At 41.4% G+C, this 72,089-nt stretch overlaps 2 protein-coding genes, 1 long non-coding RNA gene and 1 other non-coding gene across 4 annotated transcripts; all 4 read left to right on the top strand.

Annotated features, from left to right (window-relative positions):
* Positions 1–42,082: 42,082 nt before the first annotated feature.
* Positions 42,083–42,154, top strand: TRNAE-UUC. Its single transcript has one exon. It is a non-coding gene; the product is annotated as a tRNA-Glu (tRNA).
* Positions 42,155–54,870: 12,716 nt separating this feature from the next.
* LOC121745964 lies at positions 54,871–55,776 on the top strand. Its single transcript, XM_042139911.1, has one exon. It carries the CDS (start codon positions 54,871–54,873, stop codon positions 55,774–55,776), a length of 906 nt encoding a protein of 301 aa, XP_041995845.1.
* An 8,060-nt stretch (positions 55,777–63,836) lies between these two features.
* Positions 63,837–65,367, top strand: LOC121745965 (B-cell lymphoma 3 protein-like). Its single transcript, XM_042139913.1, has 2 exons — positions 63,837–64,401; positions 65,201–65,367. The coding sequence occupies exons 1-2, from the start codon at positions 63,837–63,839 to the stop codon at positions 65,365–65,367; spliced, it is 732 nt and encodes a 243-aa protein (XP_041995847.1).
* A 756-nt stretch (positions 65,368–66,123) lies between these two features.
* LOC121744450 lies at positions 66,124–67,372 on the top strand. Its single transcript, XR_006038611.1, has 3 exons — positions 66,124–66,210; positions 66,594–66,710; positions 67,087–67,372. It is a non-coding gene; the product is annotated as an uncharacterized LOC121744450 (long non-coding RNA).
* Positions 67,373–72,089: the final 4,717 nt, after the last annotated feature.

Here is a 72,089-nt window from a genome sequence, read left to right on the forward strand (position 1 = left end):
TTAACTTCTCAGATGTCTGCAAAACCGCATTCCAATTTCTGAAGGATAGATTGATAAGCTCCCCAATAATACGTGCCCCCGAATGGAATCACCCTTCGAGCTGATGTGTGATGCTAGTGACTATGCTGTGGGGGCAGTATTAGGGCAGAAGATTAAAGGAAAAAGTTACGTCATTTTCTACGCTTCCAAAACTCTGAATCAGGCACAAAGGAGTTATGACGTGACCGAGAAGGAAATGCTATCGGTGGTTTTCGCATACGAGAAGTTCAGACCTTACATGCTAGGGTCTAAAGTGATAGTGTATACGGACCATGCGGCCATCAAATACCTCTTGACAAAGAAGGAATCGAAGCCGCGATTGATCAGATGGGTACTCCTCTTACAGGAGTTTGATTGGGAAGCAGTGGATAAAAAGGGATGCGAGAACAAAGTGGCTGATCACCTAAGCTGAATTTTGCAAAACGATAACGATGAAGCCATTTTAGACGCCTTTCCTAAGGAACACCTATATCTGGTCAAGACAACGTCTGAATGTCAGTGGGTCAACCAAGTAGAAGAGATTGATCAAGCTGAGCAAGGAAGCAAGGAACAACACACGCGGAAAGAGCCATGGTTTGCTGACATGGGCAACTACTTGGTAACAAGAGAGCTACCCGGGGGTGATGAAATTACAAGGGCACAAAAGTTGAAGCTTAAGAGCAATTCTCGGTACTTCTATTGGGACGATCCTTACCTATGGAAAATGGGGGCAGATCAAGTAATCCGACGCTGTATACCCGAATGTGAGCAGGAAGATGTAATGATCCACTGCCACGCACTAGCTTGTGGTGGCCACTTTGGACCAAAGAAGACAGCAAGGAAAGTACTTGATAGTGGGTTTTTCTGGCCTTCCATCCGTAAAGATGCTTACGAATTCTGCAAAAGGTGCCCTCGATGCCAGCTTACTGGAGGGATATCTACAAGAGATGAGATGCCTCAGATCCCCATTATTGTCTGCGAAATATTTGATGTATGGGGAATGGACTTCATAGGACCCTTTCCCGCGTCTGAAGAAAATCTATACATACTGGTGGCAGTGGACTATGTGTCCAAATGGATTGAGGCAAAGGCAACTAGAACGTGTGAGTCCAAAGAAGTGGCGAAGTTCTTGAAATCGAACATATTTTCCCGATACGGGGTACCACGGGCTATTATCTCTGACCAAGGAACTCATTTCGTCAACAGAACTATCGAAGCCTTGATGCGAAAGTATGGAGTCCACCACTTCCTATCCACACCTTACCACCCACAGTCCAATGGACAGGCTGAGGTTTCGAATAGAGAAATCAAGGCAATTCTAGAAAAAAGAGTCAATCCCACCAGGAAAGACTAGAGCCGCCGACTCGAGGATACACTCTGGGCTTACAGGATATCGTTCAAAACGCCTATCGGAATGTCCCCGTACCGATTGGTATTGGGAAAATGTGCCATTTACCTATAGGGGTGGAACATCAAGACTACTGGGCAGTCAAAGAAATGAACATAATCACCGAGGCTGGAACTGCAGAAAGGAGAATGCAGCTACAAGAGCTTGAAGAGCTCTGTCTGGATGCCTATGACTCTGCCATGTGGTTCAAAGAAAAGACCAAAATGTGGCACGACAAGAACCTTCGCAAGAAGGAACTCAAGGTGGGCCAGAGGGTACTGCTGTTCCAGTCCAGACTGAAATTGATGCCAGGAAAGCTCAGATCAAGGTGGATAGATCCTTATACCATTATCGCCCTCCGAAAGAATTGAGCAATCGAACTCCAAGGAATCAATCCAGATTCGCCTTCCTTCATGGTGAATGGTCATAGGGTAAAGCCATACAGAGAAGGAATGGAGGCATTTGTGGTGGACGACATTCCACTACTCATGTGTGACTCTCTCCAGTGATCAGGTAACAGGGATGATCGGGTACTCATGGGTAGTCTGCTTGATCAAGCGACAAAGTACTTATCTATTAAACTGATCAAGTGACATCCTAGGGGAACCCGGTCAAGTCCTTAGTAATTAGTGTAAATAGTCTTTAGTATGTTAGTTTTATTTTATTAGTAAATTAAAAGTCAGAAGAAAGGAAAGAAACTGATCAAGTGGAGCCAATTGATTTTTATCAAAAACTAATTTTCCACTTGGTCAGAACAATTCGAAATTAATTGATGGTACAATGATTGAGTTGAGCAGGGCAGGTGATGAAAGGACGTGCGCAGTCACTGAAAAGGTGTCAGGAAGCGCCAACCGTCACAGTGGAAGGACACCTTGGAGAGAGGGACAAAACGTATCAGAGAAGCTAAGCCAGCTGGTACTTTGAAAAGGCGCGTCTGTACGCGAAGAGCCGCAAGGATCTCAACAGTATAGAATCCCAATAGTCGCGATATTATTATAAAGGCAGATTTCGGATCTGCAGACCACTTTTACCCGAGCCATCTACGATTCATTCCTTTTACTCTCCTCAAGAATCTTCCCAAGTTCAAAACCCTTCTTCCAAAAACATCACCTCCTCCAACACGATCTACCCACATTACCAGTAAATATGTTGCTCGAACAGCTCCCAACTTCATCTTCATCTTCCAGTACTTGTGCCGATAGTGATTGCCAACAGGCCTCCTTTCAAGCCCAAATAGAAAACCCTAGCCCACCTACACCAACTAACGCTCCATTACCCGAGGTAGACAAAGAGGCTCAACGGCACTTAACCAAAATCCTCCAGAGTCTGCCCTCCGATTTGGATCCCGCCATTGCTTATGCAACCCTGAAGGCACGACTGGGAGTTTCCTTGTCAAGGGACCGAGCCACAACCTCCACAACACTAAACCCTCAATCTTCCCAAACACAAGCCCCCATTCGTATCCCTAAATCTACAACCTTCGCTCCCTTGGTACCATACGGTGGGGACGATTCTGAAGACGGGAAAGAGGCACAACTCGCCGCCGCCCCGGCCGAAGGAGCACCGTCTGTGCAGCCGCCACATGCAGAAGGCACGACTGCTCCCAGCACTCCGACACCACCCAGTGGCGGAGGATCCAACTCCCCTGCCCTCCGAGGGTCGACACAACCCATTGAGGTTGTAAACATTAATGACGATTCTACGAAGGACCTTCTGCCTCCTCCCAGAGAAATATTACAATGAAGGGGAGCAGAATGGAACTTCATTCCTCAGGCAGAGGATGAATCGGTTCCAGAGGAGGAAGAGGAGTTGTTGCACCGTCGGGCACGCAAAGGGGGCATCAATAGGCTGGTGGAGGGGGTGGAGGCTAGAATGGCCAGCATGCAAAGGGCAGAAGAAGGGCAAGAGGAAAGACGCCGTATAGCACGACAATTGTCGAGTACGCCAGATGAGCCAGAGAACCTAGGAGCCGCTGGGGCGATAAACTAGGAGGCCGGAGAGGCCGAGAGAAAAAAGAGGTCTGTTGAGGACAGCCGGAAGAAAAGGAAAGGGAAGGGGACTGTTCCTACTCCCTCGAAGAAGATGCGCCCCGCCACTCGGGGCATTGTTATTGCTGATCAACCTGCCCCTTCAAGAGAAGGAGGTGGGGGCAGTGACACTGAGGATAGGGAACTCCGGTGCGCCGGACATCCCGCAGGCAACAGGGAAGGCCGGCATCACCCTCCGCTGCTGAATATACCAAACAGACTGTGGTGTTGACCACGGACCTCCTCCGGCAGATGCTGGTATTTGAAAACCCCAAGTGGAATGAGGAGGTCCAACAGAGGATGACGGACACGAAGAAGATAAAGGTAGGCAAGAGACTTCACCAACCATCCCTGGAGACGATCCGGGTTGAGGAAAAATTTACCCAGCATATTACTGGTATTGGTTTTGAATGGCTGCTGGAGATCGAGGATACCTTCGTGCCCGCAGATCTGGCCAAAGAGTTCTTCACATCCTTCCGGTTTACCGGAAGTACGAACTTGGAAGCCAAGAGCATTTCCTACCGGGTGTTCGGGCGCAAACAGAAGATGACCCTGATCGAGTTCTCTGTGCGAATGGGGCTGTAAACAGAAGCCCAAGTCGCTAGTGGAGAATGGTTCGGGCGCGACATCGGCCTTCCTCAGAGGAGGTCCGACTTTGATCAGCAGGCAGTCTGGCAGGCCTTATGCAATGGACTTGCCCCCGAGTTTAAAGCTTCTGAGTCCAGAGGGGACCATATTGCTGATCCGTCGCTCCGTCTTGCTCAAGCCTACCTAGCATGCAATCTCCTTGGCCACCACAACACATTGTCAATCATCACTCTGGCCGAGCTCTATTTTATGTGGTGCATGAAGGAACAAAGGAGGGTGCATCTGGGCTACTGGATTGCTTACTCGATCAGTCAGATTGCAAATCACCCTGCCCGCCACCTCAACGTTTGCCACCTTCTCGGAGCTTACCTAAAGCGAAATTGGACCCTGGAATTCCAGGAGGGTGTGGAGCTTCCCAGTCGCTGCCCAAAACCAGAACTGTTTAACACTGATTTCTTTGTAAGAATTCAGGTACTTGAAAGGCTGCGCGACGGGAGACTCCGCTTTATCTCGAAGGTTCGGAAGGAAAAGCAGGCAGAGCAACAGGGGGCAAGGAAGGCAGAGCTGGAGGAGCCCAGACGCGATAAAAGGAGGATGACGACGGATCGGCCGGTGAGTCCCGACAGGCAGCCAAAGCAGAGGTTGGAGCTAACAACTATACCAGAGCCAGAGGAGGCTGCACGCGCTAACAATGAGTGGAGGCTCCGCATAGAGCAAATGCTGACGCAGCTAGTGGCAAATTCAGATGCCCACTGGTCGCTCAATCCAGGATTCTGCAGGCTATTCGCCAGCTGACCCTCGCTATGCAACCACCACCTCCCTCTGATAGCTCTCCTCCACCTCGGCGCCAAACATCCTCCAGGCCACTTTCAGCATTCCCAAGTCAGCCTCACAAGAAACCCTAAGTACAACCTCCCCAAATCTCATTTCATTTTGCTTCAAACAATTTAATTTTCTTGTTGGTTTGTAAATACTTGTTTCACACTTAGACCTCTTGGGTCTAAGTGTGAGAAGCATGCATGCTCGTTTTTGCTTTTATTATTGTTGCCTGCTTTATTGTCTTGTGTAGTTGTTTATATATTTGTTAGCATGTTTTGATTGCTGGCACTGTCTCACACTTAGCCCAGTGCCTGGTCTAAGTGTGAGAAGTTTCCCTTGTTTGTTGTGCCGTTGCCTGTGCTAACCCTTTTTTCCACTGCATCCAATCCCTCGAGGACGAGTTCATTTGCAGTGGGGAGGGGAGACGGGTTAGTTACAGTAAAATCATACATGCTAAAATTTTTTAAAAATAACAAATTCTAGTTAGTAATAAATTAGGCAATATGTATGAAATTGGATAAAGGGAAGACTTGATTACCTTTTGGAAGAGTTAGAAAAAGGATTCAATATGCTCGCATGTAAAAACTTGATTGCAAAAACTTGATCAATTTGAACGACACAAGTATGATGGAAATGCTCAATTTCTAAACCAACTTTGAAGTCTCTCTATATGTGAGTTATAAGCCAAAAGTAGAACACTTTCTACTATTTTTAGAAAAGATATTTTTACGAGAGGCTGACTTTTAGTATTGAGATGAAAATTGCACAAGTAGTAAGGACTAAAGGCATTAGGACTTAACCACTTGAGCCGTTTCTTTTCCTTCGTTCCACAAACCCGCCTCACTAATCAAGGCACCCCTTTGTTAACCACGTTGAGCCCATACACTCTTACCCATTCTTTGAAGCCTTAAAACCAAATTCAAAGTTTCATATCACATGAGGAAAGATGGTCAAGGAGATGAAGTTTATCAAGGGAAACAAAAGGGGATATCAATAGAATGAATGAATTAAAGGGTAGTTAGGTTGATCAAGTTAGACAATCGGGTTGATCATTAAAAAAAATGAAGAAAAGATTTGAGAAAAAGAAAAGGCAGGAAATAGTTGTAACCTGACCCGGAAAATCAAAAGTTAGAAAAGGAGCCGAAAGTTATAAAGCTAAAGGTCGAAGTTTGACCGAGAATGAGCATCAAGAAGAGAAAGAAATAAATGTCCCAAATCTGATCCAGCGAGTTAGTCAAATCTTTGGCTTTTTGACTCATGTGATTTTTCTTTTAAAAAATTTATTTTTTGAACTTAGAACCCCTAGGACCCTACCCTAATACGTTACTACCCTTGAGCCACGTTACAACCCAAAACAAAGACCTTAAGGAACTATCTTGTGCAGTTCGATTCAATGTATTAAATTTATGGCAACACCGAGTGAACAGTCCTAACATCTCTGGTGAGAAATGAGTGACTGAGTGAATCCAACAGTGGTTTTTAAATTGAGCAATCTTGACAAGCTGACACCTTGATCAAGCAAAAGCGAAAGAGAAGGAACACAAGCTACTGGCAAATGGATTGACCTCGACCTCGGGTATGATTGTCGGAAAATTATTCGGTGTATTGCTTGCATGTGAATACGTGCTTTTATCTTAAGGTCTTGTTTCTCTTTTCGTTTTTTCTTTTACTTGTGAAATAAGTAAACCATGCCTGAAATTTGCCTTATCTTTTTCTTTTTTTTTTCTTTATACTTGAGGACAAGTATGTTTTAAGTGTGAGCAGTTTGATAAGGCTCATTTCATGCATCAGTTTAAGGGTAAAATGTATGCTACTTGATCGGTTTATCGCGCAAAACAAGTGTTAAATGTGCAGAAATGCCACTTGACCAAGGCAGCATGGCAGAACTGATCAAGCAAGTACAAAAGGCGATAAAAGACCAAGAATCGGGGGAGTGATCAAGCAGTTAGGCGGGGACCGCTGGCTTCTAGAAGAAGAACACATGAGGAAATGAGCTGGATATGGCGCACCATTCTGTTATCAAGGACGACGTTCTAGAAGGGGACACGTGCTAGCTTATGAGACGCAAGGACGGAGCTGAGTCAGGAATCTGTTACTCAAAAGCGTCGTCATTCTAGAAGAAAGGCACGTAGCAATCAGTGAGTCGCTCATTCTCAGCATGAGCGAATATTCCCTGTCAAGATCGTAATCCAGCTGGAGGCCGAATCGAGCTTATAAATAGAGGGTGTGCCACCACAAGAAGAAGAATCTGATACTTTACTTTCCGTCTAGTTTAGCTTAGCTTAGTTATCTAGTTTAGTTCAGCTCTCTAGTTTAGTTTAGTTTAGTTTAGTTCAGTTCTCTAGCTTAGTTTAGCTCTCCAGATAGCTTAGTTAAAAGGGTGATCGAAGGGAGCGTTGCAGAATACTCATTTCTGTTAGCGTTATCTTAAGTCTCCCGCTGAGATTCATCCTAGTTTTTACCGCTTTCTTAGTTTCCGAAGTGTTAGCTTAGTTTAAATTTCACGCTGTAATCAGTTTTAGTTTAATCAAAGTTATTTTCACTTTTAATCCGCGCATTTAATTTTCCGCTATCACCTGCAATTCACTTGACCCAGTAGTTAAAGTTCTGTTGAGCAAGCTAGCTAGTTTAATTCTGCCTAGAGTAAAAACAGTAGTTAAAACTCCCAAGTTAAAGCGTGACAGTAGCCAACCCCCTGTTCACTACCCACACACTCGACACACCAACTTCTCTGTGGGATCAACCCCGAACTTGCCGCTTTACTGTTAAAGTAGTGCAAAATTGAGAGTTTATAAATTACTTTGGTAAGGAAGAAAGAGCGAGAGCAAGACTGCAGTGATTAAGTGGCAACGACATTTGCTAACTGATCCTACCGGTTCGGTTATCATTCCATATAACTTGATCCGCTTTCTAATCGGGTTTTTGTCTCTTTTCAAGCCCTTCCAGGAGACTTTAGAGGGACTCTCGAAGAACTTCCTCAAGACAATGAGATGCATCAAAGACAAGATGATACAATAGTTGCATCACCTCTACCTCAAGAAGATCATAGTTATATTCCTGAACCACCTCACATTTAGAATGAACAGCCCGAACCAGAGGAAAACCAACTCAATAGACCTAAAAGGATTCGTCGTGTACCTGAGAGACTGAATCTATGACAAACACAGATTTTGCATATTTTTAAGGACTAGATTTGACTCGTTTTAAAATCAATCATGCAAATTATGTTCTTAAATTGCATATGTTATACATTTGGTATTTTTGATGTGTTTGTTGATAAATTATAGACAAAGACAGAAAAAGGTGCAAAAAGGCCAAGGTGCAACAACCTCAGTTCAAGCCGAGTTTCCCGGAAGTTTTGGAGTCCAATCAGTGATTAATGCATACCATTCTCTTCCTCTTCGAGTTTACCGCCAGTTTTGGAGTCCAATTAGTGATTAATGCATACCATTCTCTTTCTCTTTGAAAGAGCTTCGCGTGGATACCTTGAACATCTCAATCGGAGTTTTGGGGAGAAAGTTATGAGCATTCTACGAAAATTGTGCGGTGCAGTCAAAGCTGATGGAAATTTAGGCGGAAATTCAAGGAATAAAATAAACTGTTGCCCAAATCTCTCCCATTTTTGTAGGGCACGAAAAATATTAAAAATGAACCTTTTGTCCACCTTATAAATACCCAAACCTAATTCATAATCATCATCTCAGAGCCTCCAACCATCTCCATCTCTATACTTCTTCCATCCCGTATTCCACATATTATTCTTCCAACTTCCATTGGAGCGGAGCTCTGCAGATCCAAGCAGGAGAAGACTGAAGACTGCATAATTCGACCTTGGGTTTTGTTTTGTTTTTCTTCATGTCTAGTAGTCCCTCCGTTCTATGTTAATAGAGTCATTTTTCTATTTAGTGAAGTTCCAAGATAATTGAGTAATTTCCATTTTTGGCAAAAAGTAACTCTTACTTTTATTTTATTCTCCCTTCATCTCTCCTACTTTATTCTCTTCTACTTTATTCACCATTCATTTAACACACTATTCTTAAACTCTGTGCCGAAAAGAAATGCCTCTATTAACAAGGAAATGAGAGAGTATGTTTTGTTGTTTTTACTTGTCTATGAATAGTAAACATCTTTCGTAGAATTTTTGGTAAACATGCTATGATTTTGAGTTATATATTCAATCGTTTTTCCTTATTCGCTCTTGTAGTTATTTTAATTTCTCTTGTACTTATACGTTTATTTGATTGGCTATCTTATAAATGCATGTGGATTCTACTACAATAATCGGGAGATGAGTAGTTTAATTTGAAAGAGGAGAAATTGATGTCTTTGCCAATAAAATCGGAAGATTTGAGCCTTTGAATGAAGCAATTTTATCTTAGGAGCTTTTAGGAGTTGTTGCCTTAGTTATAGGAAGGAGACTTCGGTTCTAGATAGCAAACTACGAATTGTATGCTTCGAGAGAAGATATGGTTTTAAATCTATGATAGCTTAGTAACTCTAGAGACCGTAATTCAAGGAAGTCGATAGAATATTAGCTTTTGATTGTGGCTCCTAAAATTCTACATTCCTTAGCCTGCTTTGTATTATTTTGTTTTTATGTTTTCTGTTATTTGTTTATTTATTTATGTCTAGTTTAATTAATCAATCCAAAAATCTTGTCACTAAATAGTATATGACGCTTAGTACATAATAGATAGTTGCAACCTTATTCCATGTGTTCGATATCCCGGTATTGACCTTTAGCTATACTAGATCTACCTTGTATACTTGTAAGTATTTTTAGTGCTAATAAATAATGCATCAATCTAATGGTTGAGAACCAAGATGATGATGTTGATTCAGATGACGATTAGCCTAAGACCTATATCGAGATCAAGAATGGGGTTAGCATGGAATTTGTACCCATAGTTTGTCCCATTTCACTTTTTACTATTTTTATAGTGGACCTCATATTCAACTAACTCATTCCTACTCACCTTTTATTATGAAACTAATATATAAAAGTAGGACTCACATTCCCCTAATTTTTTCAACTCACTTTTCATTATATTTCTTAAAACCCGTGCCCGGTCAAAGTGAGACAAACTATCTGGGACGGAGGGAGTACTTAATTAACACTTTTAGGTGATCTTTTCCTATCGTAGCTGGTATTGTATTCTTAATGACATCTGATTCGATACATGATATACTGATTCCAACCGTAGAATCATATGATACAAATGGACCTATGAGCTTCACCAAATGCTCTGATTCTACATTCATGTTTTCCTGGATGTCTGAGTAAGTTATGAAGCCAATATGTGTTCGAGGATAACCAGGCAAGCTATCCAAACTTGACTTAATAGTTTGTGCCATGTATTATCACTAACTGCATATGCAAGTCATTAAGAAATTTCAATAGTTGCATATGCAGTTAGTGATAATACATGGCACAAACTATTAAGTCAAGTTTGGATAGCTTGCCTGGTTATCCTCGAACACATATTGGCTTCATAACTTACTCAGACATCCAGGAAAACATGAATGTAGAATCAGAGCATTTGGTGAAGCTCATAGGTCCATTTGTATCATATGATTCTACGGTTGGAATCAGTATATCATGTATCGAATCAATTGTTCCCGAATCACTGAAATTCTTACCTTAGTATGGATTAGCCTTGTGTAAGTCGACACCTCTACGCGGTGGATATGATGATGTGCAACTTGATGAATGTGCCGCGACAGGTTTTACCATGACGGCTTTTTAAAAAAAAATAAAATAAACTCCAATATAAATGAGGCACTACAAAAAAACTGTTGGTTACTAGCGAAAAATCTTCTTGCTAATTATCATAATTCCGTTGGTAAAATTGGTTAGCAACGGATTAACAACAGGATCTGTTCCGCTGCTAAATACTTCGCTGCTAAATTTTAGCAATGACTAAATTGTGTTACTAATATTTTAGTAACGAATTAGCAACATAATGAGTCCGTTGATAAATGTTGGCATCGAAAATGGATCAAAATTTTTACCAACAAACTCAGTTCGTTACTAACATTTAGTAGCCGATTAGCAACGCCATTAATCTGCTGCTAAATTGTTGGCATAAAAAAGAGATCGTAAACTTAATAGCAGATCCAGTTCGTTACTAATTGTTAGTAGCGGATTAGCAACGCCATTAATCTGCCGCTAAATTGTTGGCATCAAAAAGGGATCAAAAACATAAAAACAGATCCAGTATGTTACTAATTGTTAGTAGTGGATTAACAATGCACCAAATCCGCTCCTAAATTGTTGGGGAAAAAGGGATCGAAACTGTAGCAACAAATTGTTAGCAATAGACTAGCAGCACACTTAATAGTCCAGAGCCTTTGTCCTAGCGGCAAGGAGCTTAGACATTGCATGAGGTGCCGAGTTCGAGACCTCTTGACATCAGTTGTAATTTCCTCCTATCTATAGTATAAGAGTTTATTTGTAATTTCCTCCCTTATATAAGAGTTAATTTTTGAAAAAAAAAAAGATTAGCAGCACACTTAATACGTCCTAAAATTTTCGGCAATAGACAGGCATCTAAAACTTTAGTAACATACTCACTTCACTACTAATTATTAGCAACGAATTTGCAACAAGCTCAACGCCCCTAATGTAATATTTTTTTTAAATCATAGATTGGTATTTCGCTACTAAGTTCAAGTTACACATTGTTGTTACAATTATTTGCTTTTTAATCCAATTACAACAAACTCCTAACAATAAACCAATAAACTATAAAATGAATAAATTAATTTGTAGACAAAAATAATATAGAAATTGATAACTAATAATGTATTTTTCCAAAAAATACATAAGTCTGATACTATTATGAGTTTAAATTATAACGATGTGTAAATAAAAAATGGATGTCAATCTTCTAATTCTGTAGAATCATCACGACTAGACGGAGCATTAGAGTGACTCGAGTGTTGGGACTGTTGGGGCATATATTGGTCGATCCTCTCTTTTATAGTCTTCACTTCTTGTGTTGTGCTATGAATGATTCATACATACTGTCACTAACAGGAACACCTTTTTCGGCCACCTATTTATCAAAATATAATAAGACTAACATTACTACAAATGATAAATCTACTTTAAGAATTTTTATATACATCGCACTTACCAACTTCGGAGCTTTTGCTGCGGAAGATGATGAGCCTCCATAATTCATATCGTATCCAGTGTCAGGTCCATCAGGTGCGGTATATCTGGCCTTCCTCGCGATAGTTGCCTATAACCTCTGATTTCTTCCAATAGTCAACCAATCCATCCCACATCTCTTCCAGCACGTAATCTGGTCTTCCTTGCTTCTTATAATTCATTTTCTTTATGTATGTAATGAATAAAGAGAATTGAATTCTGGCTCTTTTCTCCCAAAGTGTTCGAACTTCATGCTCCCAAGAATCAGGCCAAAAACATGTTTTCTGTAGAAACGATAAATGAGTAGGACAAAGAGGGCTTGAACTCGACACCTCATACAATAATGTCTAAGCTCCTTGCTGCTAGGACAAGGGCTCTGGACTTTAACCATGACGGCTTTGCCTGTTAAAAAGTTGCTGAAACTGCTCTATCCAAACCTGGTTCGTGTGGATGATCTTCTTGCAATTTAGTACAGGGAGTTCTCTAATAAATGAGTAGTTAGCATCTTCAAGACATATTGATTTAATTGTCTACATCCTTAGTATATGGAGATCCCTTTACCTTTAGTATTCATTGATGAATGAAATTAAGTTAGTGTGCATTTGAAGATGTTGTTGATTGAAATTTTACAGACAATTTAATTTGCAAGTGAGGTGTGGTCAATTGGTGTTTGATTGGGCGCCAAATTTAAGAAAGTGAATACTAATACTCTGTTAAGGATAAAGTTCCTCAACGATAGGAAATCGCGTCGAATGTCGCGCGAGCTTTGCCCCGTCGATCAATCCGGCGTAGAATTCTAAGGTTCGTGCTTTGTGCACAAGTGAAAAAAATTTAAATTGCATAAAAGAAGTATTTTATTTCTTGAATGAATAATATGAATAACAATGTCCACTATTTATAATAGTGAATACTAACTTAATGAGCAAGACAAAAGATATGGACTAGATATGCAAATCCATAATTAACTAACTAACTAACTAAATAATAATAATAATAATCATCGTATCAACTCCCACATGGTTGAAATCCACCTTGTCCTGAAGGTGGGCACCATGAAGCAACGATGAGTGTCGAGGAATCCTCCTGGGTCAAACATACACCGAATAGTTGAGCGTCTCCCTGAATCAATGCGTCCATGAATGCGCAAGCATAGAGTGTCATTTTGCGGAGGAATCAAACGGGCATCGACATCGAGTGATGTTAATCGATGATTCATATTTGCAACATTCTTCACATGTGATGAATCACTCAATAATTCCATTGACGCGTTGCACCTCATGGAATTACCAAAATCAACCTTAGCTTGAAGAACCTTGATTGGAAAAGCATTCAGTTGCATCGAGCACTCAAACTGCCCTTGAACTTGTTCCTCCTCACGCTTGTGATCCTTACTGGGTTTCGTCTCCTTCTCAGCCTTTTCAACACCACAAAAACCAGCAGAAGAATCAAGAATCTTCTCGGTGGAATAATCAAATCCATCCTCAATGGAGCCATCCTCCTCGTCTATCACCTTAATCGGAGGCAATTCTTCTGTCCGAACCTCTTCCAAGATCGGCATCTCTATGTCACTGGAATCGGAGATAGGTTCAGTGAAAATCTGAAATTGGGCATGCTCCGGCGGACGGGGCAAATGTTGGATTTCAACAAACCCATTGGCAGGGGTTGAGATCGGGACAGCAGCAGTGGGCAGCGGCGTGGCTGTCGGTGGACACCAGCAGGACTGTGAGTGTTGCGGGGGTGGCTGTGGCCGCTGAGGCGGTTGATAAGGATGATCATATGGTGAGTATCCCTGCTGCGTGCGCAACCTTGGCGGGTCCCAACGAGAGGGTGGTGGTGGATAGTACAAATCTAGCTCGTAGGACGATGGTTGTTGATATGCAGTTTCCTGGCGCAGCCATGGCGGGTCCCAGGAAGTGGGCTAACGGGCTTGGTAGGGATGGTGTTGCGGGTGGAGTCATCCATCCTGTGAATATGGATATGATGGCTGTTGATCTAACGCTCTGATCGGATGGTCCGGGGGTTGATATACGGGCTGCAACGGTGGCTGGTAGGGCGCGTGAGGTGGCTGTGCGGCGGTGTACAACCGGGGTTGGTCGGGTGGATCAGGTTCGGGTTGCAACGGAGGGAGCGTTGCTGCCACCCTGCGCTGATGCTCAACCAATCGGGTCTCGAGCCGGGCGAGCCTAGCGTGAATATTCTCCCATGTTGCTGCTGTTGAATTCAATTGCAAGCCTTCAGATGCTTGCGATATCTCCCACCATGAACGAAGATTGACTTCGGCCATGAGTTCGAGAATGAAAGCACCACTTGTTAAGGATAAAGTTCCTCAACGATAGGAAATCGCGTCGAATGTCGCGGGAGCTTTGCCCGTCGATCAATCCGGCGTCGAATTCTAAGGTTCGTGCTTTGTGCACGAGAGAAAAAAACGTTAAATTGCGTAAAAGAAGTATTTTATTTCTTGAATGAATAATATGAATAACAATGTCCACTATTTATAATAGTGGATACTAACTTAATAAGCAAGACAAAAGATATGGAAAAGATATGCAAATCCATAATTAACTAACTAACTAAATAATAATAATAATAATAATAATAATAATAATAATCATCGTATCATACTCCCTCGGTCCCATTAAAAATGAAACGTTTTCCTTTTTCGGTTATCCCATTAAAAATGAAACGTTTTCCTTTTTCGTTTATCCCATTAAAAATGGAACGTTTTTAAAATGTAAACAACATTATCTCTACTTTTGCATATCTATTACTTTATTCTATCTTCATTAACTCACAAAACAGTACTATATAAAATACTATATAAAATCGTGTGCTGAAATCTAGATTTAGTGGGACAGAGGGAGTGCTAGATTTATTAATTTTGGGAAGGGCATAAAGGGATCTCAAAAGCAGCAAACATAGCGCCATTATGTCTTCAACTTCTTATCCTCTCTTTCTCACCCAAGATTAATGTATGTTTCTTTTTTGTCTTAAATTTGAAATATAATACACAAAGTGACATGAAGGTTAGGTGCCATTATGTTTTTGTGTTCTTCATGAAATATTGTGAAAATAAGTGTACACGTGTATTAGTGACCTTGAAATGAAATGTTAGAGCTATTTACATGAAATGGATAGTTTAAAGTTCTAAACCAAATATGTTGATGATCAACACTGAATCATGTATTCCTTGACGGAGATTTGGTTATAATTAGAGAACAATTTTTGTTATCATCGTAAATTTTTCATCACGATCCTTAATTGGAACCATCACTCAAGGTCAGTTAATGCCTAGTATATATCTATAGTTCTACACCCTACCAATAATGCCAAAGTAAATATTAACTAATTTCAAAATAATAATAAAAATAAAAATAATTATCCATACGCTTTTATGTGCCCACATGCCGTACAAAGAGATTGCAACCTGTGTTACAAACCCGATGTATTAATATTATGTAAAACAAATTAGCTTACGAAATACGAATAGAACTACTCTTGTAAAGTTTATAACAAGGAAAATATAGTTATAATAATAATAATAATAATTGTAATAATTATAATAATAATTATGAAAACTCGATAACTTTTAAATTAATAGACTAGAGTAATAATCCACCAAATTCTCGTTTATTCTTACAAAAGCAAACAGTTTGATCTTAAATGATAATACAAAAATGACCACACCATTTACCAAAAAAATAGTGAATCAATATAATAGTTCGTTCCCCATCTCATATGTGATAATTCGAACCCTTGATTCATTGGATAAAAGAAAATTAACTTTACCAATTAAGTTGCACTTCACCTAATATTAAAAACATTACAAATAAAAAGGAGAAACAAAGAACATGACATCATTTTTTTTTCTTGTGATCCCATGGATAGGTGAAACTGCCACATGATCTGATCTTCCCGGAGGTAAGTTAAGATCATGCTGGCAGCTTCAGCTACAAGTGGTCCACTATCATAGCTTCGTCTCTCGGTGCAGAAGCCGGCTGCGGCCATGGCGGCGGAGTGAAGAAGAGAGAGGGAGAGAGAGGTATAGGAGTAGTGATTCATATATGCATCAAGTTTACTCTTTATACACATATATAGATGGTGATAAATAAATTATAAATGTGTTAACATAAAAATGTAGTGGTGGAGTGGTCCTGAGCATGAAAGTGAGACAAAGTTGAATATTGTCACGCCCACGCCACCACAACATATATGTCCCCTAAATAAATCCTCTCAATACTTCTTTAGTTTATTTGACTCCATAATTAATGCAGTCAATCTTAGCAATGTTAAAATATGTTATTTATGGTTAATATTGTAGAGTAAAGGCCAAAATTGGTCCTGAATATATGTCTATTTTACGATTTTGGTCATAAACTTTATCTTTTAAATTTTTGCATCCTGAACATTTCAAATCGGATCACAATTGATCATGGACTAACTATTCCGTTAAAAACTAACGGTCAACGAGTTTAATCCCGATTTTGACCAAATTAGACTGTTAATTATGATTTTTTACTCCCTAATTATTTTAACAAATATTCATTTAAAATATGAGATCAGCTAAATTGCAAAAGACGCTGTTTTTATCTTGTTGAATAATACTAGTAGGAACAATTTACCATAAATATTCAGTAAAATGCAGAAAATTATGATTTGAAATCGAACTAAAAGTAAAGCTTTTTAATTCAGATTTAAGAGCAAAATTGATAGAACCACCTCACCATCAACTTGTAAGTAAATCCTAATAACATGGAAACAAGCATGCCTTTTGCAACGGAAGTTTGACCAGGAAATTGATAGTAGCAGAATGTACATCTCTCTCTCTAAAGCAGCTGCGAAAATAGGCAGGAATGCAGCACAAATCTCAATTCTGCTTAAAAAATATGATCTCTCGCATTGAGATGACAACTCTGCAGCTCCAATCTAATGAAATTGAGAGAATTGGAAGCGAATTGAACAGACAGCTAGCCAGGGACCACGAAGAGAGAGAGAGAGAGAGTTGTAACGGTGAAGAGGTTACAGTGCAGAAACGAGAAAGCCCAGTCCAGGAAGAACAAAAAAACTAGGGCTAAAAATGAGAGGAAGGAAGAAGATGAAAGAAAATTGGGAAACGCTTTGGGAGGAAGGAAGGAAGAAGATGAAATAAGTGGGGAATCTATTATTTATTTCATATTTTAAATGAATATTTATTAAAATAATTAAGAAAATAATTAGGGAGTAAAAAATCATAATTAACATTCTAATTTGGTCAAAAGACCGTTAGTTTTTAACGGAACAGTTAGTCCAGGACCTATTGTGATCCGATTTGAAATGTTCAAGATGCAAAAATTCAAAAGATAAAGTTTAGGATCAAAATCGTAAAATGGACATACGTTCAGGACCAATTTTGACATTTACTCAATATTGTATTGGTTTCAAAATTCCAATTCATTTAAGTGGGAGTCGATGAAACAATGTGGAAGAAATCAAGAGTTTAGTACTTTCACCATCGCAATTTAAAGATCTACTTTGCTTTTTTGAACTATTTACTGCTTAAAGATTCATTTAATTTTTTTTAAGTACGCATGCACTAATTTTTTTCACTCACACAATACATTAGTGTAAAACTAAAAATAGGACTCAAAGTTTAGGGTTTAATTAGGGATTTTTCCACTAATGTCCTTCACAACTTCACACTATTTAATAGAACCTGCACCAAAATCAAAATAACTCTTTAATCATGAACAGAAAGAGTATTATTTTTAAGAAGCGGTATGACATAGTCCCTTCATCTCATTTTAAGTGATATGTTTTTTTGTATTGGATGTTTCACTCTAATTGGCATACTATTTCTTGAAAATGAAAATATTATTATCTCTATTTTATTCTCACTTCTACTTGTTTCTTCTCACTCCACTCAAGATACAAAATAAAATTGTAGAAAATGTCGTGCCAAATAGAAAATGCTTTAGTTAGAGTGAGAAGAAGGAAGGAAGTATTTAATTACGCTTGCATGGCATATAAAATAATATTGTATCATACTCGACGTGCATCACTCGATACAAAACTAATGATCTAAATCTTCTTTGCAAACATAGTGCATTCCCCCTCGCCTTTCTTTCTCTCTGGCCATAGTTACGTGGGACAATTGAATTTTACTTATGTTGGGATATGATCAATCGAAAAAAAAAAGAAAACAAAATTTTTTTTACAAAACTATGTGCGTACATATTGAGGTCGATGGGGTGGATCCACGCCCAAGTAAATGTGTTCCTTACTCATCACTTAAATATCATTGAATCCTCCACTAAAATATTTTTTGGATAATTATATAATTAATAAACAGTAGTAGTACAAAATATTTGTAATATGTGAGTACAATCTCTAACATATTGTCACTTCAATCATTTCTCAAATTTGATCTTTCAACAACTTCCATGAATTCAGTCTTAAATTTGTCTCTTCAATCTTATCACACTTGACTTTATAGTTTTATAACATTAATTACATATCACCTTAATTATTTTTTAATTAGTTTAAACACTAGATTTTAACATTTAACATTATCATTATCATTAACTACGAGGATTATAACACTAATCAGGGGTACCACCAAATCAAATGCTAACTTTCTCAAATTGGAATAATTATTAGAGTAAATTCTCCAATTCTTGGATTTTTTTTTATTATGGTTTTGTGCATTTTATAAATTGTTTTGATAATCACATCTTAAATGACACTACTACTACTACTATGCATTATTACTATGAAGGCTTGTCTATTTGAATATCTTACCTAACTCTGCTTTCTCAAGACACTTTACACTTTCTAATTAAATAGTTTCTTCATCTTAATCTCTTTTTAATAGATTCATATTCACAACTACAAAATCCATAAGATAGGGCAATTTTAATTCAAACCCCACCTTTTTCTTTAACCCTAATACTAGTGATGGTTGGGCGAATTTTTGATGGTAGTAAATGCAGGTAAGGAATATAGATCACGACACAAAGAATTACGTGGTTCGATTTACTGAGGTAAATCTACGTCCACGGGGAGAAAGGAGGGCAAGATTGTATTGCTTGATCTGGTTTACAGCTTACAAATACAGACTTGCTATATGATCTTTTATGTCTAGAGAGCCCCTTTTTCCTTCTGATCTAAGTTCTATTTATACATTGAACTAAGATCGTGGCTTGCATCACCTATAACTAGGTCGTGGCTTACATCACCACTAACTAGGTCGTGGCTTACATCACCACTAACTAGGTCGTGGCTTACATCACCACTAAGTATGTCGTGGATGTCGTGGAGGTCATGAGATCCTGCATGGGTCCACCACTAAATAGATCGTGTAGTGGAGGTCGTGGAGGTTCTGCATGGGTCCACTATCTCCCAGTTCGGTCGAATACTGAGACCGAACTGCTGAACTATTGCCGAGCAGCTTTTGCCGATCTGAGAGTAGAGCTTGATTGGTCGGCTTTTACCGAGCCGTAGGCTGGGGCCGAACTCTTTGGTAATGCCGAACTGATTGGTCGGCTTTTACCGAGCTGTAGGCTAGGGCCGAACTCTTTGGTAATGCCGAACTGATACTCTTCCTTGGGCTTTGGGCTGATGGGCCGTCACTGCTATTGGGCTTGTTTAGTACGTACCCCATCACTACCCCCCCCCGAAAAGCGAAGTGAATCACTTCGGCGAAGCGAGTCACTTCGGCATTCTGGATAAAGGTACGGGGGAGGCTGACGTCAGGGGACGTGCCTTGCGCGTGACTGCATTAAATGCGACAGTAAAATCCGGCCGTTGAATCCTGAAAAGGTGGGATTCGAAACGGTGCGATGATTTTGAAATCTTCTCCGAATCTGATAAATACGTCCTTTCTTCATCAGTTGAACACTTTTGCTATTGCTTCTTCTGCATTCTCTCTGTTTTGCGTAAAAATTTCCTTCCGCTTTCAAGAATTTCTTCAGAATTTCTTCAGACTTTCAAAGAGTAAGAACTATGTCTTCTTCTTCTTCTTCTGAGTCAGGTAGCGGTAGGAAAGGGGATAAGGGGTCTTCTAGCCGGAAAGAATCCGGGGAGAAGACCGTAGAGTATTTTCACAGCATCTTGAGTAAGGATACTGTGATATCCTTACACGAAAAATATTTTTTTCCTGGGGGGAAGGTTGCGATTCCCGACGACCTTCATAGGGCTGACTCGCCGCCGGAGGGTTACGCCACCGTTTATGAAGCCGGCTTGGAATGCGGGCTTCGTTTCCCTCTTCCCCCTGCCTTTGTAGAGCTGCTAGATTTTTTTCAACTCCCTTTAGGTCAGGTGACTCCGAATTCTTGGAGGCACTTATCGGCCTTTGCTGCCGAACTGCGTAGGCTAGATAAGGATCTGTCTCTGAGGGCAATCCTTAATTTTTTCCAGTTTAAGAGGAAGGGATCTTGGTTTTACTTGATCCCTTTACAGCCTTTTAGGGCCTTCTGCAAAACCAAGTGGCCAAAGTGGCAACATCGCTTCTTTTTTTATAATAGGACAGCGGCTCCGGGCTTTCCTTGGAGAGGGCCGAAGTCCGTGATTCCTCATCCTCGGTTAGAACCGTTGGACGAGCTCGAGGGCGAGCTCAATAAGATTCCTATGGTTAGGAAGCAGTACCTGGAGTCTGAGCTCGTCAAGGGCGACTTCGTGTTCGACTCCTCGTCTTCGGATGAAGAGACCGAGGGTGAGGAATTCTTTTTTGTGCCTTACTGCTTTTGTGGCGAAAACTAACTTTGCTTTCTTGCTTTTTGGCAGTGTACATGCTGAATAAGATTAGCCGCAAATCCTCCGAGCTTAAGGAGCCGGAGAAAGAGAAGGCAACCAGCTCGGCGCCTGATGCCGAGAAGAATCCGAAGAGGCAAAAGACCTCTTCGGATCCAAAGAAGCCGGAGTCGACTTCGGCAAGTAGGAAGGGGAAGACCCAGAAGCCCCCAAGAGCGCCGGAGAAAGACGTGGTCTTGGCGCCTCCTTCGGAACATATCTGTGAGCCCTTTTTATGGCCCACGGACTTCGCCGAGGTGAATTCTCTTCTTGATTTTCTGGCCTTGCTTTTTTTCCTGTATTTTTTGTAGCCCCTCTGTTGACTTTTTGCTTTTTCCATTTTCAGAGGAACGATATGCTCTCCAAGCTCGTCGCCGTCGAACTCTCCAAAGCGTCCAACGACTATGCTGAGATGCAGAGGAAGTTGGCGGCTGCTTGTCACCGGGCCGAGCAGGCTGAGGCAAACTTTGAGAAAGCCAGAGCTGCTAGGATTTCGGCCCAGGATGAAGCTCAGTTTGCCAAAAACCAGCTCGTCATCCAGCGAGAGCAGACGAAACGGAGGGATGCTGCCGCCGTGGTTGCCCAAGGAGAGGCTCTCCGTGCTTTCGCGGAGAAACTCTTTCTGAGCAACCAATTTTCGGCCTTTGTCGGTGATCTGCTGAAACTGATGACCGATAAAGCCGAGCAGGGTCCCGAAGTCATCCTGCCGCTGTACGGCCGAGAGATAGCAGCTCGGCTTCAGAGTCTGCCGGTGCTTGAGGAGCTTGCTTCGTCCTCGGTCCTGCTTTCTGCAGACCAAGTTCGTAGTTGCCGAGCTGACCGCGATGAGAACATGGAGGCTATCTTTGCCTCCATAGGGTCAGTTTCACCCGCTCCAATTTTCCATGGAGAGGGTGAGACCGAGCAGCATGAGCGGCAGACCGGCGATGAGCAGGCCGAGCAGGAGGCGCAGCAGATCGGCTACAGTGGCGCCGAGCAGGCTGGGGAGAGCAGGGAGGCCGAGGCTGAAGCTGAAGCAGACAAGGAGAAGGAAGCTGAACCTCACCGAGAAGGCGGAGACGAAGCTGGCGGAGTATGATTTCGTCTCCCTTCTCTTAGTTTAGTTTTTTCCTTCTTGTAAAACGGCCTTGAAGCCCTTGTGTAGAAAATTTTTTTTCTTATGAATGAAAAAATTCTTCTTTCTGCTCTCGTGTCTTCGTATAGCCTTTCGTACTCTCTTTTACTCCTGTTGTGGTTTACTACCTGCTCAGTAATCTGAAATGCCGAACTGACATAGCTGCTCTATATTCTGAACTCTTAAGGAGCTGGAGGTACTTCACTGGAAGCGGCTGTACTCTTCGGCTTTAGACGAAGCTGAGAAAAGAGCCATAGCTGACCAGGTGAAGAATGACGAACTCTTGGCTCGTTCAGTGAAGCTGGAGGCCGACAATAAGGACTTAGAGTCCGAAAAGAAAGATCTGGAGGCCGAGCTGAATACCGCCGTCGCTGAGAGGACTGCGTATGAGGATTTCATCTGCAGGCGCGGGGGAATGACCATCTCTGAAGTTCAGGAACGAGTTGACGAATTGTGGGAGGAATATCATGTACTCCGGAGGAACAATGCGCTGGAGAGCTCGGTTTGCCAACAAGTCGTGAATTCATTGCGGCGCTATGCTTCTCGGTACGACATCATTCTTTCCCGGCGTCCTTCAATCGAGAGATTCCTTAGGCATTTCCCGCCAACAGATGGTCGCACTCCAGCTCAAACCCCTGATTCACTTGCTCAAAACCCTACTCCAAGTCAGCAACGAACTCAGGAACAGCCGGAAACGTCAAGACGAGAACGGACTCAGGAGCAACCGGAAACGTCAAGACAAGGACGGACTGAAGTTCGTAGAGGAGCTGTGATTATGAGTGAGCAAGATCAACAAATGCTTCGTGAAGAGACTCTTCGCCGCCGAGGTGCCAGAGCTTCCCGGGCTCAGGGAAGAGGCGGTAGGTCGATTAGAGCATCTCGTCGACCTGCTTATTCTTCAGCTGCCCGGAATGACCGAACTCGGCTTCACGAGGATTTTGTGAATAGATGGCTCAACTTTAGCAACCAGGGACAGTAGAATAGTCCTTTGTAATGGCGTAACGCCTTCTCGTAGGGCAGCGGAGTTGTATGCCGAACAAGATTTAATAAATGAAATCTTCATTTCGCTTCTATCACTGCGTATTTACAGCTTAGCGAAAAAATTTCATCGTGCTCGTCCTCGGTCTTATGAAGTAAACTTCTTTGACCGGACTCGTCCTCGGTCTTATGAAGTAAGCTTCTTTGACCGGACTCGTCTTTGGCCTTATGAAGTAAACTTCTTTGATCGGACTTGGTCCTCGGTCTTATGAAATAAACTTCTTTGACCGGACTCGTCTTTGGTCTTATGAAGTAAATTTCTTTGATCGGACTTGGTCCTCGGTCTTATGAAATAAACTTCTTTGACCGGACTCGTCTTTGGTCTTATGAAGTAAATTTCTTTGACCGGACTAAGCTTGTGTCCTAATTTGGGGATCGGACTTTCCCTTGTCCTAATTCGGCGAGTTTTATCGCGTGGATCGGACTTTCCCTTGTCCTAATTCGGCGAGTTTTATCGCGTGGATCGGACTTTCCCTTTGTTGCAGTTCGTTTCAGACGAACTGCTTGTTTCTTAAGCTGAATTGTGGTCTTGTATCCTCCTTAGAAGCTTGGACTCACAATCGTTGGCTTATACATGTTCTAAAAAGGGGATCAGCCTTCGAAGAACAAGATACCTCAGTAACATTTGTAAGAGACGACACGCACATAGACAGACAAAACGCACATAGACAAATAAAAAGGACGAACAAGATTTTAAACTTTTATAAAACAAGCACAAAGAACAAGTAAAAAACAAAGAAAGCACATACCTCTAGGACCGAACTAGACACAAGACTGACTGACCGGACTGTCTCTTACAAATGGAACTTCTTAAGGTTGGAAATGTGCCATGTTCGGGGTACTTGTTCTCCTGACACGTGAGTCAATTTGTAAGACCCTTTGCCGAGGACTTCTGACACCCGATATGGACCTTCCCATGTGGGTTCGAGTTTGCCCAGCTTTTCTGCTCGGCTTACTTCGTTGTTTCTCAAGACGAGATCTCCCACTTGAAATTGCAGCTTTTTCACCCTTTGGTTATAATACCGGGCTACTTGCTCCTTGTACTTGGCTGCTTTTATGCAGGCCAATTCTCTTCTTTCTTCGGCCAGATCTAGTTCGGCTCTCAGTCCATCATCATTCATTTCTGAAGAGAAATTTAGAGTTCGGGGACTGGGTACGCCGATCTCAACCGGAATCACAGCTTCAGTGCCGTACACCAGACTGTACGGAGTTTCACCGTTGGATTTTTTGGGTGTAGTTCGGTAGGACCATAGGACTTGAGGGAGATTTTCTACCCATTGTCCTTTGGCTTGTTCTAACCGAGCTTTTAACCCTTTCACCAAGATACGGTTTGTTACCTCCGTTTGTCCATTTGCTTGTGGGTGGGAGACCGAAGTGAACCGCTGTTGAATATTCAGCTCTTGGCACCAATTCTTGAATGTCTTGTCGGTGAACTGAGTCCCATTATCCGAAATGAGGATGTGGGGTATGCCAAATCGGCACACTATGTTCTTCCAGACGAAATCCAATGCCTTCGAGCTCGTTATCGTAGCTAATGGTTCAGCCTCCACCCACTTCGTGAAGTAATCCACGGCAACGATAAGGAATTTCATTTGCCGAGGAGCTTGTGGTAGTGGTCCTACTATGTCTATGCCCCATTGCATAAAAGGCCAAGGGCTTTGCATAGCACATAGATCGGTCTGCGGCATCCTTGGGATATTTGCATGGATTTGGCACTTCGTACATGTCTTGACGAGCTGCACTGCTTCTTGTACCAAAGTTGGCCAATAATATCCCCATCTCAGAACTTTTTTAGCTAAAGCTCTAGCTCCGATGTGGCTACCGCAAGATCCTTCATGGACTTCTCTAAGGATGTAGTCCGTCTCTTCTGGTCCTACACATCGCAATAACGGTTGAAGGTAGGACTTTCTGTATAGGACTCCTGCATGAAGTTCATACCGAAGTGCTCGGCATGTGATTTTCCGAGCTTCTCTCTTATCCTCGGGCAGTTGTCCTTGATCTAGATACTGTAAGATCGGCGTCATCCAGTTCGGCGAGCTGGTTACTGAATATACCTCAGCTTCATCAATGCTTCGGTGTAGTAATTCCTCCACCTTTGAGCTCGGATATGAGGCCAACTTACTTAAAGTATCTGCTCGGCTGTTTTCCGCTCTGGGAATGCGGATTATCCGAAAATAAGAGAAACTTCGGCTAATGCTTTGCGCTTTGTCCAAGTATTTTTTCATCCTCTCATCTCGGGCTTCACTTGTACCCAGCATGTGATTCATTATGACTTGTGAATCACAATGGATTTTGAGAGATTTGACAAATAGACTTTGCGCTAATTGAAGTCCGGCAAGGAGGGCTTCGTATTCGGCTTCGTTATTAGTAGTTGGGAATAAGAACCGAAGTGAATAAGTTACCTCGTGTCCGTCGGGAGCGATAAGTAGAATACCAGCTCCACTTCCCGTCTTATTCGAAGCTCCATCTACGAATCCACTCCAGCAGTCCGGCGGTTCTACTTCGGATTCCTGGGGCTGTGTTAGTTCGTCCTTGGCAGGATTTTTCTGTTCGGCAATAACAGGGATTGCTTGATCGAACTTTGCCTCTGCAAGAAAATCTGCCAAGGCTTGTCCCTTGATGGCTTTCCGAGGTAGATATTCTATTGAGTGTTCTCCCAACTCTATGGCCCATTTGGCGATTCTGCCTGATGCTTCTGGCTTGGTCAAAACTTGCCGAAGTGGCAGATCGGTTAAGACGCATACCTTGTGAGCATAGAAGTATGGCCGCAGTCTCCTTGCTGCATTTACTAACGCCAGAGCAATTTTTTCCAGAGGTTGATACCTTGTTTCTGGACCTCTTAATGCTCGGCTTGTAAAGTAGATGGGAAGCTGCTTTAGGCCTTCTTCTCGTACAAGCACCGCGCTAATGGTTTGATCTGATGCCGCTAAGTATAAGAATATCACTTCGGCATCTGTTGGAGCAGAGAGAATTGGAAGCTTGGCTAAATAACTTTTGAGCTCGTCAAAAGCCTTTTTCTGTTCGGCTCCCCACTCAAACTTTGGTGCCTTTTTCAACACTTTGAAGAACGGCAGTTGCTTTTCGGCTGCTTGGGAAAGGAATCTATTCAGTGCGGCTAGACATCCAGTTAGTCTTTGCACATCATGTATGGACTTCGGCATCGCCATGTTCTGAACAACTTGAACTTTTGAGGGATTTGCCTTGAGTCCGTCCTTTGAAACCCAACAACCCAGAAATTTTCCCGAATCTACCAAAAAGGTACATTTTTGGGGATTGAGTTTGAGGTTGGCTTTTTTGAGCACGTCGAGGGTGGATTTGAGGTTGTCTTCGTACTCCGAAGTGCTTCTGCTTTTGACGACTATGTCGTCAACATACACTTCAACCTCTTTTCCGATCAAATGCCGAAAAAGCTTATCTACCATCCTTTGATATGTGGCTCCAGCATTCTTTAAACCGAATGGCATCTTTTTATAAGCAAAGATGCCGAAGTCAGTAATGAAAGCCGTTTTTGAAGCATCACTCTCATCCATTAAAACTTGGTGGTAGCCTTTGTATAAATCAAGAAAACAGAAAATTTCGAAGCCGATCAAAGCTTCTACTTTTTTATCTATGTTCGGAAGGGGATAGCAATCTTTAGGACAGTGCTTGTTTAGATCGGTAAAATCTATGCACATCCGCCATCCTCCTTCTTTTTTCTTGATCATCACAGGATTGGCCACCCAAGAAGGATATTTCACCTCGAATAATACATCCGCTTTCAGTAATTGGCGGACTTCGTCATGGATGACTTGATTTCTTTCTGCCGCAAAGAGTCTTTGCTTCTGTTTTATAGGCCGGACTGAAGGATCAATATTTAACCGATGAGTGATTACCTCAGGGGGCACTCCGGTCATGTCCAACGGAGACCATGCAAAGACATCTTTGTACTCCTTGAGGAGCTGGATGGTCTTTTCTCGGAGTAGAGGCGTTCCCGCGAAACCGATCTTGACCGTTCTGGATGGATCATCTTCGTATAACTGAACGGTCATTGAGTTCGACTCTGGTGTGACTTCGGTCATTTCGCTTGCCTCTGACTCCGGCTGCTGTGATTGCTATGCTTGATGATGCCGATCTGATTGCTCGGCACTTTTAAGTGCAATCTGCAGACACTCTTTTGCTCTCTTTTGATCACCTCGGATGACCGCTATCCCACCTTTAGTGGGAATCTTGATGGTGAGGTGATAAGTAGAGCAAATGGCCCGAACTGCGTTGAGCCAGTCTCTTCCCAAGATGATGTTGTACGGGGACCGAGCTTTTACCACAAAGAACTCGATCATCGTACTGGAGCTTGTAGGCGCTTTTCCCACCGTGATCGGAAGGCTGATAATACCTTCAGGGCGGGTGTCCTCCTGGGCGAAACTTTTCAGAGGAAGCGGAGCCGGACTGAGCCGAGCTGGATCCACTTCTAGTTTATCGAAACATTCTTTAAAAAGAATGCTGACTGACGCTCCGGTATCCACAAACACTCTGTGGATCAGTTTGTTTGCCACTCCAGCTTGGATGACAATAGCGTCTTGATGAGGAGAGATGGCCGGGACGGGATCTGCATCTGAAAATGTAATCACTTCGTCCTGCTTCAGCCTTTTATGCGTTGGCTCCTCTCGATTGAAGTCTCTGCGCTCTGACTTCAGGGACGATTTAGTCTTCCCGGCAGGGAGAGCATCAATAGTCAGGATTACTCCATCATATTGCAGCTCGTCATCGTCTTCGGGGTCCTGTTGCTTTTTCAGATCCTGAGGAGCGCAGTTTGCACCTCTCTGCTTTTTGTTCTTTTTCGGCTGCTTGCTTTGGTATTTTTTTAACGTCCCTGCTTTCACAAGAGCGTCAATACCTGCAGCCAAATGTCGGCACTCCTCGGTATCGTGACCGTGGTCTTGATGGAAGGAGCAATATTGATCCTGAGGTCGACGCGCGGCCGATTTCGTCATCCGCTTTGGTTTTTCGAACATATCGGAATGCAGTTCGAAAATTTCCGCTCTCGGCTTGTTCAATGGTACGAACTGGGCGGGCGGCTTCTCGGGATTGAGACGTGGCCCCAATCGGTCTTGCACCGGAGTCCTTTGAATCCTTTCAAAAGGAGTTCGGCGAGGATGTCCTTGATCGCCAAAAGGAGTTCGGCGAGGATGTCCCTGATCGCTATGATCGGGCTTCCTCCTGTCTCCTCGGGATGAGCTGTCTAAAGACCGTTTGCGACGGTCTGCCTCATCGGCACGGGAGAACTGGTCCGCAATGTCCCACATCTCTTGAGCTGTTTACGGACTGCATTCCACGAGCTTTCTGTAGAGAGCTCCGGGCAGGATTCCATTTTGGAACGCCGAAATGACAAGTAGATCATTGAGATCATCTACTTGTAGGCATTCCTTATGGAATCTCGTCATAAAGTCGCTGATCTTTTCGTCGCGACCTTGACGTATAGAAAGCAGCTGAGCCGAAGTGATTCGGGCTTCCGCTTTCTGAAAGAACCTCCTGTGGAAAGCATCCATTAGATCTCGGTAAGATCTAATGCTGCCTTGGGGGAGGCTATCGAACCACCTTCTTGCGTTCCCGATAAGCAGCTCGGGAAACAGCTTACACATGTGAACCTCATTGAGACCTTGGTTCGCCATATTATACTGATAGCGTCCCAAGAAATCATGAGGATCCACTAACCCATCATAAGTCATCGACGGAGTTCGGTAGTTCTGTGGCAAGGGAGTTCGGGTGATATCGTCCGAGAACGGAGTCTTCAATGCTCCGTACATGGCGAACCCGACATCTCTTCGGTATGGAGGAGATGGAGTTCTCCTGTGATTCCGGTACCGAGGAGGAACAGGAACATGTCGGGGTTGAGGATTCTTTTTCCTGGAAGACACGGCACTACTGCGGTAGTGACTTTCATGTCTGGATGAGGAGGGAGAATCCACCGTTTTCGTCTCTGGCTTTTGGCCCTTTTGCAGGAAAATTAAGAACTCTTCCTGCTTCTCGGCCAAAAACAACTTGACAGCCTCGTTCAAATCGGGCTGCTGGGAAGACTCGGTGCGATGAGTCTTTGAGCGGCTTGTTCCTTCTCCGTGAGAACTGGAAGTAGATTTCTCCCGAGGCTGTTTTCCAGACCTGCGGGCTGGACTAGCTTCCTCAGGGTTATCACGAACGGTATTATGGGTGTTATGTGATCTGGTATGCATTTTTTTTGGTGGAAGAGGATCAAAAACTCGCTTTATCACAAATTTGGTTCTTATTTTCCCACAGACGGCGCCAGTGATGGTTGGGCGAATTTTTGATGGTAGTAAATGCAGGTAAGGAATATAGATCACGACACAAAGAATTACGTGGTTCGATTTACTGAGGTAAATCTATGATGGGGTACGTACTAAACAAGCCCAATAGCAGTGACGGCCCATTAGCCCAAAGCCCAAGGAAGAGTATCAGTTCGGCATTACCAAAGAGTTCGGCCCTAGCCTACAGCTCGGTAAAAGCCGACCAATCAGTTCGGCATTACCAAAGAGTTCGGCCCCAGCCTACGGCTCGGTAAAAGCCGACCAATCAAGCTCTACTCTCAGATCGGCAAAAGCTGCTCGGCAATAGTTCAGCAGTTCGGTCTCAGTATTCGACCGAACTGGGAGATAGTGGACCCATGCAGAACCTCCACGACCTCCACTACACGATCTATTTAGTGGTGGACCCATGCAGGATCTCATGACCTCCACGACATCCACGACATACTTAGTGGTGATGTAAGCCACGACCTAGTTAGTGGTGATGTAAGCCACGACCTAGTTAGTGGTGATGTAAGCCACGACCTAGTTATAGGTGATGCAAGCCACGATCTTAGTTCAATGTATAAATAGAACTTAGATCAGAAGGAAAAGGGGCTCTCTAGACATAAAAGATCATATAGCAAGTCTGTATTTGTAAGCTGTAAACCAGATCAAGCAATACAATCTTGCCCTCCTTTCTCCCCGTGGACGTAGATTTACCTCAGTAAATCGAACCACGTAATTCTTTGTGTCGTGATCTATATTCCTTACCTGCATTTACTACCATCAAAAATTCGCCCAACCATCACTGGCGCCGTCTGTGGGAAAATAAGAACCAAATTTGTGATAAAGCGAGTTTTTGATCCTCTTCCACCAAAAAAAAATGCATACCAGATCACATAACACCCATAATACCGTTCGTGATAACCCTGAGGAAGCTAGTCCAGCCCGCAGGTCTGGAAAACAGCCTCGGGAGAAATCTACTTCCAGTTCTCACGGAGAAGGAACAAGCCGCTCAAAGACTTATCGCACCGAGTCTTCCCAGCAGCCCGATTTGAACGAGGCTGTCAAGTTGTTTTTGGCCGAGAAGCAGGAAGAGTTCTTAATTTTCCTGCAAAAGGGCCAAAAGCCAGAGACGAAAACGGTGGATTCTCCCTCCTCATCCAGACATGAAAGTCACTACCGCAGTAGTGCCGTGTCTTCCAGGAAAAAGAATCCTCAACCCCGACATGTTCCTGTTCCTCCTCGGTACCGGAATCACAGGAGAACTCCATCTCCTCCATACCGAAGAGATGTCGGGTTCGCCATGTACGGAGCATTGAAGACTCCGTTCTCGGACGATATCACCCGAACTCCCTTGCCACAGAACTACCGAACTCCGTCGATGACTTATGATGGGTTAGTGGATCCTCATGATTTCTTGGGACGCTATCAGTATAATATGGCGAACCAAGGTCTCAATGAGGTTCACATGTGTAAGCTGTTTCCCGAGCTGCTTATCGGGAACGCAAGAAGGTGGTTCGATAGCCTCCCCCAAGGCAGCATTAGATCTTACCGAGATCTAATGGATGCTTTCCACAGGAGGTTCTTTCAGAAAGCGGAAGCCCGAATCACTTCGGCTCAGCTGCTTTCTATACGTCAAGGTCGCGACGAAAAGATCAGCGACTTTATGACGAGATTCCATAAGGAATGCCTACAAGTAGATGATCTCAATGATCTACTTGTCATTTCGGCGTTCCAAAATGGAATCCTGCCCGGAGCTCTCTACAGAAAGCTCGTGGAATGCAGTCCGCAAACAGCTCAAGAGATGTGGGACATTGCGGACCAGTTCTCCCGTGCCGATGAGGCAGACCGTCGCAAACGGTCTTTAGACAGCTCATCCCGAGGAGACAGGAGGAAGCCCGATCATAGCGATCAGGGACATCCTCGCCGAACTCCTTTTGAAAGGATTCAAAGGACTCCGGTGCAAGACCGATTGGGGCCACGTCTCAATCCCGAGAAGCCGCCCGCCCAGTTCGTACCATTGAACAAGCCGAGAGCGGAAATTTTCGAACTGCATTCCGATATGTTCGAAAAACCAAAGCGGATGACGAAATCGGCCGCGCGTCGACCTCAGGATCAATATTGCTCCTTCCATCAAGACCACGGTCACGATACCGAGGAGTGGCGACATTTGGCTGCAGGTATTGACGCTCTTGTGAAAGCAGGGACGTTAAAAAAATACCAAAGCAAGCAGCCGAAAAAGAACAAAAAGCAGAGAGGTGCAAACTGCGCTCCTCAGGATCTGAAAAAGCAACAGGACCCCGAAGACGATGACGAGCTGCAATATGATGGAGTAATCCTGACTATTGATGCTCTCCCTGCCGGGAAGACTAAATCGTCCCTGAAGTCAGAGCGCAGAGACTTCAATCGAGAGGAGCCAACGCATAAAAGGCTGAAGCAGGACGAAGTGATTACATTTTCAGATGCAGATCCCGTCCCGGCCATCTCTCCTCATCAAGACGCTATTGTCATCCAAGCTGGAGTGGCAAACAAACTGATCCACAGAGTGTTTGTGGATACCGGAGCGTCAGTCAGCATTCTTTTTAAAGAATGTTTCGATAAACTAGAAGTGGATCCAGCTCGGCTCAGTCCGGCTCCGCTTCCTCTGAAAAGTTTCGCCCAGGAGGACACCCGCCCTGAAGGTATTATCAGCCTTCCGATCACGGTGGGAAAAGCGCCTACAAGCTCCAGTACGATGATCGAGTTCTTTGTGGTAAAAGCTCGGTCCCCGTACAACATCATCTTGGGAAGAGACTGGCTCAACGCAGTTCGGGCCATTTGCTCTACTTATCACCTCACCATCAAGATTCCCACTAAAGGTGGGATAGCGGTCATCCGAGGTGATCAAAAGAGAGCAAAAGAGTGTCTGCAGATTGCACTTAAAAGTGCCGAGCAATCAGATCGGCATCATCAAGCATAGCAATCACAGCAGCCGGAGTCAGAGGCAAGCGAAATGACCGAAGTCACACCAGAGTCGAACTCAATGACCGTTCAGTTATACGAAGATGATCCATCCAGAACGGTCAAGATCGGTTTCGCGGGAACGCCTCTACTCCGAGAAAAGACCATCCAGCTCCTCAAGGAGTACAAAGATGTCTTTGCATGGTCTCCGTTGGACATGACCGGAGTGCCCCCTGAGGTAATCACTCATCGGTTAAATATTGATCCTTCAGTCCGGCCTATAAAACAGAAGCAAAGACTCTTTGCGGCAGAAAGAAATCAAGTCATCCATGACGAAGTCCGCCAATTACTGAAAGCGGATGTATTATTCGAGGTGAAATATCCTTCTTGGGTGGCCAATCCTGTGATGATCAAGAAAAAAGAAGGAGGATGGCGGATGTGCATAGATTTTACCGATCTAAACAAGCACTGTCCTAAAGATTGCTATCCCCTTCCGAACATAGATAAAAAAAGTAGAAGCTTTGATCGGCTTCGAAATTTTCTGTTTTCTTGATTTATACAAAGGCTACCACCAAGTTTTAATGGATGAGAGTGATGCTTCAAAAACGGCTTTCATTACTGACTTCGGCATCTTTGCTTATAAAAAGATGCCATTCGGTTTAAAGAATGCTGGAGCCACATATCAAAGGATGGTAGATAAGCTTTTTCGGCATTTGATCGGAAAAGAGGTTGAAGTGTATGTTGACGACATAGTCGTCAAAAGCAGAAGCACTTCGGAGTACGAAGACAACCTCAAATCCACCCTCGACGTGCTCAAAAAAGCCAACCTCAAACTCAATCCCCAAAAATGTACCTTTTTGGTAGAATCGGGAAAATTTCTGGGTTGATGGGTTTCAAAGGACGGACTCAAGGCAAATCCCTCAAAAGTTCAAGTTGTTCAGAACATGGCGATGCCGAAGTCCATACATGATGTGCAAAGACTAACTGGATGTCTAGCCGCACTGAATAGATTCCTTTCCCAAGCAGCCGAAAAAGCAACTGCCGTTCTTCAAAGTGTTGAAAAAGGCACCAAAGTTTGAGTGGGGAGCCGAACAGAAAAAGGCTTTTGACGAGCTCAAAAGTTATTTAGCCAAGCTTCCAATTCTCTCTGCTCCAACAGATGCCGAAGTGATATTCTTATACTTAGCGGCATCAGATCAAACCATTAGCGCGGTGCTTGTACGAGAAGAAGGCCTAAAGCAGCTTCCCATCTACTTTACAAGCCGAGCATTAAGAGGTCCAGAAACAAGGTATCAACCTCTGGAAAAAATTGCTCTGGCGTTAGTAAATGCAGCAAGGAGACTGCGGCCATACTTCTATGCTCACAAGGTATGCGTCTTAACCGATCTGCCACTTCGGCAAGTTTTGACCAAGCCAGAAGCATCAGGCAGAATCGCCAAATGGGCCATAGAGTTGGGAGAACACTCAATAGAATATCTACCTCGGAAAGCCATCAAGGGACAAGCCTTGGCAGATTTTCTTGCAGAGGCAAAGTTCGATCAAGCAATCCCTGTTATTGCCGAACAGAAAAATCCTGCCAAGGACGAACTAACACAGCCCCAGGAATCCGAAGTAGAACCGCCGGACTGCTGGAGTGGATTCGTAGATGGAGCTTCGAATAAGACGGGAAGTGGAGCTGGTATTCTACTTATCGCTCCCGACGGACACGAGGTAACTTATTCACTTCGGTTCTTATTCCCAACTACTAATAACGAAGCCGAATACGAAGCCCTCCTTGCCGGACTTCAATTAGCGCAAAGTCTATTTGTCAAATCTCTCAAAATCCATTGTGATTCACAAGTCATAATGAATCACATGCTGGGTACAAGTGAAGCCCGAGATGAGAGGATGAAAAAATACTTGGACAAAGCGCAAAGCATTAGCCGAAGTTTCTCTTATTTTCGGATAATCCGCATTCCCAGAGCGGAAAACAGCCGAGCAGATACTTTAAGTAAGTTGGCCTCATATCCGAGCTCAAAGGTGGAGGAATTACTACACCGAAGCATTGATGAAGCTGAGGTATATTCAGTAACCAGCTCGCCGAACTGGATGACGCCGATCTTACAGTATCTAGATCAAGGACAACTGCCCGAGGATAAGAGAGAAGCTCGGAAAATCACATGCCGAGCACTTCGGTATGAACTTCATGCAGGAGTCCTATACAGAAAGTCCTACCTTCAACCGTTATTGCGATGTGTAGGACCAGAAGAGACGGACTACATCCTTAGAGAAGTCCATGAAGGATCTTGCGGTAGCCACATCGGAGCTAGAGCTTTAGCTAAAAAAGTTCTGAGATGGGGATATTATTGGCCAACTTTGGTACAAGAAGCAGTGCAGCTCGTCAAGACATGTACGAAGTGCCAAATCCATGCAAATATCCCAAGGATGCCGCAGACCGATCTATGTGCTATGCAAAGCCCTTGGCCTTTTATGCAATGGGGCATAGACATAGTAGGACCACTACCACAAGCTCCTCGGCAAATGAAATTCCTTATCGTTGCCGTGGATTACTTCACGAAGTGGGTGGAGGCTGAACCATTAGCTACGATAACGAGCTCGAAGGCATTGGATTTCGTCTGGAAGAACATAGTGTGCCGATTTGGCATACCCCACATCCTCATTTCGGATAATGGGACTCAGTTCACCGACAAGACATTCAAGAATTGGTGCCAAGAGCTGAATATTCAACAGCGGTTCACTTCGGTCTCCCACCCACAAGCAAATGGACAAACGGAGGTAACAAACCGTATCTTGGTGAAAGGGTTAAAAGCTCGGTTAGAACAAGCCAAAGGACAATGGGTAGAAAATCTCCCTCAAGTCCTATGGTCCTACCGAACTACACCCAAAAAATCCAACGGTGAAACTCCGTACAGTCTGGTGTACGGCACTGAAGCCGTGATTCCGGTTGAGATCGGCGTACCCAGTCCCCGAACTCTAAATTTCTCTTCAGAAATGAATGATGATGGACTGAGAGCCGAACTAGATCTGGCCGAAGAAAGAAGAGAATTGGCCTGCATAAAAGCAGCCAAGTACAAGGAGCAAGTAGCCCGGTATTATAACCAAAGGGTGAAAAAGCTGCAATTTCAAGTGGGAGATCTCGTCTTGAGAAACAACGAAGTAAGCCGAGCAGAAAAGCTGGGCAAACTCGAACCCACATGGGAAGGTCCATATCGGGTGTCAGAAGTCCTCGGCAAAGGGTCTTACAAATTGACTCACGTGTCAGGAGAACAAGTACCCCGAACATGGCACATTTCCAACCTTAAGAAGTTCCATTTGTAAGAGACAGTCCGGTCAGTCAGTCTTGTGTCTAGTTCGGTCCTAGAGGTATGTGCTTTCTTTGTTTTTTACTTGTTCTTTGTGCTTGTTTTATAAAAGTTTAAAATCTTGTTCGTCCTTTTTATTTGTCTATGTGCGTTTTGTCTGTCTATGTGCGTGTCGTCTCTTACAAATGTTACTGAGGTATCTTGTTCTTCGAAGGCTGATCCCCTTTTTAGAACATGTATAAGCCAACGATTGTGAGTCCAAGCTTCTAAGGAGGATACAAGACCACAATTCAGCTTAAGAAACAAGCAGTTCGTCTGAAACGAACTGCAACAAAGGGAAAGTCCGATCCACGCGATAAAACTCGCCGAATTAGGACAAGGGAAAGTCCGATCCACGCGATAAAACTCGCCGAATTAGGACAAGGGAAAGTCCGATCCCCAAATTAGGACACAAGCTTAGTCCGGTCAAAGAAATTTACTTCATAAGACCAAAGACGAGTCCGGTCAAAGAAGTTTATTTCATAAGACCGAGGACCAAGTCCGATCAAAGAAATTTACTTCATAAGACCAAAGACGAGTCCGGTCAAAGAAGTTTATTTCATAAGACCGAGGACCAAGTCCGATCAAAGAAGTTTACTTCATAAGGCCAAAGACGAGTCCGGTCAAAGAAGCTTACTTCATAAGACCGAGGACGAGTCCGGTCAAAGAAGTTTACTTCATAAGACCGAGGACGAGCACGATGAAATTTTTTCGCTAAGCTGTAAATACGCAGTGATAGAAGCGAAATGAAGATTTCATTTATTAAATCTTGTTCGGCATACAACTCCGCTGCCCTACGAGAAGGCGTTACGCCATTACAAAGGACTATTCTACTGTCCCTGGTTGCTAAAGTTGAGCCATCTATTCACAAAATCCTCGTGAAGCCGAGTTCGGTCATTCCGGGCAGCTGAAGAATAAGCAGGTCGACGAGATGCTCTAATCGACCTACCGCCTCTTCCCTGAGCCCGGGAAGCTCTGGCACCTCGGCGGCGAAGAGTCTCTTCACGAAGCATTTGTTGATCTTGCTCACTCATAATCACAGCTCCTCTACGAACTTCAGTCCGTCCTTGTCTTGACGTTTCCGGTTGCTCCTGAGTCCGTTCTCGTCTTGACGTTTCCGGCTGTTCCTGAGTTCGTTGCTGACTTGGAGTAGGGTTTTGAGCAAGTGAATCAGGGGTTTGAGCTGGAGTGCGACCATCTGTTGGCGGGAAATGCCTAAGGAATCTCTCGATTGAAGGACGCCGGGAAAGAATGATGTCGTACCGAGAAGCATAGCGCCGCAATGATTTCACAACTTGTTGGCAAGCCGAGCTCTCCAGCGCATTGTTCCTCCGGAGTACATGATATTCCTCCCACAATTCGTCAACTCGTTCCTGAACTTCAGAGATGGTCATTCCCCCGCGCCTGCAGATGAAATCCTCATACGCAGTCCTCTCAGCGACGGCGGTATTCAGCTCGGCCTCCAGATCTTTCTTTTCGGACTCTAAGTCCTTATTGTCGGCCTCCAGCTTCACTGAACGAGCCAAGAGTTCGTCATTCTTCACCTGGTCAGCTATGGCTCTTTTCTCAGCTTCGTCTAAAGCCGAAGAGTACAGCCGCTTCCAGTGAAGTACCTCCAGCTCCTTAAGAGTTCAGAATATAGAGCAGCTATGTCAGTTCGGCATTTCAGATTACTGAGCAGGTAGTAAACCACAACAGGAGTAAAAGAGAGTACGAAAGGCTATACGAAGACACGAGAGCAGAAAGAAGAATTTTTTCATTCATAAGAAAAAAAATTTTCTACACAAGGGCTTCAAGGCCGTTTTACAAGAAGGAAGAAACTAAACTAAGAGAAGGGAGACGAAATCATACTCCGCCAGCTTCGTCTCCGCCTTCTCGGTGAGGTTCAGCTTCCTTCTCCTTGTCTGCTTCAGCTTCAGCCTCGGCCTCCCTGCTCTCCCCAGCCTGCTCGGCGCCACTGTAGCCGATCTGCTGCGCCTCCTGCTCGGCCTGCTCATCGCCGGTCTGCCGCTCATGCTGCTCGGTCTCACCCTCTCCATGGAAAATTGGAGCGGGTGAAACTGACCCTATGGAGGCAAAGATAGCCTCCATGTTCTCATCGCGGTCAGCTCGGCAACTACGAACTTGGTCTGCAGAAAGCAGGACCGAGGACGAAGCAAGCTCCTCAAGCACCGGCAGACTCTGAAGCCGAGCTGCTATCTCTCGGCCGTACAGCGGCAGGATGACTTCGGGACCCTGCTCGGCTTTATCGGTCATCAGTTTCAGCAGATCACCGACAAAGGCCGAAAATTGGTTGCTCAGAAAGAGTTTCTCCGCGAAAGCACGGAGAGCCTCTCCTTGGGCAACCACGGCGGCAGCATCCCTCCGTTTCGTCTGCTCTCGCTGGATGACGAGCTGGTTTTTGGCAAACTGAGCTTCATCCTGGGCCGAAATCCTAGCAGCTCTGGCTTTCTCAAAGTTTGCCTCAGCCTGCTCGGCCCGGTGACAAGCAGCCGCCAACTTCCTCTGCATCTCAGCATAGTCGTTGGACGCTTTGGAGAGTTCGACGGCGACGAGCTTGGAGAGCATATCGTTCCTCTGAAAATGGAAAAAGCAAAAAGTCAACAGAGGGGCTACAAAAAATACAGGAAAAAAAGCAAGGCCAGAAAATCAAGAAGAGAATTCACCTCGGCGAAGTCCGTGGGCCATAAAAAGGGCTCACAGATATGTTCCGAAGGAGGCGCCAAGACCACGTCTTTCTCCGGCGCTCTTGGGGGCTTCTGGGTCTTCCCCTTCCTACTTGCCGAAGTCGACTCCGGCTTCTTTGGATCCGAAGAGGTCTTTTGCCTCTTCGGATTCTTCTCGGCATCAGGCGCCGAGCTGGTTGCCTTCTCTTTCTCCGGCTCCTTAAGCTCGGAGGATTTGCGGCTAATCTTATTCAGCATGTACACTGCCAAAAAGCAAGAAAGCAAAGTTAGTTTTCGCCACAAAAGCAGTAAGGCACAAAAAAGAATTCCTCACCCTCGGTCTCTTCATCCGAAGACGAGGAGTCGAACACGAAGTCGCCCTTGACGAGCTCAGACTCCAGGTACTGCTTCCTAACCATAGGAATCTTATTGAGCTCGCCCTCGAGCTCGTCCAACGGTTCTAACCGAGGATGAGGAATCACGGACTTCGGCCCTCTCCAAGGAAAGCCCGGAGCCGCTGTCCTATTATAAAAAAAGAAGCGATGTTGCCACTTTGGCCACTTGGTTTTGCAGAAGGCCCTAAAAGGCTGTAAAGGGATCAAGTAAAACCAAGATCCCTTCCTCTTAAACTGGAAAAAATTAAGGATTGCCCTCAGAGACAGATCCTTATCTAGCCTACGCAGTTCGGCAGCAAAGGCCGATAAGTGCCTCCAAGAATTCGGAGTCACCTGACCTAAAGGGAGTTGAAAAAAATCTAGCAGCTCTACAAAGGCAGGGGGAAGAGGGAAACGAAGCCCGCATTCCAAGCCGGCTTCATAAACGGTGGCGTAACCCTCCGGCGGCGAGTCAGCCCTATGAAGGTCGTCGGGAATCGCAACCTTCCCCCCAGGAAAAAAATATTTTTCGTGTAAGGATATCACAGTATCCTTACTCAAGATGCTGTGAAAATACTCTACGGTCTTCTCCCCGGATTCTTTCCGGCTAGAAGACCCCTTATCCCCTTTCCTACCGCTACCTGACTCAGAAGAAGAAGAAGACATAGTTCTTACTCTTTGAAAGTCTGAAGAAATTCTGAAGAAATTCTTGAAAGCGGAAGGAAATTTTTACGCAAAACAGAGAGAATGCAGAAGAAGCAATAGCAAAAGTGTTCAACTGATGAAGAAAGGACGTATTTATCAGATTCGGAGAAGATTTCAAAATCATCGCACCGTTTCGAATCCCACCTTTTCAGGATTCAACGGCCGGATTTTACTGTCGCATTTAATGCAGTCACGCGCAAGGCACGTCCCCTGACGTCAGCCTCCCCCGTACCTTTATCCAGAATGCCGAAGTGACTCGCTTCGCCGAAGTGATTCACTTCGCTTTTCGGGGGGGGTAGTGATGGGGTACGTACTAAACAAGCCCAATAGCAGTGACGGCCCATCAGCCCAAAGCCCAAGGAAGAGTATCAGTTCGGCATTACCAAAGAGTTCGGCCCTAGCCTACAGCTCGGTAAAAGCCGACCAATCAGTTCGGCATTACCAAAGAGTTCGGCCCCAGCCTACGGCTCGGTAAAAGCCGACCAATCAAGCTCTACTCTCAGATCGGCAAAAGCTGCTCGGCAATAGTTCAGCAGTTCGGTCTCAGTATTCGACCGAACTGGGAGATAGTGGACCCATGCAGAACCTCCACGACCTCCACTACACGATCTATTTAGTGGTGGACCCATGCAGGATCTCATGACCTCCACGACATCCACGACATACTTAGTGGTGATGTAAGCCACGACCTAGTTAGTGGTGATGTAAGCCACGACCTAGTTAGTGGTGATGTAAGCCACGACCTAGTTATAGGTGATGCAAGCCACGATCTTAGTTCAATATATAAATAGAACTTAGATCAGAAGGAAAAGGGGCTCTCTAGACATAAAAGATCATATAGCAAGTCTGTATTTGTAAGCTGTAAACCAGATCAAGCAATACAATCTTGCCCTCCTTTCTCCCCGTGGACGTAGATTTACCTCAGTAAATCGAACCACGTAATTCTTTGTGTCGTGATCTATATTCCTTACCTGCATTTACTACCATCAAAAATTCGCCCAACCATCAATCTACGTCCACGGGGAGAAAGGAGGGCAAGATTGTATTGCTTGATCTGGTTTACAGCTTACAAATACAGACTTGCTATATGATCTTTTATGTCTAGAGAGCCCCTTTTCCTTCTGATCTAAGTTCTATTTATACATTGAACTAAGATCGCGGCTTGCATCACCTATAACTAGGTCGTGGCTTACATCACCACTAACTAGGTCGTGGCTTACATCACCACTAACTAGGTCGTGGCTTACATCACCACTAAGTATGTCGTGGATGTCGTGGAGGTCATGAGATCCTGCATGGGTCCACCACTAAATAGATCGTGTAGTGGAGGTCGTGGAGGTTCTGCATGGGTCCACTATCTCCCAGTTCGGTCGAATACTGAGACCGAACTGCTGAACTATTGCCGAGCAGCTTTTGCCGATCTGAGAGTAGAGCTTGATTGGTCGGCTTTTACCGAGCCGTAGGCTGGGGCCGAACTCTTTGGTAATGCCGAACTGATTGGTCGGCTTTTACCGAGCTGTAGGCTAGGGCCGAACTCTTTGGTAGTGCCGAACTGATACTCTTCCTTGGGCTTTGGGCTGATGGGCCGTCACTGCTATTGGGCTTGTTTAGTACGTACCCCATCAACTAGCTAGTAGGGCAAAAATTGAACAAAGTCACGTGACCTCAACCTCCAAAATTGGCCTACCCCCAAAATACACATATGATGCAAGCTGGTAACAATGATCTGTACCATGGATACCTTCTGCAGTTTCCTCTTTTAGTGTTTTATCCCATACCCCAATGGAGACAAACTTCTTTTCATACATGGAATGCCATTTGTCAGATTCATGCCATTTCCCACATCCAATGTTGTCCAAAAAAGCAACTCTCTAAAGACTCACACTATGAATATAGCAACATACTCAACTCCAATCTATAAAGCTAAATATATCATATTACAACAAATATGCAACACCCAACCAAACCAATACTTGCTGTCATGACATAGACCCTTCCTCTCTCTCTCTCTCTCTCTCCCATGTTTTGTTTAATTTGATTCTTTTGGTTAGGTCCATGCATAAAAAGAGCCAATTGGGGCATGGAGAGTCACTGTGTCAAGAAAGTGGGAAGCCCTTAGAAAAAGTTCTCACACATTATGGCATGAAGAAGACCTTTCACCAATATTTATGGGTTTTGTCCTAATAATCATGCTAATAAACTATGATTAGTAGGAGCATTTACAATCGTGAATTGTGATTATTCTTAATCAAGCATCCTATTTTTAACTTAATGCTTGTTGGAGGCTGGGAAAGAAGTGTACAATTGATATCATGATATGTAATTATTGAAAGTTTAATTACGTTTCAAATATCACGGTTTGGTATTGGATATATCGTTTCCATGATTGCGCTAAAAAAAATAAACTTACTATCTTTTAAGGATATAAAAAATAGAGACGCAATTACTTGCGCTGAATTTTTTTAAAAAACATGCAAAAGATCACGTCTAAGTTGAGGACAAATTGTCTTGATCTTTTACATTTCTAAAACCTTTTATATGCATCTCTTAATTTATGTTGGGGCACCAATTGCGTACATTTTTAAAGCATCGGTGGTATATTTAGAAACATAAATTAGCGTGTATTAAAAAATGTCATTGATTGTTCTTCTTTAACTTTTGTAGTGTTGCCAGGTTAATTTTTTTAGAATTTCTTACAAATCTTGAATGATAAAGAAAGAATGCAAATTAACTCACCTAAATAACACTTAAGACGTTTGGATATTTCATAATTTGCCAACCAAATCATCAAGTTTGCATGAAAAAGATAACATACAGCATTGACAAATGGGAATAAGAAACAATTATGTAGTAATGTGATCTCAAGAATCCGTTGTCGTCCAGCGGTTAGGATATCTGGCTTTCACCCAGGAGACCCGGGTTTGATTCCCGGCAACGGAACTTTTCTTTATTTATGAGTTTTTTTAAGCGAAAACTATTGTTTCAATTTCATTATTTAATTTGGGCTATCTGATTCCACAAAACTAGGTAGTATTTTAATATAGTGATAAAATCACAACAATTTATATACTATTGTTATACAACTAAAATTCCTTTTGGTGCACAATTTATATACGTCCCCATTTTTAAAATTTTTTTTGGTAAAGAAAGCAGGCTAAGTCTGAGTTGAAAATAAACCAACGACAATGCGAAATGCCTAATCTATCATGGAGGAGCCAAATATTAAGACCTGGTGGTGGTTGATCCAAAGCATGCACCCCCGAGCAAAGCTGTAGGCATGGTGTGATAAGAAGTCCGGTGCAAAATTCCCCCCACGATACACATGGTGCACCACTGCCGAGTCAAACTCTAAGATTAATTTACAAATCATTCCCACTACAGTCTTGCAACTAACAGACACCTCTAACTTTCCCAGTATCATAGCAATCGTTACAAAGTTATCGCTCTCCACCTCCAACACTCTTATTTCAAGTGTCTTTGCAAGCTCCAACCCATGGAAAATACACCAAATTTCAGCCAAAAGAATAGAACATACCCCAATATTCACGACAAATCCATGTCTCCATTGCCCTGTATCATCCCGAATCACGCCACCACCAAACGTTTGTCTCGATTCACTCTCCAATGATGCGTCAGTATTTAGTTTCAATATACTCGGCGGAGGGAGCTTCCAGGAGACTAAAATCTGCCCTCTAGAAACTTTCTCATCTACTGTGGTGGCAAGTCGTGTATCCTCAATATTTTTCGCCATGATAATGGCTAGAGAACTGACACTTATCGGCTCCAGTCGTTCCCCATTCAAGACAAAACCACATCTTCTCTTCCAAATATGCCAACTTCCATTTCCAAAGACCGTGCACCATCGTACGCCATTTTTCATTCTAAACTTGGAGCTAGCGTGATGCACTAACCACTCATTAAATTGCATGGAAGTATTAAAGAACCCCTCAACCCCATCATATTTAAGAATTTATTTATACTCAATATTTACAACTCATTGCACTTCGTTTTTTTATATTTGATAAATACCAACAATTAAAATGAATTAATCGTATTTTTGAATTTGTTTTATTGGCTAGGGCGTCGGCTAGTCCTAGTGCTAGGCTATTATTGTGCAGTGGGGATGTCCTAGTGATGTGGCAGTGCAGTGGAAAGTCCTAGTGACATTGTAGGAGGTGTTTTTGGGAAGTTCTAGTGTCAGGCTATTGGGACATCCGCCCTATTGTGGATGCTAAGGAGAGAATTTGGCGATTTCAAAATGTTTGGTCTGGCTCAATACATTACCGGGGAGGGAAAGAGGTTTGGGAGCGAGTCCAGTCTTGCAGACAGATCTGGTGCACCCAGAATGTGCGTTATGTGCATTGGTCTGCACCTGAATTTTTTTTTCTATCAAGATTTATCAATAAAATAGACTTTTCATAAAAATAAAAGATGTATTGAAATTTTTTAAAAAATTCAAAATATTTTTTAAAATGACTTTCCAAGTCTTTGATATAAAATGAAAATCTTGATTTTATAACTATAATCCAGAATTGGGACATTAAATCTTAACACAAACATTTCTATGAGCGATGAGTTAGAGAATCCGCAGCTGAATATTTGTGGCTCAGATGGATACATTGTGGGAGAAAGCGGAAGCGCAGAAGTAAAAATCCGCAAGCTATCTCGACCTTTTTTATTTAATATATAATTGTGTTGCTTTTGTATAAAAATTTGATAGAAAATGATTAATTTGATTGACATGGATGAAACATGCACAACCAAAAAATTGTTGATTATTCCCACAAATAATTCAATACCATCTCTTTCAATTTCATATAATAACACACTTCAAAAAATTACACCCAACCTTTAGTCCTCTCCTCTATAATCAACCATCTTCTTCACCTCCTTCAGCATGCTGATCCCACTTGTTTCAATGTTCCCAACGGCAGCCAATTATAATTAAATGTGAGTAAAATGAATTAGTGTGATTTGTCTAGTAGTAGTAGATGATTTATTATGCTAACCGCAGGGACAAGTCCAATTTCGATGTTGGCAAAGACGACGCCGATGTAGGTTGTGAACGCTAGTGAACATCCTGAATGGATATTGACTATTTCTATGGGACGAACGAAAAAAGAAATTTATCCTATTTCTATGGGACGAAGGGAGTATTAATTTGGAATGGTTCCTCTCTCAATGGAAGCTAGTTTTAAGTTGAGGAATTATAAGATTAAGTTTGCTCATATAGATAATGAGGTATACTGTGTGACCCATTAGAAGGAGGCCCATTACATTTATTTATGTGGCTTGATCCATATTTGAACACATCTCTTCTAAAGATAGAATCTAAAATGCCTGAATTACATGAGGCTTATAACACTTTAAGTCCATTATTTATATACCACTCCCTCCATCTTGGAAGTCTTATTTTTTAATCAGCCAGAATTTAAAAAGGGATATTGGTCTCTAAAATTATGAACTTTGCCTAAAATTTGATATTTTCCATGAACTTTGAAATTGACCTATAATATCACAAACTTTGCATTTTGTTTGGTATTTCCCAAACTCACTCAAATAAGATATTTTCATCAAAATCTTATTTTACGTAGGTAACCGTGATACGTTTTATGATATTTTAAACCACTTTTTAAGTTCATAACATGCAGGATAAAAAGTCACGTTGAAAACCACGTTGATTTAATTGTGTCAAGTATGATAAAAAAAAAGCCTCGTAAGTTAGTCAAATATAGTAATAGACATGCCGTGGGAAATATCAAACAAATGACAAAGTTTGTGATATTATATATTAATTTTAAAATTTATGGGAAATACCAAATTTTAGGCAAAATTCATGATTTTAGAGACCAATTTCCCTTTTAAGAAATAGTTCAAGTATACAATAATTGGAGTATGATAGTAGAATTTGACGTCCACTTAAAGTGTTATTTCATTTATGAATTTTGATTTCATTTTTTTTTGTTACGGTATTTTACTCATTTTATAATCACATTATTTATAAATTGAGCTTTTATAAATCCTGTTTTTAACAAAGATTGAGTAGATTAAATTAACAAGAGGAAATTTAAAAGGATGCCTTCCATTACTAGTTTTGGCCATTGGAATTTTGGTTCTGAACAAAAACCGGGTGCAAAAGAAGATGTGCAAATTCTTATGGTGGTGAAGTTTTACAAAATTAAATCTCTTGCTTTTTGGAGAGAAGAATATTTGTGTTGAATAAAGTAAAGAGAGTAGAGAGAACTATACTAATTATAAATGATGTGTCCTTTATTTCAAAAAATAAATATTAAGTGATGTTTCACATCATTAATTGACCGTCAACTCATTTTTTATGTCATTTATAATAAGTCGGAATTCATCTTTGATGGGAAATTGATACCATAGTCACAATTTGTGATCCTTGCCAAGTTTGAAATTCAAAGAAAAAAATTAAAATTTTCTAAAATTGTGTTATATTATAAGTCAATAATATAAAATAATGCGTGTGTGAATATAATTAGTATAGGTGTGAATAACGTGATGGAGCATCGTTAAAGAAAATTTGTCCAAAATAAAGTTGATGAGAAACCAGCACTTTAATTATGTTATGTATCTTTATTCAATAACAAATACTAAAAGAAAAGAAAGGAATACTCGTGACTTTCATTCTCCTTTTGTGATGGACTCTGCATTATACTCCCTCCGTCCCGTGCTACTCGCACGTTTGCTTTTAGGCTCGTCACAAAGTCCTTACACTATTTATAATTTAAGTTAGAATTAATGCATTTAATTAATATGTTAGTTTAAGTTAAGAGCTCTTTTATTAAGTGATGTCTCATTACACCTAAAATTCTTTTTTAATTACACAAAAAAATCAATCCCAAATTTACGACCTAAAATGAAAAGTGCGAGTAGCATGGGACGGAGGGAGTAGTAGCTAACAAGGTACCCAAATCTCTTGGATCGTGAGAGATTAAATCAGAAAAAAAAAAGATAATTTGAGCAACTAAATTCTATTTCACATAGTAATTTGATCATGTGAACTTATAATTAAACACCGGTTGCTTGTTCATGGAGACAATGTGGTAAAGGTAAATTCCAAAATCTTAATTTCCTCCAAAGAAGAGGATAAGATAATCTAATAGTATTTCAATTTTTATATACTTTACCCGTCCACGAAAAATAGTCTCATTTTACTATTTTTATATGCTTCATCCGTCCATTAAAAATAGCCTCGTTTTGCCATTTTGGAATGTCCAAAAAAATAGTCTCATTTCTAAAATGAAAACTTTCTTTCATACTTTACACTTTTCTCCTTCTCTTTCTTATTCTTTCCCTCTCTCTTTCTTTTTCACTTTCACTCTTCTACTTTATCTACTTTTCCTCTATTTTCTCTTACTTTACCAATATTTCATTCAACTTATTCCGTCTACAAATGGGACTATTTTTGCAGATGGAGAGAGTATTTAATCACAGTTAAAATTTAGTTAGATAGTTTACAGAAGAAAAATTGCAAGGCGGATAAACCTTTAAATAAAAATTTGAAAATCATCATTCTTGTCCTATATCGATTTGATAATTTTCCGATTTATATATTCTTAGATAATCATTCTTTTATGAGACATTTTAAGAGGATGAGTGTCTATTTCTACAGGGTATCGGAGCAACCCAAGTCGATATGGATCTTTTTGTTTCTGTTTGTTGAAGTCAGATGTGCATTTCTACCCACGGGGACATATTGAAAACCATCTCCATATTGACTTGTTGATCATATTGTCTCATGTATATATTACTCCCTCCGTCCGTCATTGAATGTCGTAATTTTTTTTCGTTCATCTGCCAATATATGCCCCATTTCACTTTTACTATTTTAATAAATGGAACTCACATTCTCCTAACTCATTCCACTCACATTTTATTACTACTAATACTCCCTCCACATTTTTTTGGAGTGTCCCACTCTAAATGACATATTTCTGAAAAAATCCATCACTCTGTACTTTTTCTCTCTCTCTCTCTCTTACTTTATTCTCTACATTTAACTCACAAAACAACACTATATAATAAAACCATATACCAAATAAAAAATGTACTACCACTTAGAGTGAGACTAGGGGAGTATATAAAAGTAAGACCCAAAATACATTAACTTCTACTATCCATTTTTTTTTCATAAAATCAAATAATCTCTTAAAGCCTGAGCCGATCAACTATGAGATATTTAATCATGAACGAGCAGAGTATAATATAATCTTATCTTTCCTCCTAATTGTCAAACTTACCAAAACTCAAAGGAAAGATTGAAGGAATCATTGAAGATTACATTACCAAAATCAAATGAGGCATTAGAGGGAAGAGATACATAATTGATATTCCATTCATTGTCCTAGAATAGATTTATGTACTTCCTAAAATACATTATACTCCTCACTATAAAAAGGAGAATGATTGTTGTATTACATACACTAAAAAAAATAAAAACGCTAATCTTCTTCTTCAAACATCCTCAAACACTTCGATATGCATAGCCCTTCCAAATCTCTCGATAACCATCGTTAAGATGGTACCAGAGCGGGACGATTCGGGCTTGAGACTCAGAGCAATATCATCATCGTCTCAAGTACCTTTCCCGACCCTTTGAAACCTGCAGTACACAAACAATAACCATGTCAGATTCGAACAACACCCCAATTACACTCTCAGCCGAACAATTCGCTGAGTTCATGAGACTAAGCATGTCTCAGAAAAACCAAAACCAACAGCCTTCATCCATTGAATCACTAGGCGAAGTACGCCTGGCCGAGAAACTCAACGGAGATAATTATCCGTTGTGGGCCAAACTGATGAGTCGGGCGATTCGAGGGAAGGGCCTGGCATCTCACATCGCTGGAGTTACAGACCCTCCCCCTCCGACGGATCCAAGCTACAATCGATGGCAGCAAAGAGATGATTGTTGCTTCAACTGGATTATAAGCAACGTCGATGCCAGCCTCGTAAACGAGGTCTCCCAATACGAAACGACATTCTACTTGTGGGATAGTCTAGCCACAACGTACGGGAGCGGCGCCGACCAATTCCAGATTTCAGACCTGCATAGACAAGCGTACACAATCAAACAAGGCGAGATGACACTAGAAAATCTATGGCAGAAGCTTCAAGACCTCTGGATATCAATCGACACCAGAGATCCAAACCCGATGGACACCCCAACAATCATTGAAAAATACAACCAAAACACCCAGAGGCACAAGTTGTATCAATTTGTCTGGGCACTAGACGACCACAGATACAACAAAATCAAGAGGGAGATTCTGAATATGGATCCAATCCCGACGGCGAGGAAAGCGTACGGGATGGTAAGACGAGAATCAGTAAATGAGAAGCTACTCAACCCAGAACTTGGAATCGGCGTGGGGCTGGCCGCAATCGACCGGAATCGAACCCTCACACCACAACACAGCCAACCACCGAGGAATCCCAAAGATGAAGATAAGAGCAAATTAGTATGCAGCCACTGTGGGGGAAAGAAACACACCAGGGAGACGTGCTTTCATATTCACGGCTTCCCGGAATGGTGGGAAGAGATGAAACGAGCGAGACAAGCTCGGAACACAGGCCGAAACGGTGGAGGCAGAGGAGGCGGACGAGCCTCAGCGGCGGTTGCTCTCGAACAAGCCACCTACACCGCGATTCCGGCGGGCGGCAGTGGAGGCAGCGGCAACGACGGAGTCAACGCCAGAGGCGGCGAGACCAGAACGGCGGAGAAACCCCCAATCGCTTCTATCGCGCTAGCAAAGACATGGTCAGAAGGTAACAATTTATCAACCGCAGGCCTCGACGGCAGTGGCGGCGCGGGTAGGGCGGAAGGAACTAGGGTTCCCGAAGGCCAATTGGGGGAGACGGGCCAAATGGGGAAGAAGGCTACGTTTTGTGATTTAATCCACAATTCTCCTAAATCCCATACCCAACCCCAGCATACACTTATCTCTCAAAAACCACCCCACAACCCTTCCCAATTACAAAACAACCCCCACCCTGGAAATATCTCAACAAAACCACCCCAGAACTCTAAACATTTTCAAATTCAACCCCACCGATTAAAATTATCCCAAAACCACTCCACACTTCTACCAAATTCCAAATTAAACCCCCACATGCAAAAACCTTATAAATTACACCCCAAAAATCCGTATTTGTCGATCATCAGCCCAACATACCATGGCAAAACTCATTTGATGCCTTAGCCTGCTCCTTCACTTCCACTTCCGGCCCAAAGGATCCATACTGGATTTTTTACTGTGGAGCGACCGATACAATTTCGTTCGAAGCCTCAGACTTTGTATCTATTACCACCCCAAAAAAACCTATGTCCAAACTGCTAGCGGGGATCTGGCACGAGTCATGGGGGAGGGCACCATACACATCTCACCCACCCTCTGCCTCTCTAATTGCCTTTTTGTTCCGTCTTTATCTCATAAGTTGTTGTCCATTAGTCACGTGACTAAAGAACTGAACTGTAAATTACTAATGCAACCTCGATTTTGTGTGTTGCAGGATATCAAGACGGGGACGATAGTTGGGCGTGGCACTGAGCGAAGCGGACTGTACTACGTGGATGAGATAGCCCAACAGAGTGCTGCAATGATGTTGACTCCCGGACCGACAGACAGACAGGCAGGCTTGGCTTTGGCATCGTCGGTTAGGGCACCCATCCTTAGGATATTTTCACTTTCTTTTTCCTAAATTAGCTAGATCTTTGAAATTTTTTCATTGTGATACTTGTGTGTTGGCCAAAAATCATAGACATACTTTCAAGTTAAACAATACAAGAGTCAAAACTCCTTTTGCTTTAATACACTCAGATGTTTGGGGTCCTGCTCCTATCACTGGGGGACAAGGTTTTCGTTATTTTGTGCTTTTTATTGATGACTATTCCCGCATGACCTGGATCTATTTTTTGAAAAATAAGCATGATGTGTTTGATAAGTTCGTAGATTTCTATAACCTTATTCGAACTCAATACAAACATAACATCCAGACCCTTAGATCAGACAACGGGGGGGAATTTGTCAACAACAAAATGCAAGAGTTTTTTAGGGAAAAAGGCCTCATCCACCAAACCTCTTGTGCATACAATCCAGAACAGAATGGGGTAGCCGAAAGGAAAAACCGCTATATCCTAGAAATAACCCGAGCTCTACTCATTGAATCCAAAATACCCAAGTCTTTCTGGCCGGAGGCTATAGCTACTGCCGTTTACCTCATAAATCGCCTACCAACCGGCATTCTTGGCTTTAAGACTCCCTTAGACACCTTTTCTCAGCATTTTGAAATCCCATCATCCCTATCCCTTGAACCAAGAGTATTTGGTTGCTCCGTTTTTGTCCAAATTCCCAAACATGAACGTACCAAATTTGATCCCTGTGCCCTCAAATGTGTCTTCCTTGGCTATGGAAAAAACCAAAAAGAATACCGCTGCTATGACCCAAAAACCCGTAGAATCCACACCACCATGAATTGTGATTTCGTGGAAGGAGAATATTTCTACGACCAATCTAGTAGTCAGGGGGAGACTTCAGACAATAGTCCAAAAGATGACCACCTAGATTGGCTACCAGATATTGGAAACTACCATTTAGGGGGAGAGCCACATCCAAGGGAAACAGGGGGAGAGTCACAGCCAAGCCCTGTCACAGACGTTGGTCCACCTGAGGAAGTTAGCAACACCGCCGGGCCGTCAAGTCCGGTAGTACAGAACGAAGACCAAAGTGGCACTGACCAACCATCAGCCCCGTCTTCGATTCCCGAGGTAAACAATTCAGATTTTAATTGTAATACCCGTTTTTTTTTCTTCTTTTTTCTCTATCTTTTAAACTATGATTTTTGACTTAAGAACGAGCGAGTGATAGACCTTGAATAAAATACCGTGTTTGTTTCGATTGGTTGTGAATGGAAATAGTGAATGCTTGAATTATTGTTGGTTAATTGTGTGGTGTAAGTTGTCGACGAGATTAACGTGAGAGTCGTCGATGGGAAATTTTGGGCGTTCGTTTACAATGTACTTGGAATAACACCAAAGTACTAAAATAATAAAACACCACAATTTAATCAATGTACTAAAATTTATATATTTTTGGGCCTATCACTTTTGTCTATTTACTTTCTTTTAGCCCATTTATCCTTATTCAATTGGGCCACTTTTAATATAGCCATTTATTATAATTCCTATTGAATTCCTGCAGCCAATATAAATCCCTTCTTCTAAACCCACGTTTTTTCCATCAATATCTCCACCCACAAAATTCTCTCCAACAAACAAATCTAATCTCTGCATTATATATCTCTCCCCACAACTGCATCTTTTATCAGCCGTTTCAAAATCTCCAGTGCAGTTTTCGTCCCTTCCAACAAGGTATAATCTTCCACTTTCACTCACCGTAAACCACTCTCTAGACATTAAATCCATAGCACCATTTTGTTTTGTCACAGTGAAAAGGAGGAATCGAGCAGACTGTGAATCCAAATTCTCCTTGCAATCCCAATTTATTCTCTTCTTTCCAAAGGTAGAGTCCCTAATTTTGGAAATCCCCTGCACACTAACATTCAAACATTCATAGTAGTACACAAATTGAATTTTTTTGAATCTGCAGAATGTTTTGTGCTTGATAAAGTCTCGATCTTTAAGGCAATTAGAAATTATCCTCTCATTCCTTTAATCTCTAGTTCTTGGAAATCCTTTTCTGCCCATTAATATTTGAAATCGAATAATTAGAAATCATAGGAAAGCTTGAATAATAATAGAATGGGGAAAGGGGAGAGCGAGAGCTTACCGTTGGGAGTAGCGGCGCTCCGACGGAGGGGCTGACCGCCTGACCGGGCGGACAGCGGTGGCGACGGAGAGGTTGCGACGGCAGTGAATTTTTGGCAGCCTTGGGCGATGGCTGCTGGAACAGCTTGAAGAATTTAGAGAGAGATAGTAGTACAGTAACAGTGGTGAATGGAGGCAGAGAAAGAGAGAGTGATTGTTTTATTATAGGCTTTTAAATTGAAGAGGAGGTAGTGAATGTATACGTGTAGTTGTTTGGCAGTAATATTAGGTTACAGCATTTTCGTTTCCTTTCATTTCTATTTTCTGTTCTTTTTTTTTTCCTTTATGCCAATATGTGATTATAAATATAATAATAAGTGTGTACACATGTTTGTGAAGGGAGTATACGTGGGTTAGTCAGGGAGTATATATATATTTAAATTCTTTTATTTAGTTATTACTTTTGTCTATTAAGATTACGGAGGAGCTAGAGTATTTTAAGATAGTATCGTTTTCTTAAGTTAAGTGTTGGGAAATTTTAATAATTTTGTTTTTTAATAATTTTGTTCGGCCATTATTTTGTTATGAGCTAGTTGGGAATATTTATACTTTGCTTAGTTATGGGATAAATTTAGTTTTGTTAACAGATTACTTAAGTGATGTTTTGAGCCATAAAATACGAGGATATAGTTTCTAAGAAATGACGGGAGAATAAATTGAGCACACACTTAGGATGCATGCATGGTTTAAATTAATTTATTTTGCAAAGTCTGATTGTTGCATATTATATTATTTCAAAAAGGGTGAACTTGTGCACGTTGTTGCGGTTGGAACAGGAAGTGTTTGGGGAGTTAAGCTGTTGAGGTGTGCTTTCTTTTTAAATAAGGACTATGTCCTAAATATATTTTGATGTGAAAAGGAGGTGAAAATGTTTGTCTTGCCATGTTTTGTATTTTGAATGAACCTATCTGAAGTGGCTATGCCATGTATGTTTAATCGAATTCGGGTCCCAGTAGGGCCGCAAACCCTGCTCGGACTAGTGTACACCCCGTAGATCGTGTGCTATCTCTTTGGAGTTGGCCGGTCTAGTGACTTGGTTCGTGGCCACGTTCCTTGTCATGTATGTTCAGATATGGTGATGGTGGATGTGGATGGAAAATGGTTGCGCAACCGACTTTTATGTGAAATGCTTTTTAGTGTACTTGGGTTCTTTTAATTAAAACCCCCCAATGTCACTTGATTATGGCTTGACAAACTATGTTTTGGCATGTGTCCACTGAGTGCATCAAGTACTCAGCCCTGCATATTGTTTTTCTTAATGTGCAGATTGAGCGGTGATGGGCGTGGAGGATGTTGAGCAGAGTTCATGGATTGTTTAGTCATGATTAATAATTGTTGGATTTGTAGTGTCTTCATACTCGACATTTTCCGTGTCTTGAACGCTTCCGCCAAGAGTCATTTTCTTTAGAATTGGTTAGTCATGCAGAGTCGAACTCGCTACAAAAAAATATAGTTTTCTGTCCATTCGTTATTTCCTTAGAGTTGACATTATTGTTAGGATAATATTATGACGTTTTCAAATTTAATTCAGTTATTAAATTTTTGGTCAAATGTGTATGTTTTTCCCCTTTCTTCCCCGCTTCTTTAATCCTCCCCTAGTCGCGATCAACCGTATTTTCTATCCTTAGAAATGCGGGCGTGACAGAGTGGTATCAGAGCGATTTTCTTTCCGCTCTGGACCAAAGAGTCTCATTTGCTTCTTGATCTAGATTAGTATCCCTAGATGAAAATAATTAAATAATTAAATAAACAATTTTTTTTTAAAAAAAGTGTCAATGGCTCAACATCCGACCATCGCGCTCAACCTGAAAAGAGGTAACCAAAATTTTTGTAAGTGATTTTGTGGTAAATATTCTGGGAATGGAAATGATTAGTTGTGCATGATGGAATTAGATTGGCGAGAAAAAATTTATGTTGTTGAAACTTGTGGAATTTTTGAAAATAATTGAACTATAAATGAAAGCATGCTAGCTCTTTTCCTATTGAGATTTTGAGGAACATAATGTTGTTATGTGTTGAGACGTCTGGTGATAATTGTTTGTGTATGCTCGATTATGTGGTCTTTACGTGATGATTTGAGTCATGACTCGTAGATACTGAAGTATGATATTTTGAATTCCTTGTGTGATTGCGGACTGTTTTGGATGAACGTTAGACTTTACATCATCGATTCTAATTGTATGTAGCAACTCAATTATTGCTCCTCCGAGCAAATTAAATGAACGTGGAACAGCGAACCATAGTGAATCTCTAATACCGAAAGAATAAAAGAAAAATAATGAGTATAAACGTTCGGAAAGTGTGGATGAAATTTTGAGTGATGATAGTTAGTGTTACATGCGCATACGTAGCTTGCTTTATTATACGTATTTTATAATCGTTATATATGAAAGGTTGCGTGAGAAGTCGTGATACGAGAAGGTAGTGATTAATAATTGGAGCGACCATATTGATCTATGCATTTTGAATCAGAATGCCACCGAGACGTGGACGTAGACCTAGGCGTGGACGTGGAGAGGAGGACCCGGTGGACCCTCAGAATGTAGAGGGAGAACAACCACCACCACCACCGCCTCCACCACCACCACCACCCCCGCCTCAACCCAAACAATATATTGATACCTTTTTTAGGCAAAAACCCCCACAGTTTGATGGACTGGGAGAGCCGTCTAAGGCAGAGACCTGGATACGCGCCCTCGAGCGCATATTTGATTTTATGGAGTGCACCGACAAGGAACGCCTCGCTTGTGTGACTTTTCAATTAACGGGTCCCGCAGATTTTTGGTGGGATACCAAGCTAAGAACAATGAACCCTGAACGTCGTGAAGCGCTTACTTGGGAGATATTCAAGGAAGAGATATACAATAAGTACGTTCCCATGAGCTATAGGCGAGCAAAGGTAGTTGAATTCCATACTTTGAAGCAAGGGAATATGACGGTGACAGAGTACGACCGTGCACTGTGTGAAATGACTCGATATGCTCCCGAGTTGGTGGATACAGATGAGAAAATGGCAGAAAAGTTCCGTGCTGGTCTCAAGCACGAAATAAGGGTAGCAGTGGCAAGTCGCAGAGGACTTTCATATTCTGAGATTTTGGCTTGTGCATTAGATGTGGAAGAAGCGTTGCCTAAGGAGATGACAGTAGCAAATACTACACCAGTGTCACTTCAACAATATAATTTCAGAGATAAGAGGAAATGGGATGGAGATAGGACTCCATACGATAACAAGAGGCAGCAACCCATCAGAAACCCACTGCAGTACGGAGGTAGGCAGAGTGCTCCCTATCAGAGGGGTGACTTCCGGCCTAGAGCCCCTCAGTGTGCTAAGTGCTTTAAGAGCCATTTTGGGGAGTGCAGAGAAAAGAGCAATAAATGCTACACTTGTGGTGGAAATGGTCACTTCTCAAGAGAATGCCCGAGTAAGATTAAGGGGATGGGAGCAAGACAGAACAATCAAGGGTTCCATCCGCAAGCGCGGGCACTACAAGCTGAAACGAGGGGATACTTACCCGCACCACAACAACAACAGCAGCAACGTCGCCAAGGACTTCCCACTCAAGCAAGGGCATATGCTTTAAAAGGGAAACAACCTACGAACCAGCAAGGGAATCAAGAGCAAGGAAACTTGGCAGGTATGGGCACGCTCCTCGACATGCCTATTGTTATTTTGTTTGATACGGGTGCATCACATTCTTTTATATCAGTATAATGTGTGAATACCTTAGAACTGCCTATCATTAGAACTGAACAAAGAATGAGTGTGACTTCACCCGTAGGAGGAACTATAGATATTTCACAAATTTGCTCGAATGTAGAATTTATTATGGGAGAACTTAAGCTAGTTGCACATAAATTACAAGTCATGTCGATGGGGAATGTAGAATAAATTTTGGGAATGGATTGGTTGGCCGAGAATCATGTTACCATTCGCTGTAAAGAGAGGGAGATCTCTTTTCAAACTCCGGGAAAGGAACCGACTATATTTTATGGGATTTCTATGAATCGACGGAAGTCCATAATTTCTACTCTTCAAGCGACGACTATGATGAGGAAGGGATGCCCAGCGTATCTCGTCTATCTAAATGGAGAAGAGAAGAAAGAAAGAAACATAGAGGATGTGGCAATAGTGAAAGAATTTCCTGACGTTTTTCCCAACGCCTTACCAGGACCACCACCCGACAGACAGTTGGAGTTTAAAATTGATTAGGAGCCAGGATCAGCCCCGATATCTAAGGCACCATATCGTATGGCGCCTAAGGAATTGGAAGAACTTAAGATACAACTACAGGAGTTGCTAGACTTGGGTTTCATTAGACCCAGTGTGTCGCCGTGGGGAGCACCAGTATTGTTCGCGAAGAAGAAGGATGGAACATTGAGGATGTGCATAGATTATCGGGAGTTGAACAAGTTGACTCTCAAGAACAAGTATCCATTGCCGAGGATAGATGATTTGTTTGATCAACTCCGTGGAGCTGGAGTATTCTCGAAAATGGATTTGAGATCGGGATACCATCAACTGAGAGTCCGACGAGAAGATGTACCCAAGACGGCTTTCCGAACCAGATACGACCGTTATGAGTTTATAGTGATGCCTTTCGGATTGACAAATGCCCCGGCTGTATTTATGGACCTTATGAATCGTGTGTTCCATCCATACTTGGACAAGTTCGTCTTAGTCTTCATAGACGATGTCCTTATCTACTCAAAGAATGAGGAGGATCATGAAGAACATTTGAGGACTGCCTTGGAGACATTAAGGGCCGAGAAACTCTACGCCAAGTTCAGTAAGTGTGAATTTTGGCTCAAAGAAGTGAATTTCCTTGGGCACATAGTGAGCGCAGATGGAATTCGAGTAGACCCCGCAAAGGTAGAAGTTGTACAGAAATGGAAATCACCAACCACACCTAACGAAATTCGGAGTTTCCTAGGACTGGCGGGATATTACCGGAGATTCATCGAGGGATTCTCTAGGATAGCGAGGCCAATGACGCAACAACTAAAGAAGGGTATCAAAGTGAATTGGACGCCGGAGTGTGAGGCCAATTTTCAGTTATTAAAAGAGAAGTTGACCACCGCACCGATTCTCGCTATGCCAGAGCCGGACACTAACTACGTGGTGTATACCGATGCATCAAAAGTTGGACTCGGATGTGTACTTATGCAGAAGGGGAAAGTGATTGCGTATGCATCAAGGCAGTTGCGGCCACATGAGTTGAACTATCCGACGCATGACTTGGAGTTAGCAGCAGTTGTACATGCTTTGAAGATTTGGAGACACCATCTTTATGGAGTTCGATGTGAGATATATACGGACCATAAAAGCCTCAAGTACTTCTTTGAACAAAAGGATTTGAACATGCGCCAGCGTAGATGGCTTGAGTTGGTGAAGGATTACGATTGCAGTATAAACTACCACCCAGGAAAGGCGAATGTAGTGGCTGATGCCCTAAGTAGAAAGTCCCAACCTCAATTGGCCACTTTTCTCACGAACGAGGAGAACTTGATTCGAGAGTTCAGTAAAATGCGATTAGAGGTAGTGAGAGCACCCGAGACAGTAGAAGGAAGGGTTGCCACCTTGGTAATGGAACCCGACCTAAGGGCTAGTATCGTGGAATACTTTACTTGAGAAAATCCATTCGGAAGTGAGGATAGGGGAGCAAGAAAATTTTCACGAGGAGGCGGATAATGCCATCACATTCAAGGGCAGGTTGTGCGTGCCTAGAGACGAAGAGCTTAGAAATGAAATCATGAGGGAAGCACACGAAACACCGTATACTGCGCACCCGGGGAGTACCAAGATGTATCGAGATATGAAGAGACAGTTTTGGTGGAATGGCATGAAAAAGCATGTAGCGGCATTGTGGAGAGGTGTCTAGCATGTCAGCAAGTGAAAGCTCTACATCAACGACCTTATGGGAGACTACAACCACTTGAGATACCGGAGTGGAAATGGGAGCACATTGCAATGGATTTCGTGACGGGATTACCGAGATCCCAACGAGGAAACACTGTTATTTTGGTGATTATTGATCGTCTCACAAAATCTGCTCACTTTGTACCGATTCGCGATACCTATGGAGCCAATAAGTTGTCTAAGATGTATGTGAAAGAGATTATACGCTTACATGGAGTACCAGTGACTATTACATGTGATCGTGATGCGAAGTTTACCCCTAGATTTTGGATGAGCCTACAACGAGAGTTAGGCACTAAGTTAAATTTCAGCACTGCATTCCACCCGCAGACTGATGGGCAATCAGAGAGGACGATACAGACTTTGGAGGACATGTTGAGAGCCGTAGTGCTAGATCGAGGAGTAGGTTGGGAGGAAGTGTTGCCACTAATAGAGTTCGCTTACAACAATAGCTATCAGGCGACTATTAACATGGCCCCATATGAGGCATTGTATGGGAAGAAGTGTAGATCACCACTTTACTGGGATGAAGCGGGTGAGAGAAGAGTTCTTGGACCAGACTCGGTGGAAGAAATGATTGAGATTGTTCGACAAATTCGTGAGAGGATCAAGGAAGCTCAGGATAGACAGAAATCATATGCTGATGTTCGACGAACCGATCTCTAATTTGAGGCAGGAGATAAAGTTTTTCTGAAGGTAGCCCCGTCAAAAGGAATAACTCGGTTTGGTGTGAAAGGTAAGTTAAGACCACGATTTATTGGACCTTATGAGATTCTTGACAGAGTGGGTACCGTAGCGTATAGATTGGCGCTACCACCAAGCTTTGGGAGAGTACACAATGTTTTCCATGTGTCACAATTGAGAAAGTATGTGTTCGACCCTAACCACATAATTCATCAAGAGGAGATGATGATCGTGAATCCGAATTTGAGTTACGAAGAGAAGCCTGAAGCCATTCTGGATAGGAAAGTGCAACAGTTGAGAAACAAGTCTATTGCCTCGGTGAAGGTTCGATGGAGGAATCACGGTGTTGAGGAAGCTACGTGGGAATTGGAAGACAAGATGAGGGAGAAGTACCCAGAATTGTTTGAATGATCTAAGCAAATTTCGGGACGAAATTTTTGTGAAGGTGGGTAGATTGTAATACCCGTTTTTTTTCTTCTTTTTTCTCTATCTTTTAAACTATGATTTTTGACTTAAGAACGAGCGAGTGATAGACCTTGAATAAAATACCGTGTTTGTTTCGATTGGTTGTGAATGAAAATAGTGAATGCTTGAATTATTGTTGGTTAATTGTGTGGTGTAAGTTGTCGACGAGATTAACGTGAGAGTCGTCGATGGGAAATTTTGGGCGTTCGTTTACAATGTACTTGGAATAACACCAAAGTACTAAAATAATAAAACACCACAATTTAATCAATGTACTAAAATTTATATATTTGTTTTATCCTTATTCAATTGGGCCACTTTTAATATAGCCATTTATTATAATTCCTATTGAATTCCTGCAGCCAATATAAATCCCTTCTTCTAAACCCACGTTTTTTCCATCAATATCTCCACCCACAAAATTCTCTCCAACAAACAAATCTAATCTCTGCATTATATATCTCTCCCCACAACTGCATCTTTTATCAGCCGTTTCAAAATCTCCAGTGCAGTTTTCGTCCCTTCCAACAAGGTATAATCTTCCACTTTCACTCACCGTAAACCACTCTCTAGACATTAAATCCATAGCACCATTTTGTTTTGTCACAGTGAAAAGGAGGAATCGAGCAGACTGTGAATCCAAATTCTCCTTGCAATCCCAATTTATTCTCTTCTTTCCAAAGGTAGAGTCCCTAATTTTGGAAATCCCCTGCACACTAACATTCAAACATTCATAGTAGTACACAAATTGAATTTTTTTGAATCTGCAGAATGTTTTGTGCTTGATAAAGTCTCGATCTTTAAGGCAATTAGAAATTATCCTCTCATTCCTTTAATCTCTAGTTCTTGGAAATCCTTTTCTGCCCATTAATATTTGAAATCGAATAATTAGAAATCATAGGAAAGCTTGAATAATAATAGAATGGGGAAAGGGGAGAGCGAGAGCTTACCGTTGGGAGTAGCGGCGCTCCGACGGAGGGGCTGACCGCCTGACCGGGCGGACAGCGGTGGCGACGGAGAGGTTGCGACGGCAGTGAATTTTTGGCAGCCTTGGGCGATGGCTGCTGGAACAGCTTGAAGAATTTAGAGAGAGATAGTAGTACAGTAACAGTGGTGAATGGAGGCAGAGAAAGAGAGAGTGATTGTTTTATTATAGGCTTTTAAATTGAAGAGGAGGTAGTGAATGTATACGTGTAGTTGTTTGGCAGTAATATTAGGTTACAGCATTTTCGTTTCCTTTCATTTCTATTTTCTGTTCTTTTTTTTTTCCTTTATGCCAATATGTGATTATAAATATAATAATAAGTGTGTACACATGTTTGTGAAGGGAGTATACGTGGGTTAGTCAGGGAGTATATATATATTTAAATTCTTTTATTTAGTTATTACTTTTGTCTATTAAGATTACGGAGGAGCTAGAGTATTTTAAGATAGTATCGTTTTCTTAAGTTAAGTGTTGGGAAATTTTAATAATTTTGTTTTTTAATAATTTTGTTCGGCCATTATTTTGTTATGAGCTAGTTGGGAATATTTATACTTTGCTTAGTTATGGGATAAATTTAGTTTTGTTAACAGATTACTTAAGTGATGTTTTGAGCCATAAAATACGAGGATATAGTTTCTAAGAAATGACGGGAGAATAAATTGAGCACACACTTAGGATGCATGCATGGTTTAAATTAATTTATTTTGCAAAGTCTGATTGTTGCATATTATATTATTTCAAAAAGGGTGAACTTGTGCACGTTGTTGCGGTTGGAACAGGAAGTGTTTGGGGAGTTAAGCTGTTGAGGTGTGCTTTCTTTTTAAATAAGGACTATGTCCTAAATATATTTTGATGTGAAAAGGAGGTGAAAATGTTTGTCTTGCCATGTTTTGTATTTTGAATGAACCTATCTGAAGTGGCTATGCCATGTATGTTTAATCGAATTCGGGTCCCAGTAGGGCCGCAAACCCTGCTCGGACTAGTGTACACCCCGTAGATCGTGTGCTATCTCTTTGGAGTTGGCCGGTCTAGTGACTTGGTTCGTGGCCACGTTCCTTGTCATGTATGTTCAGATATGGTGATGGTGGATGTGGATGGAAAATGGTTGCGCAACCGACTTTTATGTGAAATGCTTTTTAGTGTACTTGGGTTCTTTTAATTAAAACCCCCCAATGTCACTTGATTATGGCTTGACAAACTATGTTTTGGCATGTGTCCACTGAGTGCATCAAGTACTCAGCCCTGCATATTGTTTTTCTTAATGTGCAGATTGAGCGGTGATGGGCGTGGAGGATGTTGAGCAGAGTTCATGGATTGTTTAGTCATGATTAATAATTGTTGGATTTGTAGTGTCTTCATACTCGACATTTTCCGTGTCTTGAACGCTTCCGCCAAGAGTCATTTTCTTTAGAATTGGTTAGTCATGCAGAGTCGAACTCGCTACAAAAAAATATAGTTTTCTGTCCATTCGTTATTTCCTTAGAGTTGACATTATTGTTAGGATAATATTATGACGTTTTCAAATTTAATTCAGTTATTAAATTTTTGGTCAAATGTGTATGTTTTTCCCCTTTCTTCCCCGCTTCTTTAATCCTCCCCTAGTCGCGATCAACCGTATTTTCTATCCTTAGAAATGCGGGCGTGACATTACTAATACACCCTTGGAATGCACTAATCTTGATAGGGGCACTAATGAAGAATGTGGAGTTAGTGGAGAAAGTGGAGACTCATACGAGTTGCCCCCAAGAAGAAAAAGAGGGGTCCCTCCACGACAGTACTCACCAGACTGGAAAGGAAGAAAGGCCAAATATGCAGTATCCAATATTGCTCACAGCCACCTTTCAGATATGGCCAAGGCATTTGAAGCTGCCTTGTATGAGGAAGAAGACATCCCTCAGTCCTTTGAAGAAGCCAGCAGACATAAGCACTGGAGAGAAGCCATGAAGAAGGAGATAGATGCCCTAATGAAAAACGACACATGGGAGAAATGTGCACTACCAGAAGGAAAGAAGCCAGTTGGATGTCGTGGATATTCACCATAAAGAGAAGAGCAGATGGTTCAATCGAGAGATACAAGGCAAGACTAGTGGCAAAAGGGTACACCCAAGTATATGGAGTGGATTATGAAGAGACATTCTCCCCAGTAGCTAAGATGGAAACTGTGCGAACATTACTATCAGTAGCAGCATGTATAGACTGGACACTACACCAGTTTGACGTGACCAACGCCTTTCTTCATGGAGAGCTTGAACAGAACAAGGAGGTCCCACCAGGTTTCTCTGAAGAGTTTGGAGGAGGAGAGGTGTGCCGGTTACGAAAAACTCTGTACGGATTGAAGCAGTCTCCACGAATCTGGTTCGGAAGATTCTGCCAAGCTATGACCAAGCATGTATTCCAACAAAGTCATTCCGATCACATGCTCTTCACAAAAAGGAGAGACGACAAGGTAACATGTCTAATTATCTATGTTGATGACATGATTATCACTAGAGATGATGTGGAAGAAATCCAGAGGTTGAAGGAAAACATGTTCAAGGAATTTGAGATGAAGGATCTAGGAGCGCTGAAATACTTCTTGGGAATAGAAGTGTTGAGATCCCGACACGGAATATTCCTAAGACAGAAAAAGTATGTCTTAGATCTATTGACAGAAACCGGTCTCCTCGAAAGTAAGCCTGCAGACACCCCGATGGTTCCAAACCATGGTCTGAAGATAGAGGAAGGAGCGGAACTAGCAGACAGGGAAAGATATCAACGACTTGTTGGAAAGCTCATCTATCTCTCACATACTAGACCAGACATCGCATATGCAGTGGGCATTGTGAGTCAATTCATGCACCAACCTCAAGCTAATCACATGGAGGCAGCTTTGAGGATCGTACGGTACTTGAAAGGTACGATAGGCTATGGAATATTTCTAGCCAAGAGGGAAGACCTAGAGATTGATGGCTACACAGATGCTGACTGGGCAAGCAATCCAGTGGATAGAAAATCTACGGGAGGTTACTTTACGTTCATCGGGGGAAACTTGGTTACTTGGAGGAGCAAGAAACAAAAGGTTGTAGCTCTATCTAGCGCTGAAGCCGAGTTCCGAGGAATGAAAAGTGGACTCATGGAAATCCTTTGGCTGAGGAGATTGCTCACCGAGATTGGTTTCCCACCTACTCGGAAGAGTCAATTGTTTTGTGATAGCAAGGCTGCCATTAGCATCTCAGAAAATCCGGTGCAACACGACAGAACAAAGCATGTGGAAGTGGACCGACACTTCATCAAAGAAAAACTGGAAGGAGGCATTATTGAATTTCCGTTTGTCCGTTCTGAAGAACAACTTGCGGACATATTGACCAAGGCGGTTCACCCAAAGATCTTCAAAGAAATATTGGGCAAGTTAAGCATCGGGGATACCATTGCTAAACTTGAGGGGGAGTGTCAAACTTACCAAAACTCAAAGGAAAGATTGAAGGAATCATTGAAGATTACATTACCAAAATCAAAGGAGGCATTAGAGGGAAGAGATACATAATTGATATTCCATTCATTGTCCTAGAATAGATTTATCTACTTCCTAAAATACATTGTACTCCTCACTATAAAAAGGAGAATGATTGTTGTATTACATACACTAAAAAAAATAAAAACGCCAATCTTCTTCTTCAAACATCCTCAAACACTTCGATATGCATAGCCTTTCCAAATCTCTCGATAACCATCGTTAAGACTAATGAGGTTTTTTAAGGACGCGAGTGACCTATTTATAAGACAAGACCTCCTCTCAGTTCGACCAAGTGTGATTGAGATGGAGGAAGAGAGAGATCCACTCCAAAGCCTATTCCAAAACGTGATGAAAAGCAAGTGGGATGAAGTGATCCAATCATACAGAGGGAATAAAGAATTCCACACCGAGAAGATCACGAGCTCCTGCGACACGGCGCTGCACATAGCCATCTCCAACGGCGAGGAGCCCGTGGTCGAGCAGCTCGTCGCGATCGTGTGCAAAACCGAAGGCGCCCTCTCGTCTAAGAACGAGCTCGGAAACACGCCCCTTCACCTCGCTGCCTATCTCGGCGACGCCAAGATGTGCCTCTGCATCGCTAGCCACGACCCGAGCCTCATGGGGATCCGCAACCGCGACAAAGAGACGACGTTCTTCCTGGCCGTGCGCCACGGCAGGAAGGGCGCGTTTTATGCCCTGCACTCGATTTGTAGGGGCGAGGAAGGCTACAAATATTGTAGGGGCATAGACGGAGAGACCATTTTGCATTCCGCCATCCACGGAGAGTATTTTGGTACTACTATTATCACATTTTTGTTTTTCGTGAAATGTTGTCTGTATTGCTTTTATTGATGTTTTTTTTCATTTTTGGTAAATGAAGCGCGCTTTCCAAAGACTCATTGCACTCACATTCTATTATAAAACTAATAAATAAATGTGGAACCCACGTTCAACTGACTTTTTCCACTTACTTTTCTTCACATTTCTTAAAACTCGCGCCGAGTCAAATACGAGCAACATTTCACGGACGAAGTTTTTTTTGGTACTCTCTACGTTCGTGAAATGTTGTCCGCTTTGCTTTTTTTCATTTTTGGTGAATTGAGCTCACTTTTCACTAATTTACAGTCACGTTCTATTATAAGACTAATAGTAATATATAAATGTGGAACACTCATTCCACTAACCTTTTCTACACCCTTTTCTTCACATTTCATAAAACTCGCCGAGTCAAATATAGACAACATTTCACGGACGGAAGGAGTACTATCTCATTTTTGTTTGTTTCTCCCTTGGTTCTATAATAGTGGAGTCATTTCGCCATTTTCGTACGTTCCATAGTAGTGGAGTCATTTCCCTTTTTAGTAAAAGTCAGCACATTTCTTCTCGCATAAATTACTCTCTCTCTTACTGTATTCTCTCTTCATCTCTCTACCGTTTTCATTTCTACGTTATTCTTCCTTTACTTAACTCACTGAACACATTTTTTCTTAAATCGCGTGCCGAAAAAAATGCCTCCACTACTGCGAAACGGATGGAGTACTAATTTAGAGCTAGTGATGAAATAATTGATTAATTTTGTGATATATTTGCAGATTTGGCATTTGATATCATAGCAGACTACGACAAGCTTGTGGAGGCCGTGACCGAGAACGGTGCGTCGCCGCTACATATTCTAGCGAACAAGCCATCTGCATTTAGAAGTGGAAGCCATATTAGAGGCATTGATAAACTCATCTATCACTGTGAGTCTTTTCCTTAATTAAAACAACAATCAATCTAGGTGTGTTTGAATTGAAGTTTATCTTTCATTTAGATAAGAATAAAATTATTTTGTAGAAATGCTTTTCTTGTTTTTCCATTTCTATTTGTTGTGTTTGAATTGATGATATGTTATCTATAGTCCTTAATATCACATATTTAGTTTGTTATTTAAAGCCATACTATAGTAGGAAATTCTAAAAGTATCCTCTGTCTTTTTCTATATTTTCAAGATTGATAGCTATATTAGTAAATTTCACGTAATTTAAGATTGGTATAGTGTTACACATATTGTTATCACTAAATTTTCCATGATAATAAAACACCCTTTTTCAGTCTTAATTCAACGGGCCACACAGAAAATTTAACCAATATATCAAACACTAGATTGGACCATTAAAAGCACTTTAAGTGTGCCTATCTACCAATTCAAATTGTAAGTTTTACTATTCCCCGTCCCAATTAAGATGACACAATAGTATACAATTGAGTAATTATTTGATTAATTATGTTATATTAGTTAATTCAAGTGGAGCTCTTTTTATTCATCCAAATTGAGCTACTTTATTTGATTTTAAATTGTTTTTTCTTTAAGAGAATGGGCCTGACTTTACGAGGTTGGTTAAAACATTGGTGAAGGAATTAGTATATATTCTTAAAGACTTGATGTTTGTACAAAGAATGTGTAGCATGGAATATTAATCCCTGTGAAATTAAGGCATATTTGTGGATGAGCTTGAGCATAAGACGATGCACAATGAAGCAGTGAATCTTCAATATAGTGAAGATGCAAAATATCCAGAGAATTATCACACCTGCCTCATTACCTTCAAAAAACTCTGGGGTATACTTTCCTATTTATTATATATTCTAATTATCCAAAAAATTATACTCCCTTCGTTTTTTAAAAATGGTAACTATTTTCATTTTGGGTCATCCCTTAAAAATAAAAAACTTTAGAATTTTTCTATTTTAGGACATAGACCTCATAATGCAGTAACTCTACTTTCACTACTTTTTCTTTTCTTCTCTCTTATTTTACTTATTTTTCTTTTTCTCTATCTTACTTTACCAATTTTTCTCACTTACTTTACCAATTGTGTATTAAAACCCGTGTCGTTTCAAATGTTTTCATTTTTTGAATACGGAGGGAGTACAACTAATTGATTTTGGCACACCTTAATCCTTTATTTTCTTCATTTAGAGATTTGATTCTTGTTAATGCAGTGGGTCACAGCCACCAGAAATATACACACGATGAAGAAAATATAAAACAGAAACAAATGGCCCAAACTCAACAAGAAGAAGAGGAAGAGATTCCAAAAGGCTTTCTTGAAAAACTAAGTGAGCATTCACAACATATTCTATAATTAGAAAAATTTTATTCTTTGAGTGCAATAAAAAATAAAAATCATCAATTTTTATTTTCATTGAGTTTTATATATTTTGCATGATACATAACCTATATTCTGTTGTCGGAGTACAAAATTAAATATTTAATAGGTTTTAAAATATTTATAAACCATGTGCAAAACTAATATTTTTGTCAAAATTGGTAGTTTGTTTTTGCACTTAGTCCGAATTAGCATGACTACACTCATTTTAAAGGTACTTCAGACTTCAGAAATTTTGTCCATTTCATTGTATTAAAACTAGGGAAGATATATTCAATAATATAATCGATAGTTTCATCTATGGTTGATTTAATTTTACTCTTCAGGGTATGTCTTGTGTGGAAGGAGGAGTGCACATGCAGAGCGCTTCCAATTTGAAGGGTGTAAACAAGGTCGATTTAACTTGTGCATAAAAAACTCTTTTTTATTTTGAAAATAATAGTACTCCCTCCGTCCCGGACTACTCGAACGTTTACTTTTCGGCACGGAGATTAAGGAATGAGTAATTAGTGTTTTAAGTAGAATGGCTAATAAAGTTGGTGAATTTTAAGGTCATTTTTTTATCGAATATTTGCTTCCAATCCAAAATTAAAATTGAAACCCTATGAATCATCGTTCTTGTTCATCCAATATTTTGCTTCCAACCCAAAATTAAAACTGAAACTCTAAATTTGGGTCTTGAATCATCGTTCTTCTCTTGTTCATATTGTCCTCAGTGGCGGATCCAATTCAATACAAAAGGGTACAATTAATTGTACCCCCAAATTCCAATCTGATTAGTAGCGCAGTGGTGAAATTACACTCATTCGATGTGGAGAACACAGTTCGATTGCTAGCATAGACAATTTTGTCTTTTAATTTTGATCTTGGATTTTGAGCATTTGTTTAATCTGTAACGGATTATGCTTTTTAGCTATTATTAGCATTTATTTATCCTTTAATGGATTTTTTTTGTAACTCTTTTAAGCATTTATTTTCCTATAAAGCATTATAATTACAATATTTAACTCTTTTAACTTTTCTATTTCTAATACATATAGTTTTTTTTATTGATTACGTTTTTTAATTTTGTTCTAATACATTGAACTTTTTTTAATCATTTCTCAATGTTCTTTTCTTTCACTTCTTTGTACATTATTTTAATTTAATATAAAGTTTTATATTTTCAGTTCCTAATTCATTAAAAAAATTATATCCTTTTTATCGTACATAAATTTTAGACGATTCGTTTTAGTTAGTGAAAGCTATCCAAATAATAATACTAAAACCAACTCATTTATTTCTATAATAAAATTTCTTAATTCTAAAATGACACTCCTACTATATATTATGATGATTAAAATGTATTAAAGAGAATATAAAAGATTGGTGGAAATTTTAAAAATCCAATTCACTATTTTTTCGTACCCCCGAATAAAAAATCCTGGATCCGCCACTGCATGTGATTGTGTTTAATTATAAATCCTGGATCAAAAATCCTGGATCATACTATATCATTTAATGTGGATGTGTGTGGGTATGTGATTGTGTTTAATTATAATGGCTTATTTGTTTTGGTTATGTGTTCTGTATTTAAATGGTGTTTTGCCTTTAACGCGACCTTGTATGTGCGCACATATTTTATATTGTTACATAGTTAATCCTTTTTTAATATTTAAGTACAACAAACTCAATATTTATATACTCCCTCCGTCCCGTTATAGCAGTCACAGTTACTTTTGTCCACTTGTTTTATGAAATTGATAATAAATAGTTAAAGTGGGGAATAGTAAAGTCTCTTCTCCACAATATTCTCTCTCTTTGTTTACCATTTCTTCCACTTTAACTATTTATTATCATTTTTACAAAACAAGTGCACAAAAGTAACCGAGACTGCTAAAGCGGGACGGAGGGAGTACTAAGCTATTTTAATTTGTTCGATCAGTAGTGGTTTTAACCAAATGCAAGGCCCAAGGACATGAATTCCTTCCTAAGAACTGCATCAATTTTTTTAACTTTGTCAAGTTAATATCCAAAGTAATGCTGGTAATCCTTGGATTAGGTAAGCTTCTCCACTCTTTGTATTTCATGTACCTTTGTTTTCAATTCATAATACAAGAATTTTCGTTTTGTTGGGTTAAGAAATACAAAAATCAATTAATTGAATTTTCAGTAGCAAGGTTCAAGTTTAATACTTATATGCTGATATTTAGCCGAATCAAATACCAAAATGATACTCCAGTATGGAGTATATTTTTAAGGGGATGATAGTCACAAAAATTATGACTTAATTTGACCGAACTTCAATATTTTCTTTGAACTTTTAATGTGATCGGAAATGTCATGAACTTTAGACTTTGTGTGAATTTCCAAATTTCTGTCTATTAATATAGTGTCATTATAATTTTTTTTAAATACACACTCCACACCACTGACCACCCTCCACCTTGAGTAAAAATTTAATAGTCGATGTGGTATGTCCAACCATTCACGGTTGCAGAAATATTCTCTATCCATTTTTCTCTTGATAAACTATGAATTTATTCATCTGACCACCTTGACTTTAACTTTACTAGAAAAAAAAGAGTCGGGTCGGGCTAAGAAATTTGTACAGCGTCCAAAGTCGATGACATTTCCGACCACATTTAAATTTAAGTTCATGAAAAATACGTGATGTCAGCCAAAGTTGGTGATTTTTGCACCCTATTTTATAATGTGCATTGATTGACATTTACATGTAACATGATATATTGGAGCATGTTTTTATGGAGGTGTTTGAGTTGGATTTTTTTTCAACAATGAATGTGATCAAGGCTCAAAAAAAGTGGATAAGATTAAAGAGAAGAAGACAAAGCATATCTGGTCAATACAAATCATGGAGAAACTATTAGATGCTGCCTCTTTTCACGAATATGAATACAATGGGAGGCGCCCCAACATTCAACCCTTAGGCAAAAGCACCCCAATCGTCACGGCTAAGCCTGATGATGATAATGGTGGTGTTGGTGCGAAGGAGGAGGCCAAAACTGAAAAATCAAAGGCCACAGAGGGGGATGAGAGCTTAGAATGCGAAAAATGCAAGAAAATCGGTGTTGGGGTGGATGGGATTGTTGCGGCATTGAAGGCGGTTTGCTCCGGGGGCTCGGCCCTCGACATGGAGAAGAGGGAGACGCCGCGGCCAGGAGTGGGGTGGTGGAGGGGATTTTGGGGCGGTTTCCGGTGGCAATTAATGACATGAATGTTGATGGGAAGAATGTTGTTTTGCTATCGGCAGCCACATGTGTACAATTTTTTGCTTGATTGGGATACAATTTTTAGGAAGACTGATGAGATGGAAAAGAGTGCATTGCATCTTGCTGCTAGGTTTGGTGAGTATAAGCCTTGGCACATTCCTTGTAACGCCCCACTTTTCGAACCCTAATTTTTTCAAACCCTAAGACGTTTGTATTTATTGCTTTGATTGTCGAATTAAATGACGAATTGTTATGTGATTGAATTGGTGACCTAATTTTGATTTGACCGAGTCAAATTCGTTGATTTTATGACGTGGCTTAAATTAATTGATGTGGAATGAAATATATTGCGGTAAATCATATTTTAGGGGGAGTGAGATTTAATTAGAATCATCAATAATTACCTTGCCCTTTTATTGGAATTTTCGACCACCATTAATTAATGGAGAAGAATTCTATTTTCTTGGATTTAATTATTTGCTTGGAATAATTATCCAAATTAAGTCCAAAGCCAATTATTCTTTATTTCTCCATGAAAATTTTCGATCCCTATACTACTCCAAGGAAGATTTCGAAATTCTCCTACTTTTAGAAGGGGAGAAATTAATTATTATTTACTTGATTCCTTACTTATTTCTTTCCATAAATGAATTGGAATATCCTAGCAAATCTTGCCCTACTTTATTCTATTAAAGATTTGGAAATTTTTCCTTCTGGGAGGAACCAAATCACACGCCTACTTCCTATTAATTTGGGAGGATTTTATTATTTTATTCTGCTCCGTATTATTTTATCCCACTCCGTAAAAGTACCAAATTAATCATAGGCTAATTAAATAGCCAAGATTTTGAAAATCTCCTTAATTCTTTCTAAAAAAATCATGCCTATTTTTCTTTCTCTCATATTCTCCCAAATCTTTAATTAATTGTGGAGATTATTCTTGAACTCTATAAATAAGAGAGCAACCCTAAAACCTAGAATCAAAAAAATCGCTCCCCCCCTTCCCTTGAAGTTCACGCCATTTTCCTCCCCACACCTCTCCCACATGTTCTTCTACTCTACTCAAGATCCTTTCGATTCGCCAAGAGTTTGTTGAAGAATCAAGGGTTATATTCGCTTTCTACCGATTGTTTCGTCCAAGAAAGGTAAATTCAAACCTATATTCTTCATCCTCTCCATCCCAACTCTTCTTTTGTTTCCCTCATGCAACTAGAGAGTGTAGGGAATGCAGATCTAAGGGTTTAATCGGAGGGAATGTGTAATCGTATGTGTGAATGCTTTTTGATTTCAATTGGTTGATGATTTAATGAATCCTCGGTGAATGATATGTGATTTCATGAAAATATGTGTCTAAGGACCCTTTTTAGCATGCTTGTATGCTAAAACCATGAAAAGGTTGATTTTGAATAAGTGGGGGTAAACCCTAATTCGAATTCCTAAAAGCATGAGAAACTGTGATTCCGAACAGTAAGTTTCGACTCGTTTTTGACTAACCAAATGAACTCCGATTTGACCGATTCTTTTTCCTAAGTAAACTTCATGATGTCTTCTGTGTTGTGTGTAAATTTCAACTCATTTGGATAAAATATGAAATTTTGGTGAATTTTTAAAGTTGACTGCACAATTCTGTCAGAAACATGTTTTCTCGACCAGTAGGTAACGTCTTTGATTTGACCGACTTAAAAAAGGTATTTTGACATGAAATTTAAACTGGAAGTTATTTGATGAGTCTACTGCTTTGTCATAAAATTTTAGCCCCAACGGAAGTCGTGTGAAATTCTAGTGATTTTTACAAAATGATATCGCAGTGCTGCCAGAATTCTATCTTTACAAAAGCAACTATGTTGTTATGTGAAATGATATACATGATTTATATAAGTGTTTAAGAACCACTCTATGATGAAGTGATGTGTTATTCGTTGATGTGAACTATGGTGTGTTCCCTTGTGTTGATGAACGTTTGGGAATGGGTGCATTAAAGAGACGATGGAAGGAACGGTAGGGCATGCATAATAATTTATTGTGATAAAAGGCTGATTGGATTGTGGTGTTGATAAGGGTGGTCGTGCGTACGTGAGCACAAGGAACGGGGTTTGCGTTGAGTTGTATATTGTGTT

This window comes from Salvia splendens, chromosome 8 (genome assembly GCF_004379255.2).
Source record: "Salvia splendens isolate huo1 chromosome 8, SspV2, whole genome shotgun sequence".
Taxonomy (NCBI): domain Eukaryota; kingdom Viridiplantae; phylum Streptophyta; class Magnoliopsida; order Lamiales; family Lamiaceae; genus Salvia; species Salvia splendens.

Coding starts and splice junctions, on each gene's coding strand:
- LOC121745964 (XM_042139911.1), top strand. CDS start 54,871: ATGAACCCTGAACGTCGTGAAGCGCTTACTTGGGAGATATTCAAGGAA.
- LOC121745965 (XM_042139913.1), top strand. CDS start 63,837: ATGAGGTTTTTTAAGGACGCGAGTGACCTATTTATAAGACAAGACCTC. Junction 64,402..65,200: donor CATCCACGGAGAGTATTTTG/GTACTACTATTA, acceptor ATATATTTGCAG/ATTTGGCATTTGATATCATA.